At 50.0% G+C, this 71,415-nt stretch overlaps 1 protein-coding gene across 1 annotated transcript; it reads left to right on the plus strand.

Annotated features, from left to right (window-relative positions):
- The first annotated feature begins 16,162 nt into the window (after positions 1 to 16,162).
- si:ch73-62b13.1 (uncharacterized protein LOC100002270 homolog) lies at positions 16,163 to 50,407 on the plus strand. The gene is made up of 3 exons (XM_038780999.1): positions 16,163 to 16,292; positions 27,554 to 27,741; positions 48,823 to 50,407. Exons 2-3 carry the CDS (start codon positions 27,597 to 27,599, stop codon positions 49,938 to 49,940), a joined length of 1,263 nt encoding a protein of 420 aa, XP_038636927.1. The 5' UTR covers positions 16,163 to 16,292; positions 27,554 to 27,596; the 3' UTR covers positions 49,941 to 50,407.
- The last annotated feature ends 21,008 nt before the right edge of the window (positions 50,408 to 71,415 follow it).

Below are 71,415 nucleotides of genomic sequence, written 5' to 3' on the forward strand. Positions count from 1 at the left end.
GGTGCGCCGGGTCACTGACGGTGCAGCTCGAGAGCAATGCATATGCCTGTTGACATCAGTGGGACCAGGAGATCCCACCGGAGGTCAATGGGGAGCCGTCTCCGCTGCCAGAAAACCTCTTGGGGAGGAGGGATGGGGTGAGGGTGGGAGAAGGGGAAGGGGGTAGTGGAGAGGGGGGGGAGAGGGGAGAGGTGAGGTGGGGGGGGGGGGGGGGGGGGAGGGCAGAAACACCCAGTCATGAGCTGCAGCGTGGAGTCATCATTTTTAAATTAAAAAAAAAAAAAATTTTTATTAAAATTTTCACATTTTCACAAAAAAGAAAACAATAACAGAAAATTGTAAGAACAAAAAAAACCCAAACCCCCCCCCCCCCCCCCCCCCCGCGCCGTGAATACAAAAGAGAAACATTAAATTAACGCCCGTCATTGGCAAAAAACAGATATTCAACCCAAAACAAAAACAAAGAGACACCACCCCCCCCCCCCCCCCCCCCCCCCCCCGGGGTTGCTGCTGCTGCTGACCTTTTGTTTTTACCGTTACCGTTCTGCCAGGAGATCTAGGAATGGTTGCCATGTCCTGAAAACCCCCTGCACTGACCCCCTTAGGGCAAATTTCACCCTCTCCAATTTAATAAACCCCGCCATATCGTTGACCCAGGCCTCCACGCTTGGGGGCCTCGCATCCTTCCACTGAAGAAGAATCCTCCGCCGGGCTACTAGGGACGCAAAGGCCAGAGCACCGGCCTCTTTCGCCTCCTGCACTCCCGGCTCCACTGCAATCCCAAATATTGCGAGTCCCCAGCCTGATTGACCCTCGATCCTATCACCCTCGATACCGTCCTTGCTACACCCTTCCAAAGTTCCCCCAGCGCTGGGCATGCCCAGAACATGTGGACATGGTTTGCTGGGCTCCCTGAGCACCTAATACACCTGTCCTTGGTCCCAGAAAACCGGCTCATTCTTGTCCCGGTCATATGAGCCCTATGCAGTACCTTAAACTGTATGAGGCTAAGCCTCGCACACGAAGAGGAGGAGTTCACCCTTTCTACAGCATCCGCCCACGTCCCCTCCTCAATCTCCTCACCCAGCTCCTCCTCCCATTTATCTTTCAGCTCCTCCACCGAGGCCTCATCTACCTCCTGCATCACCTGGTACACTTCCGAGACACTCCCCTCTCCAACCGATACCCCCGAGAGCACCCTGTCCTGGACCCCACGCGGCGGCAGCAGGGGGAACCCCGCCACCTGCCACCTGACAAACGCCCTTACTTGCATGTACCTAAAGGTGTTCCCCGGGGGGGAGCCCAAACTTCCCCTCCAGCTCACCCAGGCTCGCAAACTTCCCGTCTATGAACAGGTCCCCCAGCCTCCTGACACCTGCCCTGTGCCAACTCAGGAACCCGCCATCAATTCTCCCCGGAACAAACCGGTGGTTCCCCTGCATCGGGGACCCCATCGAGGCCCCCACCTCCCCCCTGTGCCGCCCCCATTGCCCCCAAATCTTGAGGGTAGCTGCCACCACCGGGCTCGTGGTATACCTCATCGGAGGGAGCGGCAGCGGCGCCGTTGCAAGCGCTTCCAGGCTCGTGCCCACACAGGACGCCATCTCCAGCCTCTTCCATGCCGCCTCTTCCCCGTCCATTACCTACTTACGCACCATCACTGCATTGGCAGCCCAATAATACCCACAGAAGTTGGGCAACACCAGCCCCCCCCCCCCATCCCTGCCCCGCTCCAAGAACAACCGTCTCACCTTTGGAGTCCCGTGTGCCCACACAAACCCTGTAATGCTCCTGTTAGCCCGCCTGAAAAAGGCCTTCGGGATAAGGATGGGGAGGCACTGGAACAGGAACAGAAACCTCGGGAGCATCTTGACTGACTGCACCCTACCCGCCAAAGACAGCGGTAGCATGTCCCACCTCTTAAACTCCTCCTCCATTTGCTCCACCAGCCTTGAGAGGTTTAGCTTATGCAATGCCCCCCAGCTCCTGGCCACCTGAACCCCCAAGTACCTGAAGCTCCTCTCCGCCCTTTTCAGTGGGAGCCTCCCAATCCCCCCTCCTGGTCCCCCGGGTGTACCACAAACAGCTCGCTTTTCCCAAAGTTAAGCTTATACCCTGAGAAATCCCCAAATTCCCAGAGAATCCCCATCACCACCGGCATTCCCCCCACCGGGTCTGCCACATACAACAATATGAGTCATAATTTTCAAGCACTGTGAATAAGACCTGTTACACATATAGACTGGGATTTTTCGGAATGTCCCCCGCAGTGGGTGAGTCGAGCCATTCAACTGTCCATTGACTTTAGCAGCACGGAAAGATCTGGCCAGCGTAAATCTTTGGCCACGGAAACCAGTTCCAGCTCTCAATTACTCTGAAGCTGATAAAATATACAACACTGATCCATCTGGGTTGATTTGTCTTGGATGGTGTTTAGCTTCCCGAGTGTTATTGTACTCATCCAAACAAGTGGGGAGTATTCCAACACACTCCTGACTTGTGCCTTGTAGATGGTGGACAGGCTTTGGGCGATCAGGAGGTGAGTTACTTGGCACAGGATTCCTAATGTCTGGCCTGCTCTTGTAATGACAGTATTTATATGATGTTCTGTGTTCAGTGTTCTGGCAAAAGTGGCCTTACTTAAGATATCTAAAGGTGGTCGAGTTGTTAAAAGGCAGCACTTTTACAGGCACCGCATGCCATCAAGATCCGAGTAGGCTCCACTTCTGTCATTCATATAACTGGACATCAGAACACTAACCACGAGAGAGATGGGACCTGAAAAAACTTCAGGTGCACTGGAAACTGTATTGTCTCCAATACCCCCGAAACCTGGCATTTAAAGGATTTGCAACAAACTCTGGCCTCAAAATAATAAAACAAATCTTCCTCACTACTAACTCTCCGACAGTGCAGCACTCCCTCAGCACTAACCCTCTGACAGTGCAGCACTCCCTCAGTAATGACTGACAGTGCAGAGCTCCCTCTATTCAGACCTTCTGACAATACAGCTCTCCCTCAGTAATGACACTGACAGTGCAGAGCTCCCTCTATACTAGCTCTGACAGTACAGCACTCTCTGTGCTAACCTTCTGACAGTGCAGCACTCCCTCAGTACTGATCCTCTGACAGTGCAGCACTCCCTCAGTTCTGACCCTCTGACAGACAATGCAGCACCCCCTCAGTACTGACCCTCTGACAGTGCAGCACTCCCTCGGTACTGACCCTCTGACAGACAATGCAGCACTCCCTCAGTACTGACCCCCCCCAACAGTGTGGCACTCCCTCAGTACGAATTCTGACAATGCAGTGCTCCATGAATATTAACCCTGATCACAGAGCTGCTTCCATTTTCCAGCTGCTGGCAAGAGGACTGTGAAGATGAATCATTTTCTTAAAGTAAGCGACAGCCAGAGACTTAAATAGACAGTGTACCTACTGGACAGGATCTCATAACAGAATCTGCTGGCGATAGCTGCTCAGGAAAGCCCAGGGCAGGACAGATCATTGCTTGTGTTAGCTATGTACAGAGCTCCAGGGCCTCTGGTTAATAACCTACAAAGATGAAATGTAACTCAGGGCCAAAGCAGTATAAAGATGATTTTGTGAGGTATTGTTTTGTCAATTGTGTCAATCCAAATAAGGATGCAAAGCCAATGTGTGTTACATGTAGGGAAGGACTGACAAATGAGAGGAGAAGCTTTAGATTTTGAAAGAGAAGTGTTGGGTGAAAAATTCCTCTTGATGTTGGGTCCCAGGAATCAGTTAATAACTTACAGCTGACTCCACATTAAAAGTCTACGCTGCTGTACCTGACCTGTGATACCACATTAAAAACATGGCAAAAGCCCATGAGGTTGTCAGTGTTCTGGACTAGCATCTCCCAGGAATATGCAGTGCTGAGTAAAACAAGCATTTTGTTGCTATTGCCCTTTACGATGACCTTAATGTGGGAGGTTAGATTTCCCATTCTCACAAAGATGAAGGCTGCACAAAGGAACTGGCTGAACTCTGCACCTGATATGTGCATTTCCCTCTCCTCCTGTGAACCTGATTGGAATGAGATCATGAGAACCAAGCAGGCTCCCTTTTCGCATTAAAGGTAAGTGAACGTGGCGTGAGTCGCGAAGTTCAGTCCAAGTGGGTCGCAAAGGTCAGCTGGCGTGGGACCTAAAGGTCAGCTGGTTGGCAAAAGTGGGTCCTGGGAAAAATAGTTTGAAAAATACTGCATTAGACCTTTCATCTTGAACAAAGATGATAACAAGTTGACAATTAATTAAAGTTCAAACAAAAAATGTCTTTGAATGACAGAATTTCAAGAGAAATGGTGCAGAAAATCTTTGCCGGTTTGAAATCTGAAGGCGGTTTATTATAAAGCGCCATTCTCTAGATGTCATTTAACAGGTAATGATCTGAAGGCACTGATTATCAACATTTCCTGACACTTATTCTCAATCTTTTGTTCTTTTTTATTCATTAAATGCAAGACCTGATGTAACAGGGAGTAACAGGTTTACACCCGCCATTGTAGCAATAACTCAGCTTTTAAAATCACAAATCTATCTTTCGCCTTGACTGCCTGCTGAGAACACATTGCTATTTTCCCCATTTGAATATATTCACCCGGCAATTGAAGATAGCCCACTTACTAATACAGGCACCATGGAGGCTTTTGAACAAAGGTACATTTAAAGATTTCAGGAGGCTGTTGCGAAATGCTGACTGCCTTGTGATCGGTAATAAATCACACTCGGACCAAACAGATTTCTGATGCCCAGGCTGCTCACTGTGGTATCACTGGAGATTTTTCTTCACTTGCCACTGTTGTGTGAAGCGGAGGTTGTCTTTATTGTCACATGATTTATCAGGCTGTTAATCTCTCCTGCTCACAGGTGGAGTGCAGCACATTACTCTCACAGAGTAATCACGTTAAAACCTGTTTGTTTAGACTGTGAGAGGTCAGCGTTCAGTGTTAATGGGGCCAATTATAGAACATTGGGCTGGCAGCAGACTGGATCAATGTCCAGGGAATTCTAACAGCCTGGTATTAATAATCTGATTACTGGGAGGCGATGAGCAAAGAAATCTACAATGAGTCTCTCAGCAATTCCAATTGAAAGATTTTTTCATTTGTAAAGAATTTTTCTTTTGTCTTTTCTGTATTGAATGGGAAAATTTAATACCATTACCTGTCTGTGCATCAGCTTGGGAAGCAATGTTCTGTGCTGGGGTGATGTTATTGAGTGAGTGAATAATGACTACCTTGATAATGCTGGACAGACCTGGACAACAAGTATTAAAGAGACTCTCACACTGTGTGTGTGTGTGTGTGTGTGTGTCACATTCAACATTTCTAAACCCATCTCATTAAAACAAGTCGGACATTCAGCACCAGATTCCTCCATGTTTGAAATCAGGAGAAAAGAAAATGCTGGAAACATTCTGCAAGCTCTGTGGAGTGAGAAATAGATTTGATGTTTCGGATCAATGACCGTTCTTCAATCTGATCGGAAATGTTTAAATTAAGGGGCAGCACGATGGTGCAGTGGTTAACACTGCTGCTGAGGGTTTGATCCCGGCTCTGGCTCACTGTCTGTGTGGAGTTTGCACATTCTCCCCGTGTCTGCGTGGGTCTCACCCCCACAACCCAAAAAGATATACAGGGTAGGTGGATTGAGCACGCTAAATTGCCCCTTAATTGGAGAAAAAAGAATTGGGTACTCTAAATTTAAAAAAAGGAAATGTTCAAATGAATTCATTCCTGGGATGTGCGTGTTGCTGGCAAGTCCAGCATTTGTTGCCCATCTCTAGTTGCCAATCGGTTGAGTGAATTTCTAGGTAATTGCGGAACCGCAGCAGATTGATTGATTGACTCTTAACTGCGTTCTGAAAAGGCCAAGCGACTGTGTCGTAGCAAACCGCGAGAGAAAAGCCCTAACACCACCGTGGGAGTACCTGCATGAGAGGCGGACTGCAGAGGTTCAAGAAGGTGCTTCACCGCCACCTTTGCAAGAGCAAATGGAGATGAGCAATAGAAGCTGCCTTGTCACACTCATTAAATAATTTTAAAGAGCCCTGTTCTGCTCCAGTGAGCTGAAAAGTAGTGGGAGTGTATAAGGTGCTGGGGAGGGTGAGTGTGTGTGTGTATGGGTGTGTAGGTGTGTGCGAGTGTGTGTATGTGGGTGAGTGCATTATAGGGAGTGTGTGTGAGTGAAAAGTGTGGTTACTTGATGTGGGCGATTAAGTGCCTTAGAGGTCTGAAGTGGATGTCGACTGAATCCCGGTGGGGTGACCCCAGTGCGGGCTACTCTTCTAGGACCACCCTGGGAGCATCCTGGCCGACCTTTCATCACCACTGCTACCTGAGCCGGTATTGGAGGGGCATAAAGGACAGGAGCGACATGCTCGGCATTGACTATTAATAAATGAATAGTTTCACATCCCTTGAACTGGGTGAGGTTTGTGTACAAATAGTTACTACTGTCAGCAAAACAGTCACAGACTCTGACAATTAAGAAGCACCCCAAATAATAGAATATCTCCTCGAATGTCCTCTCCTACCAAGCTAGGGCCTATGCCAAGGGATATGATTTGGTATAAAATCAAGCATCATGTTTATCTAAGATAAGCTGCTACCATTCGATCCTTAAGCTATCTTCCCTGGTGCGACCACCTTAACCACCTTTGGATCCGGCAGCAAAACCCAATCCCCAAATGAGGTAGTGTAGGATCTGGAGTTTGCTTTAATTTAATTGTACAGCATAGGTAAATTACAATTTCAGACGAGGGGCTGGTTTAGCACACTGGGCTAAATAGCTGGCTTGTAATGAAGAACAAGGCAGCAGCGCGGGTTCAATTCCCGTACCGGTCTTCCCGAACAGGCGCCGGAATGTGGTGACTATGGGCTTTTCACAGTAACTTAATTGAAGCCTACTTGTGACAATAAGCAATTATTATTATTAAGTTGACAGAGGTGACCTGAAAGAGACTTTCATCTCAGGCTAGCCACAGAGTATGCTGGGTACAAACATGTTTTCACAAACTTTACAGAATTTGTTAAGTTTATCCACAATAATGACCAAAATGTAATAACAGGCAAACTGTCACATGCACTCTGGATCGCCGATTCTCGATCTCTAGCTGATTGTGGTGCGGGTCTCTTTATTGAAATTTATCTTCTGCCTTCTCGTCCCTTCGATGGTGATGCACACTTAAGTTTCTTACAAATCCTTCTTTTAAATGCTTGTTCCAAATTTGGCTCTGTGTCATATTCGGTAAATCTCCTTTTCTGACCATCTGATTGGTCAGTAATTAAAAGGTTCTGGCATGTATTTCAATAGCCTCGTGTTGATATGATTTGTGCCCCCCTGTTGTTCGCAGGACTTCACTCTGTCAACTCCGTGTAGCTGATGATTTTTGTCTTTCACATCTTAGACTGAATGGTCATACCTCCAGCTGTGGTGGTTCTGGGATCACTTAACTAACAATGGCAAGGGTCAGTAGGTGCCGAGTCTGTCTCCACAGCTCTTTACAGCTTAGGATGTACATAAGAACATAAGAACTAGGAGCAGGAGTGGGCCATCTGGCCCTTCAATGAGATCATGGCTGATCTTTTGTGGACTCAGCTCCACTTTCTCGCCCGAACACCATAACCCTTCATTCCTTTACAGGTCAGTTAAAGACTGTCCACAAACTTTAATGCGTTCCCAGTGAGGTTTCACATCAATTGAATTAACTGTCTTGTATTACTTCTCAACATTTCATATGACTTGGACAAACGTTTAGCGAACATTCAACTGAGCTTATCTATCATGCTTTGCTGCAATGTTGCAGAAAGATTACAATTTTAACAGCTATACTTTAATAATAATAATCGTTATTATCATAAGTAGGCTTACATTAACACTGCAATGAAGTTACTGTGAAAAGCCCCTAGTCAGCACTGTGGGAGTGCTGCACTGTCAGAGGGTCAGTACTGAGAGGGTGCTGCACTATCAGAGGGTCAGTGCTGAGGGAGTGCTGCACTGTCAGAGTGACAGTACTGAGGGAGGGCTACATTGTCAGAGGGTCAGTGCTGAGGGAGTGCTGCACTGTCAGAGAGTCAGTACTGAGGGAGTGCTGCACTGTCAGAGGGTCAGTACTGAGGGAGTGCTGCACTGTCTGAGGGTCAGAACTGAGGCAGTGCTACATTGTGGGAGGGTCAGTGCTGAGGAAGTACTGCACTGTCAGAGTCAGTACTGAGGGAGTGCTGCACTGTCAGAGGGGCAGCACTGTGGGAGTGCTACACTGGAAGGGTCAGTGCTGAGAGAATGCTGCACTGTCAGAGGGTCAGTGCTGAGGAAGTGCTGCACTGTCAGAGTCAGTACTGAGGGAGTGCTGCACTGTCAGAGGGGCAGCACTGTGGGAGTGCTACACTGGAAGGGTCAGTGCTGAGGGAGTGCTGCACTGTCAGACAGTCAGCACTGAGGGAGTGCTGCACTGTCAGTCAGCACTGTGGGAGTGCTACACTGTGGAAGGGTCAGTGCTGAGAGAATGCTGCACTGTCAGACAGTCAGCACTGAGGGAGTGCTGCACTGTCAGAGGGTCAGCACTGAGGGAGTGCTGCACTGTCAGAGCGTCAGTACCGAGGGAGTGCTGCACTATCAGAGGGTCAGTACTGAGGGAGTGCTGCACTGTCAGAGGGTCAGTGCTGAGGGAGTGCTGCACTGTCAGAGGGGCAGCACGGCAGCATAGTGGTTGGCACAATTGCTTCACAGCTCCAGGGTTCCAGGTTCGATTCCCGAGTGGGTCATTGTCTATGCAGAGTGTGAGTGGGTTTCCTCCGGGTGCTTCGGTTTCCTCCCACAGTCCAAAGATGTGCAGGTTAGGTGGATTGGCCATGCTAATTTGCCCTTAGTGTCCAAAATTGCCTTTAGTGTTGGTTGAGTGGGGTTACTGGGTTATGGGGATAGGGTAGTGTGGGCTTGGGTAGGGTGCTCTTTCAAAGAGCCGGTGCAGACTCGAAGGGCCGAATGGCTTCCTTCTGCACTGTAAATTCTATGCTTCTATGCTAATCAGTACTGAGGGAGTGCTGCACTGTCAGAGGGTCAGTATTGAGGGAGTGCTGCGTTGTCAGAGTGTCAGTACTGTCGTAGTGCTACACTGTAGAGAGATTATTGTATTATAAGAGTAACTACACTTCAAAAGTACCTACTGGCTGTCGAGCACTTTGAGGTGTCCATGGTCCTGAAAAGAGCTGCAGAAATGCATGTCTCTCTTTCCTGGAGTGTAATCAGGATTATGTGTGTGTGTGAGCTGGGTGGGTACTGAGTGGTGTTCCTCTGTAAAAAGCACAGATTGTTGTGCTTGGAGATGGTGAGTACGTTCAGTAACAGACAGAACGAGCTGTGTCGAAGCAGTAAGTCACTCTGCTCAAATTAGGTCTCATCAAACTGTCTCCCGTTCTAAAGGAACATTGACATTTCCCTGAATAAACAGAGAGAATCAAATGAGATCTCGCTGCAGCTTTGGAGAGCGGCTTTACATTGACAGTTACAAAGGCACCATAATGCCATGGATCTGGAAGCAGCTTGAAGCCTTTTGCTGGCTTAATGAAGTATCTCATTCTTTCCCGGTAGCATTGTGCATTCTTCAACTTTACTACAAAAACAATTTATATAACTCACTCAATGTAGCAAAACCTCCCAAGATGCTTCAAGGTGCTTTATCAGACAGAAATTGACTGAGCCACATCAGGGGGTATGAGGAGGAAGTGATGCTTCAGTCCCGCATTAAAAGAGGAAAGGGGGAGAAAGGCAGCGATGTTTCAGGATGGAATTCCAGAGTTTAGGATTTAGAAAGCTGGAGGAATGAAGGCATCAAACGATGAATGGGATTTGAGGAGCACAGCCATCTCAGAGAGTTGTGAGGCTGGAGGAGATTACACAGATAAGGAGGAGTGAGGCAGTGGAGGGATTTGAGAAAAGTTCAAGACACTGCTGAACTGGAAGCCAATGCCGGTCTGTTAGCACAGGGGTAATGAAGGGAGAGAATTTGGTGTAAGTTAGGACGTGGGCGGCAATGTTTTGGATGAGCTCAGGTTCCCAGAGGATGCAAGTTAAATCTTGAGGCTACACCCATGGGAAGGGTATTTCAGCGCTGGGGAGCTGAGACACTACTGGAGGCAGGTGAGGTTACCCACTTGGAAATAGATGATCCTGGTAATGGGTGGAATATGGACCAGAAGCTCAACTCTATATCCACAGTCATTGAGCAAAACCTTCAGCTACTGGGAGTTTCAACCTCCAAACACATGGTGTAATCAGTAATCTAACTCCAGAAAACACTGTTTACGCATCAGTTTCAGCATTTCAGTGAGGTTGAAATGGATTTCTGATGTAAACGTGTCAGCCTTGGCTCCCTGAGGAACACTCTACCCTAGAAGGTGATGAGGCCATGTTCCGCACCAGAGGCTTCAACACAGGATGCAACCTGACATCCCGGTGTAATGGGGTCAGTACAGAGGAACTGCTGCACTGTCCGAGGGTCAGTACTGAGGGAGCCCTGCACTTTTGGAGGATCAGTGCTGAGGGCGTGCTGCACTGTCAGAGGATCAGTATTTCAGGAGAATTGCACAGTTGGAGGGCTATTACTGAGGGAGCATTGACTGCAGGAAGGTCAGTACAAAGGGAGAGTTACACTGTCAGAGAATAAGTACTGAGGGAGAGCTGCACTGTCAAAGGATCATTACTGGGGGAGAGTTGCACTGTTGGAGGATCAGTACTCAAGGAGAGTTGCACTATCGGAGGATCAGTGCAAAGGGAAAATTGCACTGTCAGAGGATCAGTACTAAAGGAGAGTTGCACTTTTGGAGGATCAGTACTGAGGGAGAGTTGCAGTGTCAGAGGATCAGTACTAAGGGAGAGTAGCACTGTTGGAGGATCAGTACTGAGGGAGAGTTGGACTGTTGGAGGATTAGGATTGAGGGAGAATTGCAGTGTCAGAGGATCAGTACTAAAGGAGAGTTGCACTTTTGGGGGATCAGTACTGAGGGAGAGTTGCACTGTTGGAGGATCAGTACAGGAGGAGAGTTACAATTTCGGAGAAGGAACCGTGCAGAGGGAAAGTCACACTGTCAAAGAGGAGGATCAGTGCTGAGAGAGAGTTGCACTGTCGGAGGAGGGTGATGTGCAGAGGGAGTGCTGCACTGTCAGAGGATCAGTACTGGGGGAGAGTTACACTGTCAGAGGATCAATGCTGAGGGAGAGTTGCACTGTTGGAGGATCAGTGCGAAGGGAGAGTTGCACTATCGGAGGATCAGTGCGAAGGGAGTGCTGCACTGACACAGGAGGGTCAATGAGGAGGGAGGGCTGCACTGTTGGAGGATCAGTACTGGGGGAGGGTTGCACTGATGGAGGAGGGTCAGTGCTGAGGGAGTGCTGCACTGTCAGAGGATCAATGCTGAGGGAGAGTTGCACTGACGGAGGAGGGTCAGTGCTGAGGGGGTGCTGCACTGTCGGAGGATCAATGCTGAGGGAGTGCTGCACTGTCGGAGGATCAATGCTGAGGGAGAGTTGCACTGACGGAGGAGGGTCAGTGCTGAGGGGGTGCTGCACTGTCGGAGGATCAATGCTGAGGGAGTGCTGCACTGACGGAGGAGGGTCAGTGCAGAGAGAGTGCTGCACTGTTGGAGGATCAGTACTGGTGGGGAGTTGCACTGTCGGAGGATCAATGCTGAGGGAGAGTTGCACTGACGGGAGATGCGCCTTTCGTATAAAGATGTTGAGCTGAGGCAGCGTCTAGCTTCTCAAGTGTGTGTAAAAGTTCTCAGGTACTATTTTGAAGAAGAGCAGGGGAGCTATCCCTACTGTCCTGGCTAATATTTATTCTTAAACTGACACAACAAAATGGATAATCTAGACATTATCACATTGTTTATGAGAGTGTGCTGAGTGTAAATTAGCTGCCATGTTTCCGACATTGCAGCAGTGACAACACTTCAAAAGAATATCATAAATAATAAAGCAATTTAGGATGTTGATCTTATGAAAGGTGCTGCATAAGTGCAAGTCTTTCATTCCTTATTATTTGGATAATCTCAAATCTGTAGAGGTCTCTTGTATCTCTATTTCTCATGTCTGCAACGTTGAGATTTTCAACAGCAAGGCTTAGTGCTGTTAAATCATTCCTTGCTGATTTTCCTCATTAATTTCCACCCTTTGTGCTCTGTACTGTGAGCTCTGCTCCCACTTCCTGAGTTGTGACCCAGAGGAAAGCGGGGAAATGCGATTAAAAACTCTTGCCCTCAGAACCACTCCTGATGATGCTGGAGAGCCAGGTCCATTACCAGAGTAATTATTTCAGAAGTTCACTTATCTGGAAAAGAATTGTCCTGGCGACTGTTACAAAACGTCAGCTTGTGGGAAGCAGGATGTTTCACACGATGAAAATGAAATTGCAGCCTTGGGAAAAACTGACCTTTGGGCCTACCTGTCACAGCCGTCTCCTGCAGCGCCCAAACCCCACAGGAGATCTGTGCTCCTCTCATTCTGGCCCCCAGTACATCCCCGATTTTAATGGCTCCACTATTGGCAGTGTTTGTTCAGCTGCTTGCACCCTACGCTCTGGAATTCCTTCTTCTAAGCCTTTCCTCTCTCTCAAGCTTTAATGCACTCCTTGACACATCCCTTTCTGAACAAGTGTTTGGTGATCTGCCCTAATATCTCCTTATATTGTTCAATGCCAATTTGTTGTCTGAAGGAGCCCCTGTGAAGCATCCTGGGATGTGTTACTATGTTGAGGGTACTGTTGAATGTAGGCTGTTGTTCTTTTCTATGTTGATGTTCTTGAAGCGGCTAGTTTTCAATTTCACAATAAAACTGCCCGATTGGTATTGATTTGAAATTATTGACCTTTTTACCTGCCGCTCTCGTACATGGAAACAGACTTCCAACACTACCTGGGAGGTCAGAGGGCATGTGGTGAACAAGGATATAAACTTGACACAAAATACGACAGATGCTGGAAAGCTGAAATGCAAAATGAAAATGCCGGGAATACTCAGCAGGCGAGCGAAACAGAGCTTCACTGGTTCATCCCCCAGGGCAATGCCTTGACCAATCAGAATCAACCTGCCTGGTTTGAATTTAAACAAAAGCTTGGCAGTTTAGTGTTCCCTGGTGCATTCTCCATGGCATTACCTCTACCAGTCCGAGTCCACCTGCCAACCAATCAGCATTCTCTTACCATGCAGTATAAATTGTTGGTCGTTTTATGGTTGCTATTCTTGCAAATCTGTCCTGATCAGAAGAAAAGCTTTGACAACAGGTTTCTTTTTCCAGCACCACTCAAGAAATTGAGTTGTCAATGTAGCTGATGGAAGGATACTGTTGCTCAACCATGATCATAATGAATATTGGGCAGCACTGTGGCACAGTGGGTTAGCCCTGCAGCCTCATAGCGCCGAGGTCCCAGGTTCGATCCCTGGCTCTGGGTCACTGTCCGTGTGGAGTTTGCATATTCTCCTCGTGTTTGCATGGGTTTCGCCCCCACAACCCAAAGCTGTGCAGGGTAGGTGGATTGGCCAGGCTAAATTGACCCTTAATTGGAAAAAAATGAATTGGACACTCTAAATTTTTTTTAAAATGATCATAATGAATGGCAGAGCAGGCTTGAAGAGCCGAATAGCTTGCAGCTGCTCCTGTTTTCTATGTTTCTAAGGCCATTCACCTGAATTCAGCCATTCACTGCTGTGTCTCCCTGGTCAGGTAGAGGCCAATTGTGCTTTGTCTAGTACAGGTGAAGTGGGCTTTCTGTCTGAGTTATACAAAATTTACACCTGTGACCTTCTGTGCTAATTGCATTTGAAAACTTTTAGATACCTATCCTTAGGAAAGATATGAAGGTTTTAGAGAGGGTTATCATAGATCGTAGAATTTACAGTGCAGAAGGAGGCCATTAGGCCCATCGAGTCTGCACCGGCTCTTTGACAGAGGAACCCTACCCAAGCCCACACCTCCACCCTATTCCCATAACCCAGTAACCCCACCCAACACTAAGGGCAATTTTGGTCACTCAGGACAATTTATCATGGCCAATCCACCTAACCTGCACATCTTTGGACTGTGGGAGGAAACCGGAGCACCCGGAGGAAACCCACGCACACACGGGGAGAACGTGCAGACTCCGCACAGACAGTGACCCAAGCCGGGAATCGAACCTGGGACCCTGAAGCTGTGAAGCAATTGTGCTAACCACCAGGCTACCGTACTGCCCAGGTTCTGAAAACAATTACGAGAATGGTTCCTTGAATGAGGGTGTTCAGTTATGTAGATGGACTGGAGAGGCTGGAGCTTGTTCTCCTCAGAGAAGAGAAGGTTGAGAGGAGATTTGAGAGAGGTATTCAAAATAATAATAATAATAATAATCGATTATTGTCACAAGTAGGCTTCAATGAAATTACTGTGAAAAGCCCCTAGTCGCCACATTCAGGGGCCTGTTCGGGGAGGCTGGTACGGGAATTGAACCCGCGCTGCTGGCCTTGTTAAATCATGACGGGTTTGGACAGAGTTGAGAGGAGGGCAACTGTTCCCATTGCTGGAAGGATCGAAAACCATAGGGCACAGATTCAAGGTAATTGACAAAAGAAGCAATAATGATATGAGAGAAAATGTTTTCACGCAGCAAGTGGTTAGGATGTGGAATGCATTATCTGGGAGTGGAGGCGGATTCAGTTGTGGCTTTCAAAAGGGAGTTGGATGAAGTCCTGGAATGAAAACATTGTCAAAGCTCTGGGGGAAGGCCAGAGGAGTGGGACTAGCTGAGTCACTCTGACGGAGAATTGGCATGGACACTACGGGTCAATGGCCTCCTTCTGTGACCCCAACATGATTCTATGGTTCTCTAACTATAACTAATTTATTTCCATTTCCCTCCTCTTGTTCTCTCTCCTCTGAATTCATATTGACTCTCTCCTCTCTCTTCCATTGAGACTCTTCTAAACATCCATCTATGCTCTGTCACCCTCTGAATAACGTTAGTCTGATTATGTCTCTTGCTGAAAAATACAGACATGCTGTCAAAGCTTTTTGTCTTGCACTCAACAGGACAGATTCGCAAGACTACCAAATCGCAAAGGGAACAACAATTTATACTGCATGATAAGAGGATGCTGATTGGTTGGCAAATGGACTTTGATTGGTTGAGGCTTTGCGAAGGAGAATGCACCAGGGAACAGTTAACTGCCAAACTTTCGTTTAAATTCAAACCAGGCAAGTCGATACGATAGAGTTGTTTAAGAGGCATCTTGATGAATACATGAATAGGATAGGAATAGAGGGATATGGACCCCGGAAATGCAGAAGGTTTTAGTTCAGACATGCATCATGATCAGAGCAGGCCGAAGGGCCTGGTCCTGTGCAGTACTGTTCTTTGTCTTTTGTTGACTCTGAATGGCCAAGGCAAACCAATCATTAGCCTGGTGCTCTGGAGTAATAGTCCAGTGACATCACCATTAGTCCACTGTCTTCCCTCTCTATAGTAGATGTATGGTATTAGATTGAACATAGCCATAGGATGATGGAACTGATCAGGCCCAGCAGTCTGGGCAAAGCAGAAACGTTACTGCTTCCCTAAGCTATCATCACTGGCACCGTACATCCTGAATGCAGCTTGATGGTTCTGTTTGCTGATGGACCTCCCGGAGCGTGGACTGATCCAGGAGGTCACAAAATAGTTCTGACCACAGTGAACTCTCTCCAATGGTCTGCTACCACGGGCAGTTCAGTAATTGCCTCCCCAGGGCACTTGGATCTACCTTCCATCGGCCCTGTCAGCTGGCCTTCACATACACTCACTTTGTGTTAAAGAGAGCTCAGCAAACAAGGGCTGACTTATTACACGGGGGGAGGGGAGTGTTGTCATTGATAACGTATTTTGTAAAGTCAATTGGTGCTATCTCAGTCAGCTAATGCACGATAAATCTGAGCAAACTATTGATTCATTTTTACTTGTATGAATCGGAGAGCAAGAAGCACTGAGCCGTTGGCAGGCAGGATTTATACAGGGTCGGTGAGTGAAGATGGATTATTTACATCAGGGCTAACATGCAAATGTGGGGAAGGGTTTCTGAAGTCCAGTCTGACTGACAGGCACAGCTCCAGACTCAAGTAGCAGGCGTTTTGTGTTGGGGAGGGAGGCAGCCAATGGTGAGCATCTGCCTAACAACGCCGTGTAACAGAGTTATCTCCAAGTGTATTTATGAGGAGGCAGACTGGGGAACGCACAGTTTACTGTGACTGAGGGACAAATGCAAGGTAGGAGTGCTCTCAATGTGTTTGCACTTGTGACTTGAGCTTGGCAGTTTCTGACGATTAGAATGAGCGCTGTGCAGAAACAGCTGCAGGATCTGAAAGTATTGTTTTACATGCAGCTTTTTAAGGGTTGAAGGAATCAGCCTGGTGTGTACCTCTCGAGTGCAGGATATCCCAGCCCGCTGCAGGCATTGGGGTCCGATTGAGCTGTCACCCTCGGCTTGTGGACAGGAGGAGACGGGGGGGGGGGGGGGGGGGGGGAACCACCCCAGTGACAGCCTGAGTTCAAACCCCACTGGAGCCAGTGGGCAATTCAATTCAATCCGATAACTCAGCCGGAATGAGTGGATTGTGCTGCCCCATCCTGAGGAGAAGGGCTGGCTCTGCAGGGGACATGTGCGGTGATCAGTCCGTGCACAGCAGGATCCCACATGACAGTGGTTGGGGGTGGGGGGGTGGGGGGGGGGTGGGGGGTGGGGGGAAGAGGGTGAATAGGGTCCAGGACACTCCTGGGGAAGAGAGTCCAAACTTCCCCAATACTGTCCCTGCCATAAAATCAGAAAATGCGGCCAATACACAGCAGGTCAGGCAGCTTCTGTGGAGACAGAAAAACAAGAGTTGACGTTTCCAGTCCACTGACCCTTCCCCAGAAACTGTTCCAGACGTTAGCTCTGTGTTTCTCTCTCCACAGACTCTGCCTGAACTGCTGAGTTTATCCAGCACTTTCTGCTTTTTGTTCAGATCCGCAGTATATTCCTCTTATTCAGATGACCCAGGTATCTTTTCCAATAATATTAATTCCACAGTGTTGCCAGAGTCCCAACTCCTGCTGTCTGTTCTGTGTACAGGAATGTGTTAAAACTGCAGAGGGCGGTCAATTCACACACACACACTGAGTGTGTCTCTGTAAATCAGTGGGAGTCTGCACTGCTCCAGTCTCTGAAAGCTGTACAGCTCTCAGTCTGCACACTCTGCCTGCCCCTGTGTGTGTATCTCAGAGACTTCAGCATCCAGCTAAACCCCAGACTGCCAACTGGATCTGAAAGGGATTGAAGGTGATGAAGGCAGAGGGAGGTGAGTGTGCTGAGGCAGAGGGAGGTGAGTGTCCTGAGGCAGAGGAGGTTAGGGTATTGAGGCAGATGGAGGTGTGCATTGAGGCAGAGGGAGGTGTGTATTGAGGCAGAGGAAGGTGAGTGTGCTGAGGCAGAGGGAGGTGAGTGTATTGAGGCAGAGGGAGGTGAGTGTATTGAGGCAGAGGGAGTGAATGTATTGAGGCAGAGGGAGGTGAGTGTATTGAGGCAGAGGGAGGTGAGTGTGCTGAGGCAGAGGGAGTGAATGTATTGAGGCAGAGGGAGGTGAGTGTATTGAGGCAGAGGGAGGTGAGTGTATTGAGGCAGAGGGAGGTGAGTGTGCTGAGGCAGAGGGAGTGAATGTATTGAGGCAGAGGGAGGTGAGTGTATTGAGGGAGAGGGAGGTGAGTGTGCTGAGGCAGAGGGAGGTGAGTGTATTGAGGCAGAGGGAGGTGAGTGTATTGAGGCAGAGGGAGGTGAGTGTATTGAGGCAGAGGGAGGTGTGTATTGAGGCAGAGGGAGGTTAGGGTATTGAGGCTGAGAGAGGTGCGTGTGCTGAGGCAGAGGGAGGTGAGTGTGCTGAGGCAGAGGGAGGTGAATGTACTGAGGGAGAGGGAGATGAGTGTGCTGAGGGAGAGGGAGGTGAGTGTACTGAGGCAGAGGGAGGTGAGTGTGCTGAGGGAGAGGGAGGTGAGTGTGCTGAGGCAGAGGGAGGTGAGTGTGCTGAGGGAGAGGGAGGTGAGTGTGCTGAGGGAGAGGGAGGTGAGTGTATTGAGGCAGAGAGAGGTGAGTGTATTGAGGCAGAGGGAGGTTAGGGTATTGAGGCTGAGAGAAGTGAGTGTATTGAGGTAGAGGGAGGTGAGTGTATTGAGGCAGAGGGAGGTGTGTATTGAGGCAGAGGGAGGTTAGGGTATTGAGGCAGAGGGAGGTGAGAGTATTGAGGCAGAGGGAGGTGAGTGTATTGGGGCAGATGGAGGTGAGTGTATTGAGGCAGAGGGAGGTGAGTGTGCTGAGGCAGAGGGAGTGAATGTATTGAGGCAGAGGGAGGTGAGTGTATTGAGGGAGAGGGAGGTGAATGTACTGAGGCAGAGGGAAGTGAGTGTATTGAGGCAGAGGGAGGTGTGTGTATTGAGGCAGAGGGAGTGAATGTATCGAGGGAGAGGGAGGTGAGTGTGCTGAGGCAGAGGTAGGTGAGTGTATTGAGGCAGAGGGAGGTGAGTGTATTGAGGCAGAGGGAGTGAATGTATTGAAGCAGAGGGAGGTGAGGGTACTGAGGGAGAGGGAGGTGAGTGTGCTGAGGCAGAGGGAGGTGAGTGTATTGAGGCTGAGAGAGGTGAGTGTATTGTGGCTGAGGGAGGTGAGGGTACTGAGGGAGAGGGAGGTGAGTGTATTGAGGCAGAGGGAGGTGAGCGTACTGAGGCAGAGGGAGGTGAGTGTATTGAGGGAGAGGGAGGTGAGTGTACTGAGGCTGTGAGTGTACTGAGGCTGAGGGAGGTGAGGGTGCTGAGGGAGGTGAGGGTATTGAAGCTGAGGGAGGTGAGGGTATTGAGGCAGAGGGAGGTGAGGGTATTGAGGCAGAGGGAGGTGAGGGTACTGAGGCAGAGGGAGGTGAGGGTATTGAGGCTGAAGGTGAGTGTATTAAGGCAGAGGGAGGTGAGGGTTCTGAGGCAGAGGGAGGTGAGGGTAGTGAGGCAGAGGGAGGTGAGTGTTTTGAGGCAGAGGGAGGCGAGGGTACTGAGGCAGAGGGAGGTGAGGGTATTGAAGCTGAGGGAGGTGAGGGTATTGAGGCAGAGGGAGGTTAGTGTCCTGAGGCAGAGGGAGGTTAGGGTATTGAGGCAGATGGAGGTGTGTATTGAGGCAGAGGGAGGTGAGGGTACTGAGGCAGAGGGAGGTGAGGGTATTGAGGCAGAGGGAGGTGAGGGTATTGAGGCAGAGGGAGGTGAGAGTATTGAGGCAGAGGGAGGTGAGTGTATTGGGGCAGATGGAGGTGAGTGTATTGAGGCAGAGGGAGGTGAGGGTATTGAGGCAGAGGGAGGCTAGGTATTGAGGCAGATGGAGGTGAGTATTGAGGCAGAGGGAGGTGAGGGTACTGAGGCAGAGGGAGGTGAGGGTATTGAGGCAGAAGGTGGTGAGGGTATTGAGGTAGAGGGAGGTGAGTGTATTGAGGCAGATGGAGATGAGTGTGCTGAGGCAGAGGGAGGTGAGGGTATTGAGGCAGAGGGAGGTGAGTGTATTGAGGCAGAGGGAGATGAGGGTACTGAGGCAGAGGGAGGTGAGGGTAGTGAGGCAGAGGGAGGTGAGTGCATTGAGGCAGAGGGAAGCAAGGGTACTGAGGCAGAGGGAGGTGAGTGTACTGAGGCAGAGGGAGGTGAGGCTATTGAAGTCTGAGTTGAAATGCTGAGTTCCCCACAGAGTTTGGACATCGACTCAACTCCCCAATTTTACTGGATTCTCGCTGTGCTCCCACATTCAAAAACACCTAACAAATAAAGTAATATTTTTAAAAAGAGGGGAATCTCTGGTCCAGTTCCTAAGAGAGATTCTGGAAGATTCTGGGGAATTTTCATTCTCTCTCAAGTTTCTAATAGGAAACGACACAGAGAGCAGTGAATTCTAGCTTTGAAGATATTCCCTCCCGGCTTGTTGTCTCCCGGTCTCTCCCAGCTCTCAGTAACCCCCGGAACTTATTCTGGGAAGGGCAGGAATCTCTGATGAGGGTTTACCTGGTTCACCTGGTTTCTTTCGGGCTTGAGCTGCCAAATTTTCTTCATTGACCACAGCATCCGAGAATAGAGGAACCAAGCGTGGGAAAGCAAGACTGGAATGTACAGAAATGTCACATTGCATATACACTGTGTCCCTGTGCTGTCAGAGTGCATATACACTGTGTCCCTGAGCTGTCAGAGTGCATATACACTGTGTCCCTGTGCTGTCAGAGTGTATACACACTGTGTCCCTGAGCTGTCAGAGTGCATATACACTGTGTCCCTGTGCTGTCAGAGTGTATATACACTGTGTCCCTGTGCTGTCAGAGTGCGTACACACTGTGTCCCTGTGCTGTCAGATTGCGTACACACTGTGTCCCTGAGCTGTCAGAGTGCATATACACTGTGTCCCTGAGCTGTCAGAGTGCATATACACTGTGTCCCTGAGCTGTCAGAGTGCATATACACTGTGTCCCTGTGCTGTCAGAGTGTATATACACTGTGTCCCTGTGCTGTCAGAGTGCATATACACTGTGTCCCTGTGCTGTCAGAGTGCATATACACTGTGTCCCTGTGCTGTCAGAGTGCATATACACTGTGTCCCTGAGCTGTCAGAGTGCATATACACTGTGTCCCTGAGCTGTCAGAGTGCGTACACACTGTGTCCCTGTGCTGTCAGAGTGCGTACACACTGTGTCCCTGTGCTGTCAGAGTGTGTACACACTGTGTCCCTGAGCTGTCAGAGTGCATATACACTGTGTCCCTGTGCTGTCAGAGTGCGTACACACTGTGTCCCTGTGCTGTCAGAGTGCGTACACACTGTGTCCCTGTGCTGTCAGAGTGTGTACACACTGTGTCCCTGTGCTGTCAGAGTGCGTACACACTGTCCCTGAGCTGTCAGAGTGCGTACACACTGTCCCTGTGCTGTCAGCGTGCGTACACACTGTGTCCCTGTGCTGTCAGAGTGCGTACACACTGTCCCTGTGCTGTCAGCGTGCGTACACACTGTGTCCCTGTGCTGTCAGAGTGCGTACACACTGTGTCCCTGTGCTGTCAGAATGCATATACACTGTGTCCCTGTGCTGTCAGAGTGCGTACACACTGTCCCTGAGCTGTCAGCGTGCATACACACTGTGTCCCTGAGCTGTCAGAGTGCATATACACTGTGTCCCTGTGCTGTCAGCGTGCGTACACACTGTGTCCCTGTGCTGTCAGAGTGCGTACACACTGTCCCTGAGCTGTCAGCGTGCATACACACTGTGTCCCTGAGCTGTCAGAGTGCATATACACTGTGTCCCTGTGCTGTCAGCGTGTGTACACACTGTCCCTGAGCTGTCAGAGTGCGTACACACTGTGTCCCTGTGCTGTCAGAGTGCGTACACACTGTCCCTGAGCTGTCAGAGTGCGTACACACTGTGTCCCTGAGCTGTCAGAGTGCGTACACACTGTGTCCCTGTGCTGTCAGAGTGCGTACACACTGTGTCCCTGAGCTGTCAGAGTGTATACACACTGTATCCCTGAGCTGTCAGTGTGTGTACACACTGTGTCCCTGAGCTGTCAGAGTGCGTACACACTGTGTCCCTGAGCTGTCAGAGTGTATACACACCGTGTCCCTGAGCTGTCAGAGTGCGTACACACTGTGTCCCTGTGCTGTCAGAGTGTATACACACTGTGTCCCTGAGCTGTCAGAGTGCGTACACACTGTGTCCCTGAGCTGTCAGAGTGCGTACACACTGTGTCCCTGTGCTGTCAGAGTGGGTACACACTGTGTCCCTGTGCTGTCAGAGTGTGTACACACTGTCCCTGAGCTGTCAGAGAGCGTACACACTGTCCCTGAGCTGTCAGAGTGCGTACAAACTGTGTCCCTGTGCTGTCAGAGTGCGTACAAACTGTGTCCCTGAGCTGTAAGAGTGCATATACACTGTGTCCCTGTGCTGTCAGATTGCATATACACTGTGTCCCTGTGCTGTCAGAGTGCGTACACACTATGTCCCTGAGCTGTCAGCGTGTGTACACACTGTCCCTGTTCTGTCAGAGTGCGTACAAACTGTGTCCCTGTGCTGTCAGATTGCATATACACTGTGTTCCTGTGCTGTCAGCGTGTGTACACACTGTCCCTGTGCTGTCAGAGTGCGTACACACTGTTTCCCTGTGCTGTCAGAGTGCGTACACACTGTGTCCCTGAGCTGTCAGAGTGCGTACACACTGTGTCCCTGTGCTGTCAGAATGCGTACACACTGTGTCCCTGAGCTGTCAGAGTGCGTACACACTGTGTCCCTGAGCTGTCAGAGTGCGTACACACTGTGTCCCTGAGCTGTCAGAGTGCATATACACTGTGTCCCTGAGCTGTCAGAGTGCTTATACACTGTGTCCCTGAGCTGTCAGAGTGTGTACACACTGTGTCCCTGAGCTGTCAGCGTGTGTACACACTGTCCCTGTGCTGTCAGAGTGTGTACACACTGTGTCCCTGAGCTGTCAGAGTGCATATACACTGTGTCCCTGAGCTGTCAGAGTGTATACACACTGTGTCCCTGAGCTGTCAGAGTGCGTACACACTGTGTCCCTGAGCTGTCAGAGTGCGTACACACTGTGTCCCTGAGCTGTCAGCGTGTGTACACACTGTCCCTGTGCTGTCAGAGTGCGTACAAACTGTGTCCCTGTGCTGTCAGATTGCATATACACTGTGTCCCTGTGCTGTAAGAGTGCATATACACTGTGTCCCTGTGCTGTCAGAGTGCGTACACACTGTCCCTGTGCTGTCAGAGTGCGTACAAACTGTGTCCCTGTGCTGTCAGAGTGCGTACACACTGTGTCCCTGAGCTGTCAGAGTGTATACACACTGTGTCCCTGTGCTGTCAGCGTGTGTACACACTGTGTCCCTGTGCTGTCAGAATGCGTACACACTGTGTCCCTGAGCTGTCAGAGTGCGTACACACTGTGTCCCTGTGCTGTCAGAGTGCGTACACACTGTGTCCCTGTGCTGTCAGACTGCGTACACACTGTGTCCCTGTGCTGTCAGAGTGCGTACACACTGTGTCCCTGAGCTGTCAGAGTGTATACACACTGTGTCCCTGTGCTGTCAGCGTGTGTACACACTGTGTCCCTGTGCTGTCAGAATGCGTACACACTGTGTCCCTGAGCTGTCAGAGTGCGTACACACTGTGTCCCTGTGCTGTCAGAGTGCGTACACACTGTGTCCCTGTGCTGTCAGACTGCGTACACACTGTGTCCCTGTGCTGTCAGAGTGCGTACACACTGTGTCCCTGAGCTGTCAGAGTGTATACACACTGTGTCCCTGAGCTGTCAGCGTGCGTACACACTGTGTCCCTGAGCTGTCAGAGTGCGTACACACTGTGTCCCTGAGCTGTCAGAGTGCGTATACACTGTGTCCCTGTGCTGTCAGCGTGCGTACAAACTGTGTCCCCGTGCTGTCAGAGTGCGTACAAACTGTGTCCCTGTGCTGTCAGAGTGCGTACAAACTGTGTCCCTGAGCTGTCAGAGTGCGTACACACTGTGTCCCTGAGCTGTAAGAGTGCATATACACTGTGTCCCTGTGCTGTCAGAGTGTGTACACACTGTGTCCCTGTGCTGTCAGCGTGTGTACACACTGTCCCTGTGCTGTCAGAGTGCGTACACACTGTGTCCCTGTGCTGTCAGAGTGCGTACAAACTGTGTCCCTGTGCTGTCAGATTGCATATACACTGTGTCCCTGTGCTGTCAGCGTGTGTACACACTGTCCCTGTGCTGTCAGAGTGCGTACACACTGTGTCCCTGAGCTGTCAGAGTGCGTACACACTGTGTCCCTGTGCTGTCAGATTGCATATACACTGTGTCCCTGTGCTGTCAGAGTGCGTACACACTGTGTCCCTGTGCTGTCAGCGTGTGTACACACTGTCCCTGTGCTGTCAGAGTGCGTACACACTGTGTCCCTGAGCTGTCAGAGTGCGTACACACTGTGTCCCTGTGCTGTCAGATTGCATATACACTGTGTCCCTGTGCTGTCAGAGTGCGTACACACTGTGTCCCTGTGCTGTCAGAATGCGTATACACTGTGTCCCTGAGCTGTCAGAGTGCATATACACTGTGTCCCTGAGCTGTCAGAGTGCGTACACACTGTGTCCCTGAGCTGTCAGAGTGCATATACACTGTGTCCCTGAGCTGTCAGAGTGCATATACACTGTGTCCCTGTGCTGTCAGAATGCGTATACACTGTGTCCCTGAGCTGTCAGAGTGCATATACACTGTGTCCCTGAGCTGTCAGAGTGCATATACACTGTGTCCCTGTGCTGTCAGAGTGCGTACACACTGTGTCCCTGAGCTGTCAGAGTGTGTACACATTGTGTCCCTGAGCTGTCAGCGTGTGTACACACTGTCCCTGTGCTGTCAGAGTGCGTACAAACTGTGTCCCTGTGCTGTCAGAGTGTGTACACACTGTCCCTGTGCTGTCAGAGTGCGTACAAACTGTGACCCTGTGCTGTCAGATTGCATATACACTGTGTCCCTGTGCTGTCAGCGTGTGTACACACTGTCCCTGTGCTGTCAGAGTGCGTACACACTGTGTCCCTGTGCTGTCAGAGTGCGTACACACGGTGTCCCTGAGCTGTCAGAGTGTATACACACTGTGTCCCTGAGCTGTCAGCGTGTGTACACACTGTGTCCCTGAGCTGTCAGTGTGCGTACACACTGTGTCCCTGTGCTGTCAGAGTGCGTACACACTGTGTCCCTGAGCTGTCAGAGTGCGTATACACTGTGTCCCTGTGCTGTCAGCGTGCGTACAAACTGTGTCCCCGTGCTGTCAGAGTGCGTACAAACTGTGTCCCTGTGCTGTCAGAGTGCGTACAAACTGTGTCCCTGAGCTGTAAGAGTGCATATACACTGTGTCCCTGTGCTGTCAGAGTGCGTACACACTATGTCCCTGTGCTGTCAGAGTGCGTACACACTGTGTCCCTGAGCTGTAAGAGTGCATATACACTGTGTCCCTGTGCTGTCAGAGTGTGTACACACTGTGTCCCTGTGCTGTCAGTGTGTGTACACACTGTCCCTGTGCTGTCAGAGTGCGTACAAACTGTGTCCCTGTGCTGTCAGAGTGTGTACACACTGTCCCTGAGCTGTCAGAGTGCATATACACTGTGTCCCTGAGCTGTCAGAGTGCGTACACACTGTGTCCCTGAGCTGTAAGAGTGCATATACACTGTGTCCCTGTGCTGTCAGAGTGTGTACACACTGTGTCCCTGTGCTGTCAGAGTGTGTACACACTGTCCCTGTGCTGTCAGAGTGCGTACAAACTGTGACCCTGTGCTGTCAGATTGCATATACACTGTGTCCCTGTGCTGTCAGCGTGTGTACACACTGTCCCTGTGCTGTCAGAGTGCGTACACACTGTGTCCCTGTGCTGTCAGAGTGCATATACACTGTGTCCCTGTGCTGTCAGCGTGTGTACACACTGTGTCCCTGAGCTGTCAGAGTGCGTACACACTGTGTCCCTGTGCTGTCAGATTGCATATACACTGTGTCCCTGTGCTGTCAGAGTGCGTACACACTGTGTCCCTGTGCTGTCAGAGTGCGTACACACTATGTCCCTGTGCTGTCAGAATGCGTATACACTGTGTCCCTGAGCTGTCAGAGTGCATATACACTGTGTCCCTGAGCTGTCAGAGTGCATATACACTGTGTCCCTGAGCTGTCAGAGTGCATATACACTGTGTCCCTGAGCTGTCAGAGTGCATATACACTGTGTCCCTGAGCTGTCAGAGTGTGTACACACTGTGTCCCTGAGCTGTCAGCGTGTGTACACACTGTCCCTGTGCTGTCAGAGTGCGTACAAACTGTGTCCCTGTGCTGTCAGATTGCATATACACTGTGTCCCTGTGCTGTCAGCGTGTGTACACACTGTCCCTGTGCTGTCAGAGTGCGTACAAACTGTGTCCCTGTGCTGTCAGAGTGCGTACAAACTGTTTCCCTGAGCTGTCAGAGTGCGTACACACTGTGTCCCTGAGCTGTCAGAGTGCGTACACACTGTGTCCCTGAGCTGTCAGAGTGTATACACGCTGTGTCCCTGTGCTGTCAGCGTGTGTACACACTGTGTCCCTGTGCTGTCAGAGTGCATATACATTGTGTCCCTGAGCTGTCAGAGTGCATATACACTGTGTCCCTGAGCTGTCAGAGTGTATACACACTGTGTCCCTGAGCTGTAAGAGTGTGTACACACTGTGTCCCTGTGCTGTCAGAGTGCGTACACACTGTGTCCCTGTGCTGTCAGAGTGCATATACACTGTGTCCCTGAGCTGTCAGAGTGTATACACACTGTCCCTGAGCTGTCATAGTGTGTACACACTGTCCCTGAGCTGTCAGAGTGCGTACACACTGTGTCCCTGAGCTGTCAGAGTGTGTACACACTGTCCCTGAGCTGTCAGAGTGTGTACACACTGTGTCCCTGTGCTGTCAGAGTGTGTACACACTGTGTCCCTGAGCTGTCATAGTGTGTACACACTGTCCCTGAGCTGTCAGAGTGCGTACACACTGTGTCCCTGTGCTGTCAGAGTGCGTACACACTGTCCCTGAGCTGTCAGAGTGCGTACACACTGTGTCCCTGAGCTGTCAGAGTGCATATACACTGTGCCCCTGTGCTGTCAGAGTGCGTACACACTGTGTCCCTGTGCTGTCAGAGTGTATACACACTGTGTCCCTGAGCTGTCAGAGTGCGTACAAACTGTCCCTGAGCTGCCAGAGTGCGTACTCACTGTGTCCCTGTGCTGTCAGCGTGTGTACACACTGTCCCTGTATTTTCACGGTGTGTACATGTCCTGTCCTGCCCTCTTAGCTCGTCCTGTCCCCCAGCCCCTCCCCTCCCCTCCTCTCCCCTCGCAGCCCTCCTCTGTCTCAGCCCCTCCTCACCCAGCCAAACTCTCCCAGCCCCTTGTTTCCCTCCCCTCCCCTCCCAACCCCTCGTCCCTCTTAGCCCCTTCCTTACTCACAACCCCTCTCTCCCAGCCTCCCCTCCCTCCTAGCTCCTGCCTCCTAGCCCCTCATCTCCCAACCTTCCCCTCTGAGCCACTTCTATTTCTCTCAGCCACTCCTCTCTTTCAGACCCTCCCCACATTCCCAGCCCCTATAGCCTCTCCCCTCTCTCAGCCCCATCACATCCTTGATCAAAGAATATCAGTGTGTGAAGTTTCAGCAGTCTGCCTATTAGTAATTATCCATGGTGTTTTGTTTGATTGAAAACTGTGCCCGTGATTTGATAAACTCCCAATGTGTCACTCGGAGCAGTTTCTGAGTCTGTTAACAGTGAATCTGACCAGAATACTGGGAAAGACAGCCACACAATTTATGCTCAGATTTTCCCTCCTTTATCTTAGTTAATGAAAAAGTATACAGCAGGTTAAATCAATGCCTGTCTGTTAGCTTTTAGAGGCAGCAAAGATGCCCAGTTTGTGTTGATCCCTCTGTCCCAGGGTTAACATACTCACTGATTCTTCCTGTTTTCCAGGTGGGAGCTGAGGAGATGGTAGCCGTGATGTAATATTGAGAGAATGGAGTGTTCCTGGAAAACTATCCTTCTTCTGGTCTGTGCTTCCCTCGGGATTCAGTACACGGCCTTCCGATCCCTGTCTGCCAGCGACACTTCCCATTGTCCTCGCACCGAGACAGGGAAACACTGTCACTCCCAACGGAGAGGTAACAATGTGGGAATGGAACTGAGGAATGGGAATGGAAAACAGGGAGTGAAGAATGTCAAATAGGGAGTGAGGAATGGCAAACGGAGTGAGGAATGGCAAACGGAGTGAGGAATGGAAAACAGGGAGTGAGGAATGGCAAATAGGGAGTGAGGAATGGCAAACAGGGAGTGAGGAATGGTAAATAGGGAGTGAGGAATGGCAAATAGGGAGTGAGGAATGGCAAACGGAGTGAGGAATGGAAAACAGGGAGTGAGGAATGGCAAATAGGGAGTGAGGAATGGAGATGGCAAACAGGGAGTGATGAATGGCGGACGAGGAAACAGGGAGTGAGGATGCAGCAATATCCGAACTGGAATGGGTGGAATGTAGCCACTATTTTATTGGGAAAGCTGGAATGTGTTGCAGGCTAGGGGCGGTCAACAAATAATCAGGTTGGTTACAGATCAGTGAGACTAAATGTGGGCCATTGGTTAGATTTGCATTTAATGGCACTTGTGGGGCATATGGTTCTGGGGTTAAATGGTTTCTGATCAAATGTAGGAGCAAGTTAAGCTGCTGAGCCTGTGCAGTCTTCACAGAGCAGCCTTTAATGTTATGCCCGAAACACCACTTTCTAAATATATATTTCTGACAGAGTGTTAGGTCTGTAAGTCTGCCACCAAGAAGGGGTGAGAGAGGAGGGTCTGAGAGAGGGGTGGGGGTGAGGGGGGTGGGCTGGGAGAGGGGCGAAAAGGGAGGGCGGGCTGGGAAGGGAAGGGGGGAGGGCTGGGAGAGGGGTGAAAAAGGGGGTGGGGGGAGTGGGAGGGTGGGCTGGGAAGGGAAGGGGGGGAGGGCTGGGAAAGGGAAGCCTTAGATAGGGGAGGCGGCTAGGAGAGGGGGGAGGGCTGGGATGGGGAGGAGGGCTGGGAGAGAGGAGGGTGTAATACCATGCGATTGGTCGAGGGTGATCGCTCCCAGTTGCGGGTCGTCCGAGTCCTCAGCCGAGTCGGATTCAGAAAATGGCCGCCGCCGTCGGTCATACGTGTCAGATCTAGAAGATGGCCGCCACCAAGATGGCCGCCCCCATGACTCGCACAAGGCCGATGATGCATCAGAAAGGGGTGTGTCCGGCCGGTGCGCAGCCGTGTTGTGCGGCCTGTGGGCCTGTGAGCTCGATCTTCAGGCCTGGTGATCGTTTTGTTTCTGGGCCTTGGTCCTGGCCAGGCAGACCCTTGCGAAATGCCCCTTCTTTCCACAGTCACTGCAGATGGCGGAGCCGGCTGGGCAGCGTTGACGTGGATGCTGGCCCTGCCCACAGAAATAGCACGGTGTGCCCCCGGTCTGGGCGGGTCGCTGCGCGGCGCAGACCCGTAGTGTGGCCGAGTCTGCGGAAGTCCGAGGGGGGCTCGCAGGGTCCGCAGGGTACGTGCCGAGGTTGTGCGGGCCACTTCCAGTGAGGTGACGAGCGTTACCGGGTCCTGAAGGTCTTTTGCTCCATTTTCGAGGAGTCGCTGCCTGATATAGATCCAACGGATGCCGGACAAGAACGCGTCTCGGATGTTTAGGTTCATGTGGACTTCTGCCGTCACGTCCTGATGGTTGCAGTTCCTGGCGAGCACGGTGAGCTTTTCGACATACTCGTCTAGCGTTTCCCCTGAGCGCTGCCGGCAGGTAGAGAGCAGGTGCCGTGCATTTACCTCATTTATGGGTTTGACAAAATGCTTTCGCAGGACCTCGATCGCCTCGTCGTAAGCGGTCGCCTTCTCAATTCTATGGCTCACCCGGGCGTGGAGTAGGCGTAGCTTGCGAGGCCCTAGGACGGGAGTTTCCGAGGATTCCAGGTTGGTCTCGAAGCAGCGGAGCCAGTACTTAAACATTTCTTTGGCTTCTGGTGTCCGTGCTTCTAGGTTGGGCTTTTCTGGCTTGAGACTGGCGTCCATCCTAACGTAATCTGCTTATTACATTGTAGTAACCCTCAATAACGACACGAGTGTGGAATGGTAAATGAAGGCTTTAATAGGCAGAGAACTAGCCAGTTAACAAGACGCTTGGAGAGGGGGGCGCTGGGAGAGGGGGGAGGGCTGAGAGAGGGGGGAGGTATGGGAGGGGGGTGCTGGGAGAATGGGGGGGGGGGCTGGGAGAGGGAGGTGCTGGGAGAAGAGGGGCTTGGAGAGGTAGGGGCTGGGAGAGAGGAGGGGGCTGGGGGAGAGGAGGGCTGGGAGTGGGGGGGCTGGGAGAGGAGAAGGAGCTGGGAGAGAGGAGGGGGCTGGGAAGGGGGCTGGGGAGAGGAGGGGGCTGGTAGAGAGGGGGGCTGGGAGAGGAGGGGGGCTGGGAGAGGAGGGGGGCTGGGAGAGGGGGGTCTGGGAGAAAGGGGTGCTAGGAGAGCTGGGAGGGGCTGGATGAGGAGGGGCTGGGAGGGGGGAGCTTGGAGAGGAGGGGGCTGGGAGAGAGGGGGCTGGGAGAGAGGTGGGCTGGGAGAGAGGGGGGGCTGGGAGAGAGGGGGGCTGGGAGAGGTGGGGACTGGGAGAGAGGGGGGTTGGGAGGGGATGGGAGAGGTGGGGGCTGGGAGGGGGGGTTGGGAGAGGTGGGGTGCTGGGAAAGCTGGGAGGGGGCAGGGCTGGGTGAGAATGGGCTGGGAGAGAGGGGTGGCTGGGAGAGGAGTGGGATGGGAGAGAGGGGGCTGGGAGAGAGGGGGGGGCTGGGAGGGGGCAGGGCTGGGTGAGAATGGGCTGGGAGAGAGGGGGGCTGGGAGAGGAGGGGGCTGGGAGAGGAGGGGGGCTGGGGAACGGGGTTGGGTGATGTGGGGTGCTGGGAAAGCTGGGAGGGGGCAGGAATGGGTGAGAATGAGTTGGGAGAGGGGGGGGTGCTGGGAGAGGAGTGGGATGGGAGAGAGGGGGCTGGGAGAGAGGGGGGCTGGGAGAGGATGGGGATGGGAGGGGGGCTGGGAGAGGTGAGGTCCTGATAACCCCCCTAAAGATACAGTACTCTATAGATAACCCTTAATACCTTAATTCCTTTGTGTAGGGTGGGGAGTGTTCTGTGGGTGTGTTTGTGTGTGGGTGTGTGTGGGGTGGGTGGGGAGTGTTGTGTGTGTATCTGTGTGTGGGGGGGGTGGGTATTGTTGTGTGGGTGTGACTGTATGTATCTGTGTGTGGGTGGGGAATGTTGTGTGTGTATCTGTGTGTGGGTGTGTGTGGGGGTGAGTGGGTGTGTCTGTGTGTGGGTGGGTGTGGGGGGTGTAGTGTGGGTGTGTCTGTTGTGGGTGTGTGTGGGGATGGGAGTGTTATGTGGGTGGTCTGTGTGTGGGGAGTATTGTGTGGGTGTGTCTGTGTGTGGGTGTGTGTGGGGGGGTGGGGAGTGTTGTGTGGGTGTGTCTGTGTGTGTGTGGGGGGGAACGTGTGGGTGTGTCTGTGTGTGGGTGTGTGGGGGGGGTGGGAAATGTGTGGGTGTATCTGTGTGTGAGTGTGTGTGGGGGGTGAGGAGTGTTGTGTGTGTGTGTATCTGTGTGTGTGTGGGGGTGGGGAGGGTGGAGAGTGTTGTGTGGATGTGTGTGATTGGGTGTGTGTGGGGGTGGGGAGTGGTGTGTGTGTATCTGTGTGTGTGTGGGGGTGGAGTGCTGTGTGTGTGTCTGTGTGTGGGTGTATGTGGGGGTGGGGAGTGTTGTGTGTGTGTATCTGTGTGTGGGTATGTGTGGGGAGTGATGTGTGTGTGTATCTGTGTGTGTGTGTGTGGGGAGTGTTGTGTGTGTATATCTGTGTGTGAGTGTGTGGGGGTGGGGAGTGTTGTGTGGGTATGTCTGTGTGTATCAGTGTGTGGGTGGGGAGTGTGTGTGGGTGTGTCTGTGTGTATCAGTGTGTGGGTGGGGAGTGTATGTGGGTGTGTGTTGTGTGGGTGTGTGTGAGGGGTGGGGTGTGTGTGAGGGGTGGGGTGTTGTGTGGGTGTGTCTGTATGTGGGGAGTGGGGAGTGTTGTGTGGGTGTGTCTGTGTGTGTGTGTGTGTGTGTGGGGAGTGTTGTGTGGGTGTGTTTGTGTGTGGATGTGTGGGGGGGGGTGGGGAGTGTTGTGTTAGAGTGTCTGTGTGTGGGTGTGTGGGGGTGGGGATTGTTGTGTGGGTGTGTCTGTGTGTGGGTGTGTGGGGGTGGGGAGTGTTGTGTGGGTGTGTCTGTGTGTATCAGTGTGTGGGTGGGGAGTGTGTGTGGGTGTGTGTCGTGGGTGTGTGTGAGGGGTGGGGTGTTGTGTGGGTGTGTCTGTATGTGGGTGGGTGTGGCCAGTGGGGTGTGTTGTATCTGTGTATCTGTGTGTGGGATGGTGGGGGGGGGGGGTGGGGAGTGTTGTGTGGGTGTGTCTGTGTGAGTGTGTGTGTGGGGGTGGGGAGTGTTGTGTGGGTGTGTCTGAGTGTGGGGTGTGTGTGGGGGTTGGGGAGTGTTGTGTGGGTTTGTCTGTATGTGTGTGTGGGGGTTGGGGAGTGTTGTGTGGGTGTGTGGGGGGGGGTGGGGAGTGCTGTGTGGGTGTGTCTGTGTGTGGGGAGTGGGGATTGTTGTGTGGGTGTGTCTGTGTGTGTGGGTGTGTGGGGGTTGGGAGTGTTGTGTGGGTGTGTTTGTGTGTGGATGTGTGGGGGAGTGGGGAGTGTTGTGTGAGAGTGTCTGTGTGTGGGTGTGTGGGGGTGGGGACTGTTGTGTGGGAGTTTGTGGGGGTGGGGAGTGTTATGTGGGTGTGTCTGTGTGTATCAGTGTGTGTGAGGGGTGGGTGTGTGTGAGGGGTGGGGAGTGTTAAGTGGGTGTGTCTGTATGTGGGTGTGTGTTGCCAGTGGGGAGTGTTGTGTGGGTGTGTCTGTGTGTGGGTTTGTGGGGGGGGGGGGGGTGGGGAGTGTTGTGTGGGTGTGTCTGTGTGTGGGTGTGTGTGGGGGTGCGGAGTGTTGTGTGGGTGTTTGTTTGTGGGTGTGTGTGGGGAGTGGGAGTGTTGTGTGGGTGTGTCTGTGTGTGGGTGTGTGTGGGGGTGGGCAGTGTTGTGCGGGTGTGTTTGTGTGTGGATGTGTGGGGGGGGGTGGGGAGTGTTGTGTTAGAGTGTCTGTGTGTGGGTGTGTGTGGGGGTGGGCAGTGTTGTGCGGGTGTGTTTGTGTGTGGATGTGTGTGGGGGTGGGCAGTGTTGTGTGGGTGTGTCTGTGTGTGGGTGTGTGGGGGCGGGGACTGTTGTGTGGGTGTGTCTGTGTGTGGGTGTGTGGGGGGTGGGGAGTGTTGTGTGGGTGTGTGTGAGGGGTGGGGTGTGTGTGAGGGGTGGGGTGTTGTGTGGGTGTGTCTGTATGTGGGTGGGTGTGGCCAGTGGGGTGTGTTTTATCTGTGTATCTGTGTGTGGGTTTGTGGGGGGGGGGGTGGGGAGTGTTGTGTGGGTGTGTCTGTGTGAGGGTGTGGGTGGGGTGGGGAGTGTTGTGTGGGTGTGTCTGAGTGTGGGTGTGTGTGGGGGTTGGGGAGTGTTGTGTAGGTGTGTGGGGGGACGGGGAGTGTTGTGTGGGTTTGTCTGTATGTGTGTGTGGGGGTTGGGGAGTGTTGTGTGGGTGTGTGGGGGGGAGTGTTGTGTGGGTGTGTCTGTGTGTGGGGAGTGGGGAGTGTTGTGTGGGTGTGTCTGTGTGTGTGTGTGGGGGGTGGGGAGTGTTGTGTGGGGTTTGTTTGTGTGTGGATGTGTGGGGGGGTGGGGAGTGTTGTGTGAGAGTGTCTGTGTGTGGGTGTGTGGGGGTGGGGACTGTTGTGTGGGGAGTTTGTGGGGGTGGTGAGTGTTATGTGGGTGTGTCTGTGTGTATCAGTGTGAGGGTGGGGAGTGTGTGTGGGTGTGTGTGTGTGGGTGTGTGTGAGGGGTGGGGTGTGTGTGAGGGATGGGGAGTGTTATGTGGGTGTGTCTGTGTGTGGGTGTGTGTGGCCAGTGGGGAGTGTTGTGTGGGTGTGTCTGTGTGTGGGTTTGTGGGGGGGGTGGGGAGTGTTGTGTGGGTGTGTCTGTGTGTGGGTGTGTGTGGGGGTGCGGAGTGTTGTGTGGGTGTTTGTTTGTGGGTGTGTGTGGGGAGTGGGGAGTGTTGTGTGGGTGTGTCTGTGTGTGGGTGTGTGTGTGGGTGTGTGGGGGGTGGGGACTGTGGTGTGGGTGTGTCTGTGTGTGGGGGTGGGCAGTGTTGTGTGGGTGTGTCTGTGTGTGGGGGTGGGGCAGTGTTGTGTGGGTGTGTCTGTGTGTGGGGTGGGCAGTGTTGTGTGGGTGTGTCTGTGTGTGGGTGTGTGTGGGGGTGGGCAGTGTTGTGTGGGTGTGCCGGTGTGTGTGGGGGTGGGCAGTGTTGTGTGGGTGTGTCTGTGTGTGGGTGTGTGTGGGGGTGGGCAGTGTTGTGTGGGTGTGTCTGTGTGTGGGTGTGTGTGGGGGTGGGCAGTGTTGTGTGGGTGTGTGTGGGGGTGGGCAGTGTTGTGTGGGTGTGTCTGTGTGTGGGGTGTGTGTGGGGGTGGGCAGTGTTGTGTGGGTGTGCCGGTGTGTGTGGGGGTGGGCAGTGTTGTGTGGGTGTGTCTGTGTGTGGGTGTGTGTGGGGGTGGGCAGTGTGTGTGGGTGTGCCGGTGTGTGTGGGGGTGGGCAGTGTTGTGTGGGTGTGTCTGTGTGTGGGTGTGTGTGGGGGTGGGCTGTGTTGTGTGGGTGTGTGTGGGGGTGGGCTGTGTTGTGTGGGTGTGTGTGGGGGTGGGCTGTGTTGTGTGGGTGTGTCTGTGTGTGGGTGTGTGTGGGGGGTGGGCTGTGTTGTGTGGGTGTGTGTGGGGGTGGGCTGTGTTGTGTGGGTGTGTGTGGGGGTGGGCTGTGTTGTGTGGGTGCTTGTGTGTGATTGTTGTCAGACTGCTTCTTCTGATATTTAAGAGATCATCTGGGCAGCACCCAAAGCTGTGACAATATGGATGCGCTTTACCAGCTTTCTTATTACAAAGTTGTAAATAAATAAATTTCCTGTCAAACTGGAGTTTTTGTTAATGATTTTGCCACCAAAAGCTGACAATCATACCTGTAGAAGTGCATAGTGGATATTTACCTCTCTCTGTTTAGCAGTGTGCAATATACAAGATTAGTCACCGTTACAGGTGAGAGGAATTCTCTATCACAATCGTTGGGACAAAGTATTGCCTAATTGTCCCTTGAATTGATTCACCGCCCTCCAGATCACAGGAGAACTGAGATCCACTGATCAGCGATCAGTGTGCAAATCCGTGTGGTTAACCTCGTGTAATGTTTGATTTTACTTTAAATTAAGTGCCTTGCTCCTGGGACAGCGACATTTAAGTAAAACTGAACTTAAATTTGATGGTAGCGCTCTTGTAATTATGTTTATTATTAAAGGTTTTAATTACATTTTATATTACTGTTACGTACCAGAGAATACATCCCAGAGAATCTAAAGAAGAATCTAATGTTAAATCCAGGGCTTTGAGAGGACGCGGGTGTGGGACACATAGCTGAGGAATTCAGGAACAGAGAGCAGTAAGGGCAGGAACAGATTACATTGTGGCAGGAAATGTATCTGAGGACTCAGCTCCGGGGTGGACAGGTTGTTCAATGAGGAGAAGGATAGACTGAAACAGTGAAAGAAACAGGGCTAAAGAGAGAGAATGGGATTAGGTCAGGACTGATCCAGGATTGTGGGCAGTGGGACTAGTTTGGGATTGGTCTCGGAAGGAGCTGGGGCATGAAATATGGTCTGAATAATCCCCCTCTGTGTTGTAAATCGGTGTGGTTTTAAACTCATGTAATATCTTATTTTACTTTAGATTTAGTGCCATTGCCTTGCACCTAGGACAGCGACATTTAATTTAAACTGAACTTAAATTTGATGGAACACTTATGTTTATTTATGGTTTAAAATTATTATTATTGTTATGTATCAGAAAATACATCCCTGCTGGTGAAACATCATGTAGTGTATGATCTGTAGTGACGTCAGCAGAGTGTTTGTGTGGGCTTCATTTTCCATCTTAGACTGTATGAGCAACACTCCCTGAATGGCTGATCATCCAACTCAATAGCCTAATCCCACTTTTCCCCCCATATTCTTTGATCCCCTTCACCCTCAGTGCTATATCTAACTGCTTCTTGAAAACATGCAATGTTTTGGCCTCATCTAATCCCTGTGGTAATGAATTCCACAGGCTGACCACTCTCTGGTGAAGAAATTTCTCCTCAGCTCTGTCCTAAATGGTCTACTCATTGTATCCTCAGGTTGTGTATCCTGGTTCTGGACACGCCCACTATCGGGAACATCTTTCCTGCATTTCTACCCTTTCTGGTCCTGTTAGAATTTTATAGGTTTCTATGAGATCCCCTCCTTCTTCTGAACTCCACCGAATACAACCCTAAACGATTCAATCTCTCCACATTCGCGCTATTCCACTCAGCTTGGTAAACCTTCGCTGCACTCCCTCCACAGCAAGAACATCCTTCCTCAGATAGAGAGACCAGAACTGCTCACAATATTCCAGGTGTGGCCTTATCAAGACCTGTATGATTTGAATTGTGTTAATGATAATAATCTTGATTGTCACAAGTAGGCTTACATTAACACTGCAATGAAAAGCCACCAGTTGCCACATTCCGTCGCCTGTTTGGGCAGAGAGGGAGAATTCAGAATGTCCAAATTACCTAACAGCACGTTGTTCGGGGCTTGTGGGAGGAAACTGGAGCACCCGGAGACACAGGGAGAACATGCAGACTGCACACAGACTGTTACCCAAGCCAGGAATCGAATCTGGTACACTGGCATTCTGAGGCAACAGTGCTAACCCCTGTGTTGCCATGCCACCAGTCAGCACTAGTGCCTGTTTAGTTGTGCCTGCTCCAGCCTCAAGACTGGGGGTGGAATTCTCTGAAAATGGGGCGATGTCCCCCACGCCTGTGAGAAAATGGGTGCGAATCACTCTGCACTTCCCTGGAAAGAATCCCGAGTGATTCTCCATTTTGAAGTGGGCCAGCAGGACCCCGGAGTAGTCCACGTAGCTCCGGCTGCCGATACGGGGCCCTGCACTTCTGGCTGCGGGTCTGCGCATGTTTGCAGTGACCGCCTGTGGCAGCGGCCCCGTGCAACTTGGCGGACCCACACAGCGGGCCGGCCCCAACAATATAGCCCCCCCCCCCCCCCGATCACGTGCGTCCACCGATTGGTGGCCCCTGATTGCGAGCCTGTCCATCCTTGAGGCCCCCCCCCCCCCAGTGACGGATCCCCCCGCCCCCCCACCAGAGCAGCTGCCGCGGCAGACTGTGTGGAACCGTGAGTGAACGATGCCGGTGGGAACTCGGCACGTTGCCGGTGCAGAATTGCCATGGGCCTCTTTCAATGGCGCCCGATCGACACCGCGTCAACCGCGCGCGAGCGATTGCCAGCGATTCTCTGGTCCCCGGAGAGTCGCGGGAAGGCTTCGGACCTGATCGCGGGTCTGACGGCCATTCTCCGCCCCCTGCGCCGAGCGCGTTTGCGGGGCGGAGGCTCGGAGAATCCCAGCTTGGATGTCTCAAAAGTACTTTAAACCAAAAAGCTGTTCTTTTCAAGTGTACTCACTGTTATAATGTAGGAAACACAGCAGCCAATTTGCACAAAGCAAGCTCCCACAAACTGATAATGACCAGATAATCAGTTTCGGTGATGTCGATTGAGGGATAAATATTGTCCGAGACACCAGGGAGAGCTCCCCTGCTTTTCTTCAAAATAGTGTACGTGGGGGGTGGAAATCTTTGACATCCCAGCCACGTGTGTCGCAGCAGCTCGCCGATCACTGGCGCTGGGATTATTTTCTCCTGCCGCTGTCATTGGGAATTCCTGTTGAAACCATCCCACACCGCCGGGAAATCTGCGAACGGTGGCGCTGCGGGATCAGAGAATTCCGCCGCCAGCCAGTGGCCAGGGCATTCCGACTGGGAACTTTTACATAATAATAATCTTAGTGTCACAAGTAGGCTTACATTAACACTGCAATTAAGTTACTTTGGAAATCCTCTAGTCACCACATTCCGGCGCCTTATCGGGTACACAGAGGGAGAATACAGAGCACCCAGAGGAAACCCACGCAGAAACAGTGAGAACGTACAGATTCCGCACAGACAGTGACCCAAGCCGGGAATCGAACCTGGGACCCTGGAGTTGTGAAGCAACAGCGCTAACCACTGTGCTACCGTGCCTCCAACTGAGAGGGCAGGTGGGTCCTTGGTTTAATATCTCATCGGATGACGACACCGCCAGCAATGCAGCACTCCCTCAACATTGCACACAAATGTCAACCATGATTTTTGTGTGGAAGTGCTGGAGTGGGACTTGAACCAGGGACCTCCTGACTCCAAGTTCTACACAGAAGCAGACCATTTGGCCCATTGTGCCCATGCCAGTTCCTTGAATGATCTTTCCAATTGATCTCACTGCCCTCCTCTTTTCTCATCGCCCTACAGCCTCCTTCCCTCCTAGTTTTAGTCCTTTGAAAGTTACTGTTGAATCTTCTTCCACCATCCTCTCAGGCAGATCACAAAGACTCCCTGTATAAAGGAATTCTCCTCAGTTCCCCCTCTGACCTTTTCGCCAATTATCTTGAATCTTTATCCTCTGGTTACTGACCCTCCTGCCTTATTTTTACCCGTGGGATTAAGAATTTCCACCAGCTCCTCTTTTACTAACGGGGCAAAGGTAGTTCATCACAGAGCTCGACAGTCAATATCGGCAGCATGGGGTCAACACGTTCACCTTGGAGCCATTACTAATTTATTTACAACCAGTGAAAGCAGGTACCGAGTAAACAGCAATTCCCGAAGGTTTGACAGAAACGCAGAGAGGGAGAGAGCCCTCAATGGGTTAATTAGGACGACTCCTGATTCAGTTCCAGTTTTTTGCTGGCGCCTGCACTTCTGAAACTAATTGACCTGCCTGGGGTGGGGTCGCTCTATAAATTGGAATTTAGGATTTGCAGGATGAAGAAAGGGAAAGGTTGCATCGAGATTGCCTTTTACCTCCTGCTAGTTTGCAATTACAATTAATGGAGATATTAAAATATGTTGAGTTCCCTTCTTTATATAATTCCATAGGTCTGGACATTTGTATACAGCTACAAGGTAACCTGAGTGTGAGGACTGAATCATTATTACAGCAATCCAACAGGCTCACTTTAATATCTTCAGGGAAGGTTAACCTGCTGCTTTTACCTGGTCTGAAAATTACAAACTAATTTAACATCATTGGGCACTAAATGATCAGGGAACAAGCTCAGTCCAGCTTCTCAACATTGACCACACCATGACCACAAGGTACATCACAAGGGCACTGCTGTGTCAAGCTTTCTCCTGACACTACTCCACAAACTTGATAACTGATGCAGATCAAACTCAGCCAAACCTATTGCTGCGTCACATTCAGTCCGTTTCTATTCCCTGGATCGGGTTGATTGATATTTTTGTTTATGGGATGTGGGCTTCGCTGGCGAGGCCAGGATTTATTGCCCATTCCTAATTGCCCTTGAGAAGGTGGTGGAGAGCTGCCTCCTTGAACCTCTGCAGCCCGCTTGATTGCCCCCCCCCCCCTCCTTCCACAAACATTCACTCCCTCCACCACCGACAAACAGGTGGCAGGAGTGTGTACCATCTACAAGGTACACTGCAGGTATTCACCAACGTTCATTCGACAGCCCCTACCAAACCCACGACCACGAACATCTCGAAGAACAAAGGCAGCTGATGCATGGGAACCCCACCACCTGGAGGTTCACCTCCACGTCACACATCAATCTGACTTGGAAATATGTTGTCGTTCTTTCACTCCAGCTGAGCCAGAATCCTGGAACCTCCCCTCTCCCTTGGGTGTTCCTACAGCACATGAACTTTTTTAAAAAATCATTTACGCGATGTGAGCTTTGCTAGTTGGGCCAGCATTTATTGCCCATCCCTAATTGCCCTTGAGAAGGTGGTGGTGAGTTGCCACTGAAGTCCTTGAGGTGTGGAAGGAGCATGTGAGTTACTGCAGTGCATCTTATTATTATTAATGTTTGTGGTTGGGGTGCCAATCAAGTGGGTTGCTTTGCCGTGGATGGTGCATCTTGATTGTTGTTGGAAAGATTGAGATTGTTAGGATTTGGAAAAGAATTTGAAAGGAAAGAAAGGCTGTTGGATTTCTGCAGCATCCTTGACCACAAGGTTATTATTATTACTATTATTATTACAAGGTGTCTCAATGCATTTTATAGCAAATGATGTACTTTTGAATCATTGCTCTTGTAAATGTGGTAGAGAGATAAACATTGTTCACTGGTGGGGAACAAGGGTACATAACCTTAAAAATCAGAGGCAGGCCACCCAGGAGAGAGGGTATAAAACATTTCTTCACACAAAGAAGGGTAGAAGTGCGGAACTCTGTCTCACAGAAAGCAACAGAGGCTAACTCAATTCATCATTTTAAATCTGAGACTACTAGATTTTTGAGAGTCATTCTGTGAAGGAGATGGAGCCAAGGAGAGTGGATAGAGTTCAGAGACACATCCGTTAGCATCTCATTGAATGGTAGAACAGATATGAGGGGCTGACTGGTCTCCACCTCTATCCCTAAATCCCAATCCTGATACTTTAGGGCCTTTCTGATAAAATCAAACAGATTCTTGTACTTGTTAATTAGTGCAGGAGCTTGCTGCAGCAAATCAAAATACTTTTGAGAAAACTGAGGAAACAAACTTGACAAAAATCTAGGTCGTAATTTACAGGAAGTCGGTGTGATGTGACCATCAATTCACTCGAGACATGAGTAGAAGTAAACTGTGGCTTTAATCAACTTAGAACAGTGCCTGCCTGCGACTGAACTAATACTGAGAACCGCCTACAGGTTGCATGCTCTTTATACCTCCCTTCAAGGGGAGGAGCCATGGGCGGAGCCCATACATGCCCCAACATGTTCCCCTATGGATAATGCCATACAATGGCCCATAGGAGAAGCCCACAACGGCAACAGTATAGCACAGATACAAATACAAGGGCAGCAGCACAGATACAAATACACTGGTGGATTATTGGTATAATACATTCACCACACAGTGGTATGGTGTGAAGGTTCTGTTATCAGTGTTGAACCACATGCATTATTACTGGGGACAAGTCAGTTCTTTTAGATCAAAGAGGTGCCGATATATATATAAAAGAAAATGAGACTGAGCGAGAGGGAGAGAAGATCTTTGCCATTTGGATCCTAATCTGCTCTCAACACTAGAATGGCATTTGAAAGTTAATGCAAAAACAGGATAGGCTTAGCTGTGATCGTTATGAAGTGAAGGATATTGTCAGTGTGAGGGAGATGTAGATTATTGTCAGTGCGAGAGTGGATTATTTATGATGCCTATTTCTTTGCGGTTGATTTTCTATGAAAATTTAATGTAAATATTATATGTCATGAAGCAAGTTCACCCGAGCAGATTAAATGCTAAGAAAACCTGCAATTGCTGGAAATGCAGAGCAAATCGATTTATATTGACGGACTGCACATTTTGAGTTTAGGCTTTTCATTGAACTGATCATAAAAGATGCCGGGTGAGCTTTAATACCCACGGCGCCGTCCCCATGCAGAACACCTTTAACACGGAAAACATCCCGAGGATACGGGAAGGCAGAGATCAGGTGACCAAATGCTTGGTCAAAAAGGTTTGTTTTAAGGATTATCTTCACGGAGGTGAGGAAGTTTAAGGAGGGAATTCCCGAGTGTGGGACACAGGCGACTGAAGGTACACCAATAGTGGGATGAAAGTGGCTGTTGTTCACCAAGGGGCCAGAGTCAGATGGAGAGAGTTTGGGGTAGGGTTGGGGAGTGGGTTGGGCTGTGTGTGGGTAAGGTAATGGACAAGGTTACAGTGAGGGTGGGGTTGGGGGCTCGGGTGGCGGATGAGACCGTGGAGTAATTTGAAAACATGGGTCTGGATTCTCCGATTTGAAGTCTAAGTGCTGATGCCGGCGTGGGGACAGTGGTGTTTGACGGCCGGAAAAAAAGGCGCAAAAGCTGCACCGATCCTCCGTCTGTTGGGGGGCCTAGCAGGCTTGCAGCGTAAAGCCCCTGGCATTACCTGCTGATTCCCGGTCCATGGCCGCGCATGCAGCGGTCACACCATGCAACATGGCAACAGCCGCACGCAGACCTGGCCTGCTACAAACTGCCCCCCTTTGACCAGGCTTGCCACTCCCAGACCACCCCCCACCAGTGCCCCCAGCCCCCACCAAAGCCCCCTCCCTGCCCGCGGAACGGCTTCCTCCGACTGTGGAGGCGCAGGATTCAGTCTGCAGGTGCCACGCCGGGTTCACGAAAATAAAAAGGACAAGTGTTCAACGCTGTCGGGAACTCGGCCCATCGGGGGCGGAGCATCAGGGAGGGTCTCAGGTGGTGACCTGAGGCCATTCCGACAGAGTGCGGCATACTCGTTTTCATTGCATTAGCATCGCTGCCCCCCGATTTCGGCACAAACGGGCATTCACTGGCCGATCGCCGAATGCGATTTCGGCGTCGCCGACCAGAGAATCCCGCCCATGGAATGAGAATTTTAAAATCAAGGCTTTGCAGGACCGTGAGTCAATGTTGGTGAGTGAACACAGGGGCTGATGGGAGAACGGAACTTGGCGTGAGTGAGGATATGGGCAGCAGACTTATGGAAGATTTGAAAATTATGGAGGGTAGAAGAATCACGGGTGGGGATCAAGACTGAGAACCTGAGTTGATTGTTTTAACCCTTCCTGTCTCCAATTTGCGACGCCCTAAGCAGCACCCACAGCCGAGAGCAAGAAACAAAACATTGGGTTAGTGACTGATTCTGGGAACTGGCTAACCCCGATAGCACAGTTCTGTATTAGGCTGGGGAGAGAATTTTCCAGAATTTGTCAGAATGTCAGGCTCTGACTGAAAACATGCTTTTCTTTCCAGAGACAGTCGAGTTTTCAGATCAGATTTTTCAGGCACTTAATGCACAGAAAATCTATGGGCCTGGTTGACGCTGTCATTCTGGTACAGCAGGCCTGCTCGAGCTGGTAACTCCAGCTTCACAGAGATTGGGCAGAATCTTGTACTTGATCTGCATTTAAAATATAGTTCTCCCAACCCCCCATGGAAAAGGAGGACCACCTCCACAAGCATTGGGCCTCCCGATGGAAATCAGGTTCACGCCCTTTGTGCACAGGAACCTGATGACATCACTGGCGAGGGGCGGGAAAATCTCAAACAGTTCACGCCGCGCAAATTCCTTTTCTGGCCACTCGAGAGATTTAGCGGCCATAACGTGGTTTGCGGTCAATGGCGCCCTGTGCGTTTACTCTGAAAGCCATTGAGATAGATTGCCAAAGGCGTTTTAGGAATTGCTTTTAAGAATTAATGGGATATTAGACTAGTGCAATGTACAGAGGACCACACATCAGGCCCCAGGCTGCACCCTCACCATCTGCCATTAAACTCATGGTCGTAAACTCTTTTTGCAATTGGTCAACATGCAAATAAAATATACCTGCAAATTTCTAGTAGCCTGTTAAAGCAACTTGAAATAGAAAAATCTGCTTCAGTTGCTGTGAAGTGTTTGAGGTGACTAGAGTCCTACTTTTCCCTTTTTGGCCCACCATTCCTATGTTGTCCCTGAGGGAGCTCTCCCTCCATACCATTCTCCATTACCCTGTGCCCTCTCTCTAAGGGAGCTCTCCCTCAATCCCATTCCCCATTACCCTGTGCCCTCTCTCTGAGGGAGCTCTCCCTCGATCCCATTCTCCATTACCCTGTGCCCTCTCTCTAAGGAGCTCTCCCTCGATCCCATTCCCCATCATTCTGTACCCCCTCTCTGAGGGAGCTCTCCCCCAATCCCACTCCCCATCATCCTGTACCCTCTCTCTGAGGGAGCTCTCCCCCAATCCCACTCCCCATCATCCTGTACCCTCTCTCTCAGGGAGCTCTCCCCCAATCCCATTCTCCATTACCCCGAACCCCCTCTCTGAGGGAGCTCTCCCTCGATCCCATTCCCCATCATCCTGTACCCCCTCTCTGAGGGAGCTCTCCCTCATTACCATTCTCCATCATCCTGCACCCTCTCTCTGAGGGAGCTGTCCGTCAATCCCATTGCCCATAATCCTGTACCCTCTCTCTGTGGGTCCTGCAGTCCTTTTCCATGTATGTTGCCGGAAGGGATTAGATTTATGTCCTGAAGAATGATTTGAAACCTGTCGCACTATTGATTCTAGTGAATGTGTTGTTTTGTTTTGTCATTAGAGGCTCCTAAGCTGACCAAGGCTATGTCTGAGGTGAAAAAATATCTTGCTGTGATTACAGTATTGCTGGATATATTTTCTTGTGGTTTCTTCCAATTTCCGCAAGTTAGAGTTTGCGATAAACTGTGTTGAAATTTACCCATCAGAACTTTCCTGTGGTTTGCTGGTGTCAGATGGCACAAGGTATCTTTTTTACATTCACCCATTGACTCAGCAGGTGATTTGCCAATTGGGTGGCTGGGTGGGCAATGTTCATATTTTTGCCCATAAAAACAATAATAATATAGAGATAGCTAATAGCTGAATCAGATATCACTGGGCATGTGATTGCTGAGAAACAGGGATTGCTGGAGACTGATTATGCTTGCACTGGGTTTAAACTCATACTCTCTGCAAGAATCATATGCTATTCCAATTCCTAAAGAGACAGAAAACATTTAAAAGTGAGATGAATTTCCTGGTGGCATATAATTGCATTTTATGATTTTACATTTTAGGACTTTTACTGTAACAAACTGACTAAAATTACTTTTGACTAAACCCTACTTACTCTGCAACTAATACATTAATCTACAGAAAAAGATATTCCTCTTAACTTCTTAATACTATCTGTGGACATGTAGTCCTGCATTAAAGTCTAAAGCACCTTCCGGCTCTCATAGGATTCCTTCTCCCTGCTTCTCGAGGGTGAATCATCCAGTATCCTTTTAATCAAAGTCTCCTTTACTCAGCCCTTTGAACATAATCAAATGGACTTCCGGTTGCAAGATTTTCTCTGGTTATCCCTTGGTCTGTAACTCTTCACAATCCCTTTTCCCTCAAACATGTACCGTCTTCACCAGCCCTCTCCTCAGGGGTTACCCCAACAGCAGGAATTTTCTTCTGCCTGGCATAATGGCGGCAGCTGTTGGCTCTTTTGCCCTCAGCTCAGTCTGACTACCGCCATGAGTCTGTGAGTAGAGCCTGTGAGACAGCAAGCAGCTAGAATGGCTACCTTCCCCTCTATGTCCAGGTGTGAAAGTTTGCAGCTGATTATCAATACGCTTTGACCTGGACCGCCCCCTGACTTTGACCTGGACCGCCCCCTGACAACCCAGTCATATAGGCCAGTTCCTGGGCAGAGTTCAGAGCAATTTCACACCATTCTCCATTCCAGGGAATTCCGGGTGGGATTCTCTCAGCCCATGCCGGGTTGGAGAATTGCCGGGCTGGGCGCGATTCGCGCGATGCCGCCCCGACGCCGGTCCACCAATTCTCCGGTCACCGGAGAATCAGCGCCATTTGTGCCGGCGTGGTCGGTGTGGCGCCAGTCGGAGGCCACTCTGCGCGGGCCCCCCCTGCCGATTCTCCGCCCGGGATGGGCCAAGCGGCTGCCCAAAAAAGTATGAGTCCCGCCGGCGCCGTTCACATCTGGTCTTACCTGGCGGGACCTCGGCATCCATCCTGTCTGGGGCAGCCTGGTAGGGGAGGGGGATCCGCCCTGGGGGGGGGGCTCCATCGTGGCCTGGCCTGCGATCGGAGCCTACCGATCGGTCGGCCAACCTCTCCCGGTGGGGGCCTCTTTTGCTCCGCATCGACCCCTGTAGCCCTATGCCATGTTGCATCGCCGCCGGTCACAGCGTGCATGCGCAGACCCGCGGCGCCCATTTGATGCCGGTATCGGCAGCTGGAACGGCGTGGGTCACTCCAGTGCCGTGCTGGCCTCCTGTAGGGCAGAGGAGGTCTGATGACACCGTCATTAAACACTCCAGTTTTTACGACGGCATCAACACTCTGCCTTCAGATGGGAGAATCCCGCCCTCTGTTTTACCTTAAAATAAAAGAGACAGTTTAAAACATTACCACCTCATAAAGTATACAGGCCATAACAATACAGAAGTACGAGAAGTAATTTAATGACATTTCTGGATTATCGTGGACAGCATTAGTTTATTTTGTAATTGATTCAATCATTTTGAGTCTGTATTTGTTTTATTTCCAGTGACCGAAGTTTTATCGAGCAGAGGTTGAATAAGATCATCTCTTATTCCTGCGTCATTGCAGATTTTGACATAGGTTTAAGACTGTCTCAGACTCTCCAGCACTCAGATGTGATTTGATAGCGTAAAAGTCCGTGAAGGTCATCAGTGATTGGTGCAACAGCGTGTCTCGATTGTCAGCGGGTTCATACTAAAGTGAAGATTTAACAAAAAGAGAAAAGGCTGTAAACACTCCAAAGGTCAGGCAGTATCATGAGTTCTGATGACAGGTGATTGGGCTAAAACATTAACCCTCTCTCTCTCTGCCTCTGTCTCTCTCTCCCTCTTTACAGGCTCCCTGACCTGCTGAGTGTTTCCAGCATTTTCTGTTTCATGCCTGAGGTTTTTGACACCCACGCTATTTAGCCCTTTGCTCCGAAAGGCGGGTCTTTATTTCAGAATCCAGCCCCGTGCAAAGTGGTGCCCTGCTCACGAGTCCTGGGTCAGCCACAGAGCGACCCACCCTCGATGCTCCATCTCCTCCTCCTCCGTGCCAGCAGACTATGAACAGTCTGTCATTTCGAATTGGATTGAGCAGAGAGAATAATTTTGTTTGCTGCTGAACCTTCCCTCTTCCAACATTCTCAATTTAGTCAATGTGACATTTGGTGATAAGTGAGGTGGAGGACAGGAAATCTAAGTTTCAGCCTCAGTGTCTGCCCATGGTTCCCACTGGACTCAGCGACTTATAAACCATGGCCATAGTGATGCCCATCGACAGCTGGTTCGGTCAAAGAATATTTCCCAAAGAACTGCAGAGAATGATACATTTTACAAACCTGAATGTTGAGATTGTACTGTGGGTAAAATATTAGTGACGTGGGTTTTGGGGATAATGAAACGCAGAGGAAGGGCAAGACAGAGTCTCACTGTGGGTTTAGGAGGGGGCGGGGGTTCCTTCACAGATTTATTGGAATTCTCTGAGGAAACGAAAGACCTGGGGAAGTAAAGAAAACATTTATATCTCCTTCTTCGGCGCTCCCTCGGGTTCGAGGATGACTTGCCTCCCATCTCCACATTCTGAGACGGCTGATAATTCCAGCACACAATCTGTGGACTCTGCCACATGTGGGGAACGTGGGGCTCGAGGGGGTGGGTAGGTCGGTTGCTTGTCAGCTCTTTCCGACATTTCGCCTTTGCCTCTGCAGATTCCCGATGTGTTTGGTGTCCTGCTAAATAAACCGTCTCCATTTTGGTTGATCACAGACCAGGAACTCCCACCAGCCAGTGAGGATGTTTGGCCTCTTTAGAGATACATTAACGACATCCCCAAAGCGTTCTGTCTGTCCATTAGGACCTCAACGTGCCCCAACATAGACATAGGAGGAGGAGGCCATTCGGCCCCTCGAGCCTGTTCTGCCATGGCAGAAAACCACGGCAGATCTGATTGTGGTCTTGACTCCACTTTCCTGTCTGTCCCCAGAGCCCGATACAGTCACTGAAGCACTTTTAGAAGTGAAATGCTGCACTGTTACAATGATGAAAACACCGCAACTAATTTGCACACAGCAAACCCCCACAAACAGAAATGTCATGATGACCAGATAACCTGTTTCAGCTGCATTGGCTAAGGGATGGTTATTGGCCAGGATCCTGGGAAGAACTGCCCCGCTTCTTCTTCCAGATCTTATACATTCTTCTCCACTATGACCATTAAACTTTCGGACCCCTCCTGTCATACTCTGCTTATCTTTACTCCAATTGCTATATTGCTCTATGGCCGCAGCCTGTCTTTTAGATTTATGGATTTTCCCTCATTTGAACCCCTCCCATTGTTGGTTAAAGGCTGGGGGTGCCGACCTGGAAAATATGTTGGAGTGAGGTTGAACTCATGAGCTCCTGAGTCAAAGGTGAGGGTGCTGTCCACTGATAAGGGAAGATTAGAGTTTTTTTGGTTTCTGATTCAGTATCCCAAAGGTGACTGGTCTGTTTGGGAGTTTTGGAAGGCAAATCCCAAGAGGAAATGAGTCTGCACCGTTACATCTAGAGCACTGGGTACATGCCTCCTGAATTAAATTATTTACGGGTATAGGATCATAGGGAGTAGGCCATTCAGCCCATCAAGCCTGCTCCGCCACTCAATAGGATCATGGCTGATCAGACACTTCAATGCTTTTTACCCATTACCCCCTTCGTTATTGTTAAACAGAAATCTATCCATTTCTGCTTCAAACATTCTCAATGACTGGGCTTCCGCAGCCCTCTGGGGTAGAGAATTCACAACCGTCAGTGTAAAGGTAGTGGTATAAGACCATAAGACATAGCAGCAGAATTAGGCCACTCGGCCCATCGAGTCTGCTCCGCCATTCAATTATGGCTGATATTTTTCTCATCCCCATTCTCCCGCCTTCTCCCCATAACCCCTGATCCCTTTATTAATCAAGAGCCTATCTATCTCTGTCTTAAAGACACTCAGTGATTTGGCCTCCACAGCCTTCTGCAGTAAAGAGTTCCACAGATTCATCTGCCTCTGGCTGAAGACATTTCTCCTCTTCTGTTTTAAAGGATCATCCCTTTAGTCTAAGATGGTGTCCTCTGGTTCTAGTTTTTCCTACAAGTGGAAACATCCTCTCCACATCCACTCTATCCAGGCCTCGCAGGATCCTGCAAGTTTCAATAAGATTTCCCCCCCCCCCCCTCCCCCTTCCTAAACTCCAACGAGTACAGACCCAGAGTCCTCAACCGTTCCTCAAACGACAAACTCTTCATTCCAGGGATCATTCTTGTGAACCTCTTGCTGAAGGGAATGTGTGGCCCATTATTGAGTCAGATATTACATTGGCAGCTGGAAAGTACAGCTACAAGCCAAAATGTTTGACAGGCTGTGGCCTTTCCTCTGTTTTGTTCCAGGTTTCAGTGGCTGTTTTGGATTGTCTCACCCGCCTGGAAACCACGATCAGGCACCCGACAGGAAGCACATCCTGATCTTTGCCACCACCAGGAGTGGATCGTCCTTCCTGGGGCAGTTATTCAATCAACACCCTGCTATCTTTTACCTCTTTGAGCCTCTCTATCACGTGCAACAGGTGTTTGTGAACTCCAGTACCAGAATGAGGAATGTGGTGGACAGACGAGCTCTCCTGGGGGCTCACAGGGATCTGCTCAGCAACCTGTACGACTGCAATCTGAACTTCCTGGAGAATTATATAAAACCCGCGCCCAGGGACCATGCGACCACAGTGTTTTTCCGCAGGGGTGCTAGTAACGCTCTGTGCGAACCCCCGCTTTGCCATTTGAATCAGAATTTGAAAGACCCATTTGAACACCTCTGTGCCAAGCAGTGCAAAGTGCTGAACCTAACGCTGGCATCTCAGGTTTGTCAGACACGCTCACACATGGCAATAAAGACGGTCAGGATTCCTGAGATCAAAGACCTCCGCCTGCTGAGTGAGGACCCCAGGCTCAATCTGAAGATCATCCACTTGGTCCGAGATCCCAGGGGGATACTCGCCTCCAGGATGGGGACTTTCACGGATAATTTCCGGGCCTGGAAAATCTGGAACGCCACCGGCAGAAAGCCACGAAGTGTGGATCTATCCCAAATAGCAACCACTTGCAACGATCTCTTCAACTCGGTGGGCACTGGACTCAGCAAACCGCCCTGGCTGAGGGGGAAGTACATGTTGGTGAGGTATGAGGAACTGGCCAGAGAACCCTTCAAAAAAATCACTGAGATTTACCACTTCATCGGTTTGGATGTGGACAATCAGGTTAAGAAATGGATACTTCAGAACACCAGGGGAACAAGTGGTACAGCAAGAAATTATAAATACACGACCACACGAAACTCGACAGCAACTGCAGAAAGCTGGAGACTCAACCTTTCCTTCCAGATTGCCCAAACAGTACAACATCTGTGCAATGGCACCCTGACCCAGCTGGGCTACCAATCGGTGCACTCACTGAAGGAACTGCGGAACGTCTCCAATAGTTTAGTGGAATCCAAGACATTTGCACCTTTCCTGTAGCCACATTCTCTGTGACTACAACTCGAATGATCAACTGAGGGTCTTCTGAGATGGGGAGTTTCCTGGGGGGATGAGAGGAGCCCATAGGAAGGGAAGCCAGGAAAGGTGGGGCGGAAATTGGGTTGGGTCTATCCACGGGCCTGAAGTAAGTGTGGTGGACACCGGAGGCTAAAGTCACACCCGGAATTGCCCCCCCTCCCCTCCCCCACCGGCTTACTGCCCGCGGCCTGTGGTCTTCAGTCAGACTTCAGAAGAAGCTCATCCGATCCATGGGGACAAAGCTGAGCTGGATGATGAATCCCGGGCAGCAGTATCGATCAGGAGAGTGAGAGAAAGAGGGAGAGAGGGATTAGGACGGAGAGAGTGATTAGATGGCATTGGGAGAGACGGTGTGATTAGGGAATAGAGAAAAGAATTTAAGAGGGAAAGAAGGACATAAAGAGTGATGAGTAGTGGAAAGGATGAGAGAGGAGAGTGACAGAATAGAAGAGTAGGAGGGAGAGATAGGGTAAGTGGGAGAGTGGGTGATCAGGAGTGTGTAGGATATTAGGAGGACAAAAGAGAGATTAGAAGGGAGCGAGTGAGAGAGTGGTAAACAGGAGAAAGAGAGAGGGCAGATTGGGAGGGAGAAAGAAAAGGATTGGACAGAAAGAGTTATATACCATATCGGATGAGTTATGATCCCATTGAATGGTGGAGCAGACTTGATGGGCTGAATGGCCTACTTCTGCTCCTATGTCTTATGGTCTTACATATAGCACGGGGACATTATAAGGGAGAGAGAGTGAATGATTTAGAGAGAAATGGACAAGAGAGTGGAGAGGGAGAGGGTGATTAGGATGGTGAGGAAGAGAATGGTGATTTAGGGAAAGAGTACTAATGAAGTGTTATGGGCCAGGGTTTAGAGAACCCCAAAGTGTATCATGGAGTTCACCTGACCCACAACTTTTAATAGATTGTGGTATGGGGAGCACACGGCCCACTCTACAGGTGTGGTACAGCAGAAATGGAAAAGTATTTTTTCAAGCAAAACAATGTTTATTCTATGAACCAAGTTAATCTTTTTAAAACAAACAGTGAACATCTTAGCAACCATTAATTCAAATACAACCCCCAAAGAATACAACACTAAGTAATCCGTAAGCTGTCCTTTTAACATCCAGAAGACTTTAAAAAAACCTTTAAACAGAAACGCATCAGGTTAAAGTCACTACTGCGAGCAGTTATTAGTTTTAAATCACCAAAGGATTGATTTACATTCTTTAGATTACAGAGAGAGACTCTAATACACCTTCTTGCTGTGACTGCATTTATCCAGCTCTAAAAATGAAACAAAAACACACCCTGCAGCAAACAGCCTAAAACGGAAGTAAAAAGCTGACAGACAGCCCAGCTCCACCCACTCTCTGACAACACTGCAGTAATAAATATCGATTTCTTAAGGTACTCTCCATACAGATATTTATATACACACCCATTTATAAACACCTATTTCTTAAAGGTACTCTCACAAGACACCTCCCCCAAGAAAAAAAATAAACCATCAACTTCAAGATGGTTTCATTTTTCACCTTTTCATTATCCTTAAAGAAATGCGCACAGTAAAAAACAACACACGCAAACAGGTATAATAATATAGTAATTTTTTCCCCGTTCTTCTTCCTCCAACTGAAATCCTTCTCAATTTACAGTCTCTTTGAACAAGAAGGTCTCTGCATGATCCGTCCATTTCTCTACGCCTCGGCTTTTCTCTTTAAAGCCAGATATTTTAGTTCTATTTGATCAGAGTCCCTTGTGATTCTCCAACACATGAGCATTGATTATCACAGCTTTCAGGCTGTCAAATGCCCGTTGAAAGTCCGCTGTCCACTGAAATTTTCAACGTTTCTTCAGCAAGTCCATCAGTGGAGCAACCACGCTACAAATAATTTTCACAAATGTTCGATCAAATACACTCATGCCAAGAAATTGCATTATTTCCCATTGTGTCGAGGTTATCGGAAACTCCTCAATGACTGTTGGTTTCACATCCCGCGTGACCATTCGACCCTGTCCAATTGTATGGCCAAGGAAAGTGACTTGGGCTTTTCCAAATTCACTTTTGGCTCGGTTTATCACCAAACCCGCCTCCTGAAGTCGATCGAATAACCCCATCAGATGTTTTAAATGTTCTTTCCATGTCTGGCTGAAAATTACCAGATCGTCGATGTATACTGCACAATTGGGTAATCCTGAAAAGACTTTGTTAGTTAACCGTTGAAATGTGGCTGGGGTGTTTTTCGTGCCAAATGACATCACTTTGAATTGGTATATACCATCTGGAGTCACAATGGCTGAAATCTCCTTCACACTTTCGGATAAAGGTACCTGCCAGTAATCTTTAAGTAAATACAATTTGGAAATAAAAACTGATTGTCCCACTTTCTCAATGCAATCCTCCAAACGTGGGATAGGGTAAGAGTCCATTCTTGTAACTGCATCAACCTTTCTATAGTCCACACACAACCGTTGGGTACCATTTCGTTTAGATACCATCACTATGGGTGAGCTCCATTGGCTGCAACCCACTTCAATCATACCATTTTTAAGCATACTCTCAATCGCTTTGTTAACCTGTGCCAATTTTAAAGGTTAAGTCTGTATGGATGTTGTTTGATTGGAACAGCATTTCCCACATAAACATCATGTATAGCCATTTTAGTACTTTCCAATTTATGTCTATAAACTTGCCCACGTGATATCAATAACTCTTTCAGGTCAGTCCGTTTCTCCTCTGGAGGGTAACTCAACAATTTATCCCAATTTTTAAGAACAGCCTCGTTTTCCAATTTAATTTGAGTTATGTCAAATTCACAGTCATCTGGATTTGGTTTGTCACTTTGAGTTAGAATCATTAAAACCTCCTCATTTTTCTCTCCTTGCCTTTCAAAGTACCTTTTAAGCATATTCACATGACACACTCAGTGAGTCTTCCTTCTATCTGGTGTTTTTACCACATAATTCACTTCACTTAATTTCCTTTCAATCTGATAAGGTCCACAAATCCTAGCTTTTAAAGGTTCACCTACCACTGGTAACAACACTAACTGGTAACAACAAAACTTTATCTGCACTGGCAAAACTACGAACTTTGGATTTCTTGTCCGCTACCCGTTTCATCACGTTTTGTGCAACTTTTAAATGTTGTCTAGCCAATTCACCTGCTCTACTTAATTGTTCCCTAAAATTTGACACGTAATCCAATAATGTAATTTCCGATTTCTCACTCACCAATTTTTCCTTAATCAATTTAAGTGGTCCTCTTACCTCATGACCAAAAATTAGTTCAAAAGGACTGAATTTGGTTGATTCATTAGGTGCACCCCTAATTGCAAACAGTACGAATGGAATTCCTTTATCGCAATCCTCTGGATAATCGTGACAATAAACCCTCAACATTGTCTTTAATGTCTGATGCCACCTTTCTAACACTCCCTACGATTCTGGATGGCACGCAGTTGATTTAAATTGTTTTATTCCTGAGCTATCCATAACTTCTTTGAATAACCTTGAGGTAAAATTCGATCCTTGATCCAATTGTATTTCTGTGGGTAGTCCATATCTAGTAAAGAATTTAAATAATTCCTCCACAATCTTTTTAGCTGTAATATTATGTACTGGAATGGCCTCTGGAAACCTAGTAGACACATCCATTATCGTCAAAAGATATTGATTCCCACTTTTTGTTTTGGGAAGCGGCCCTACTCAATCAATTAGGACCCTTGTAAAAGGTTCCGCAAATGCTGGAATGGGTGTTAAGGGCACTGGTTTTATCACTGCTTGAGGTTTCCCTATCACTTGACATGTGTGACATGATTGACAAAATTTAACTACATCTTTCTGCAGTCCAGGCCAATAAAAATGTTTCTGGATTTTAGCTTGAGTTTTCCTTATTCCCAAATGATCTCCCACTGGAACCTATAGATATAGAATAGAACAGTACAGCACAGAACAGGCCCTTCGGCCCTCAATGTTGTGCCGAGCCATGATCACCCTACTCAAACCCACATATCCACCCTATACCCGTAACCCAACAACCCCCCCCCCCTTAACCTTACATTTATTAGGATACTACGGGCAATTTAGCATGGCCAATCCACCTAACCCGCACATCTTTGGACTGTGGGAGGAAACCGGAGCACCCGGAGGAAACCCACGCACGCAGGGGGAGGACGTGCAGACTCCACACAGACAGTGACCCAGCCGGGAATTGAACCTGGGACCCTGGAGCTGTGAAGCATTTATGCTAACCACCATGCTACCCTGCTGCCCCAGGGTAGCAAGAGGTCGCAACACCTCTTTTCTATACCCTACCGGCAATATTACTTGATGAACTTCTGCCCACGTTTCATCAGCCTGCATACGTAAAGGTCTCCATTTTCTCATCAAGACATCACTTTTACGGTAATAACACTCTGGTATTCACTCAGATTCCTCTTCTGTGTATGCTTTCTGATACATCCGTTTTATTTCTAGATCTTTCTGTTGTAACTCCGCCAATTTTCCTGAACTAAAAATATCTGCCTCATCCTCCACCTGTTCTTGTTCTTTTTCAATCATATGATCAAAAATTGTTTCTGATAATTGCACTTCAACGTCATCTTCACTCTTTGATTTCTCCTCTTGTCTTAACCTGTGACTTTGCGACCTTGTTACTGCAGAATCCGGAAAAATCCCCGGATATTCGTCCTTCAACACTTCAGTTGTGGACTTCCGGTTGCGGTGATGCGGAGCTAAGCCGCATGTTCGGCAGCTCCCGCTATTAAAGGACTTTTGGGCCTATTTTAGGGCCCCAAACGGCGCTGTTTCGACGATTCCCAGTGGGGGAAGGTGTTTGGAGGAACATTCCCTGAAATTTATGGTGCGTACCCGGAGTGGGGCAAAGGAAAAGGCTGCAGCAGCTCCCCAGGAAAAGTGGGGGAAGGAGGACAAAATGGCGGCCGGCGGAGCACCCGAGGATTGGTGGAAGTGGGCGCAGGAGCAGCAAGCTGCTCTTCTGCGCTGTTTTGCGGAGCTGAAGGCTGAGTTGCTGGACTCCCTGAATGCGACTACCAACAAGCTGCTTGAGACCCAGACAGCCCAGGGGGTGGCCATTCAGGAGTTGCAGCGGCAGGCCGCTGAGCGGGAGGAGGAGGCCGTGGTCCTCGTGGGGAAGGTGGAGTTGCACGAGGCACTTCACAAAAAGTGGCAAGACCGCTTGGAGGAGCTGGACTTTCACACGAGGTGGAAGAATTTGAGGATCCTGGGCCTGGCGGAGGGGCTGGAGGGGTCGGATCTCCCGGCGTATGTGACCACGATGCTGAGCTCGTTGATGGGAGCGGGGTCCTTCCATCTGCCCCTGGAGCCTGAGGGAGCTCATCGAGTGATGGCCAGGAGGCCTAAGGCAAATGAACCCCCGCGGGCGGTGCTGGTGCGGTTCCATCGATTCAGCGACCGGGAGTGTGTGCTGCGCTGGGCCAAGAAAGAGAGGAGCAGCAAGTGGGAGAATTCAGTAGTGCGAATCTACTAGGACTGGAGTACGGAGGTGGCTAAGCGACGGGCCGGGTTTAACCGGACGAAGGCGGTGCTGCATGCCAAGCAGGTCAAATTTGGAATGCTGCAGCCTGCACGTTTATGGGTGACATATAAGGACTGGCACCACTACTTCGAGTCCCCGGAGGAGGCATGGGCCTTTGTACAGGCGGAGAAACTGGACTCGAACTAGGGTCGGGGGGCTGCGGGGTCCGGTGCACTACGGTCGTTGCTGTTTTTGCTGTTGCTGTTTTTGTAATTTTGTATTTTGTGTTTTCTATGCTGGTTTTTGCTCTGTTTCCGGGTGGGTCTGTTGGTAATGGTTTTGTTTTATGTGGGGAATGTTGGGGGTTTGTTTTTTATTTTCTCTTCTGTACGGGGCTGGGGGATGGGGTGGAGCTGGAATTTGGGGAGCTGCGTCAGAAGGGTGGGGTGTGGCAGTGTGAAAGCGCGGGCTTTCCTCTGGTTTCCCGCGCTGCGGGGCAGGGTGGGTGGAGCTGGCAGTGGGGGCGTGGCCTCTACTGGTTTTTTCCCGCGCTGAAGCGGTGCCAGGGAGGTGTGGCAGGAGGGGGGATGACCCCATGTCGGTGGGGCCGTGTTTTGGCGGGAGTTGCCGGGGTCAGCAGAAGTCAGCTGACTCACGGAAGTACCATGGAGGGTGCGTCGCGGCTAGGAGGGGTCCTAGCCTGGGGGGGGGGGGGGGTGGCGAATACAGGGTTGCTGCTGGAAGGGCCAGGAGAGAGCTGATGTGGGCCAGGGGGGGTAGAGGGGGGCGGTATCATCATGGGGGACGGGTCGGGCACAGGGTGCTGGCCTGGGGCGAACAGTCGATGAGCTATGGCTAGTTGGCGGGGGACGGGGTGGGGTGCCCTCTGATCCGGCTGATCACCTGGAACGTGAGGGGGCTGAATGGGCCAGTTAAGCAGTCTAAGGTATTTTCTCATTTGAAGGGGCTGAAGGCGGACGTGGCTATGCTCCAGGAGATCCACTTGAAGGTGCCGGACCAGGTTCGTCTGAGGAAGGGGTGCGTGGGGCAGGTTTTCCACTCAGGATTAGATGCGAAGAACCGGGGAGTGGCGATTCTGGTGGGGAAGAGGGTGGCGTTCGAAGCGTCTGAGGTGGTGGCGGACATGGAGGGCAGATATATTATGGTGAAGGGTAGGCTGCAGGGAGAGAAGGTGGTGCTGGTTAATGTGTATGTCTCGAATTGGGATGATGCCGGCTTCATGAGGCACTTGTTGGGCTGCATTCCGGACCTGGAGGCAGGGGGCCTGATCATGGGGGGAGACTTTAACACGGTGCTAGATCCCCAACTGGACCGGTCCAGTTCAAGGACGGGTAGGAGGCCGGTGGTGGCCAAGGTGCTGAGGGGGTTTATGGACCAGATGGGAGGGGTGGATCCCTGGAGGTTTGGGAGGCCGAGGGCGCAGGAGTATTCCTTTTTCTCCCATGTGCATAGGGTTTACTCCCGAATAGATTTTTTCGTCCTGAGCAGTGGATTGATCCCGAGGGTGCAGGATGCCGAGTATTCGGCCATAGCAATTTCAGACCATGCTCCGCACTGGGTCGATCTGGAGATGGGGGAGGTGCGGGACCAGCACCCGCTGTGGCGTCTGGATGTGGGGATGCTGGCTGATGAGGAGGTGTGTAGGAGGGTCCGGGGAAGTATTGAGGGGTCTCTTGAGACCAACGACACGGGGGAGGTCCGGGTGGGGATGGTTTGGGAGGCTCTGAAGGCAGTGATCCGGGGGGAGCTGATTTCCATCCGGGCCCAGAGGGAAAGGAGGGAGGGGGAGAGACTGGTGGGGGAGCTCCTGGACGTGGATCGGAGGTACGCGGAGGCCCCGGAGGAGGGGTTGCTGGGGGAACAGCGTAGTTTGCAGGCCAAGTTCGACTTGTTGACCACCAGAAAGGCGGAGACACAGTGGAGGAGGGCGCAAGGCGCGGTATATGAGTATGGGGAGAAGGCGAGCAGGATGTTGGCGCATCAGCTCCGCAGGCGAGATGCGGCTAGGGAAATTGGTGGAGTGACGGATAAGGGTGGGAGTGTGGTGCAGAAGGGGGCAGAGGTGAACGGGGTCTTTTGGGACTTTTACGAGGAACTGTACCTGTCGGAGCCACGTGTGTGGGGGGGGGGGGGGGGGGGGGGGGGATGGAGAGCTTCATGAACAGGCTACGTTTCCCAAAGGTGCAGGAGGAGCTGGTGGAGGGGCTGGGGGTGCCGATAGAGTTGGAGGAGCTAGTCAGGGGATTGGTCAAATGCAGTCAGGTAAGGTGCCGGGGCCGGATGGGTTCCCGGTGGAATTTTATAAAAAGTATGTGGATCTGGTGGGCCCCCTGTTGGTGCGAGCCTTCAATGAGGCATGGGGGGGGGGGGGGGGGGGGGGGCTTTGCCCCCGACGATGTCACGGGCACTGATCTCTCTGATCCTGAAGCAGGATAAGGACCCCTTGCAGTGTGGATCATACAGGCCAATCTCGCTCCTCAATGTTGATGCTAAGTTGCTGCCGAAGATCCTGGCCACCAGGATAGAGGACTGTGTGCCAGGGGTGATACACGAGGATCAGACAGGATTTGTCAAGGGAAGACAGCTTAACACGAATGTGCGGAGATTGTTAAATTTTATTATGATGCCGGCGGTGGAGGTGGAGGCGGAGATAGTGGTGGCACTGGATGCAGAGAAGGCGTTTGATAGAGTTGAGTGGGGGTACCTGTGGGAGATGCTGGAGCGGTTCGGATTCGGGGAGGGGTTCATCAAATGGGTGAGGTTGCTCTACGAGGCCCCGATGGCGAGTGTAGTTACCAATGGAAGGAAATCAAAGTACTTCAGGTTCTACCGTGGGACCAGGCAGGGGTGCCCCCTGTCCCCCTTGCTTTACGCACTGGCGATAGAACCTTTGGCTTTGGCGCTGAGGGAGTCGGGGAGGTGGAGGGGCCTGGTGCGGGGTATCGCTGTATGCGGACGACCTGCTGTTGTATGTGGCGGACCCAGAGTGGGGAATGCCGGGGGTGATGGAGCTGTTGGCTGAGTTTGGGAGCTTCTCGGGCTATAAGTTAAATCTGGGCAAGAGCGAGGTATTTGTAGTACACCCGGGTGATCAGGAGGAGGGAATTGGGAGGCTCCCGTTTAAGAGGGCAGTGAAGAGTTTCAGATACCTGGAGGTGCAGGTGGCCAGGAGTTGGGGGGCTCTCCATAAGCTTAATTTTACCAGGCTTCTGGAACAGATGGAGGAGGAATTCAAAAGGTGGGACATGGTGCCGCTATCGCTGGCGGGTAGAGTGCAGTCCGTCAAAATGACGGTTCTCCCGAGGTTCTTGTTCCTTTTTCAGTGTTTGCCCATCTTTATCCCTAGGGCCTTTTTTAGGAGGGTGACTAGCAGCATCATGAGCTTTGTTTGGGCGCATGGGACCCCGAGGGTGAAGAGGTTATTCTTGGAGCGGGGTAGAGATGGTGAGGGGCTGGCGTTACCCAATCTCTCGGGGTATTATTGGGCAGCCAATGTGTCGATGGTGCGCAAGTGGGTGATGGAGGGGGAGGGGGCAGCATGGAAACGGTTGGAGATAGCGTCCTGTGGAGGCACAAGCCTGGGGGCCCTGGTAACGGCGCCGTGGCCGCTCCCTCCTACGAGGTATACCACGAGTCCAGTGGTGGCGGCTACCCTCAAGATTTGGGGGCAGTGGAGGCGACATAGGGGGGGTGGGGGGCTCGATGGAGGCTCTGATAAGGGGGAATCATCGGTTCATCCCGGGGAACATTGATGGGGGGTTCCAGGGTTGGCACAGAGCGGGCATCAGACAGCTGAGGGACCTGTTCATTGATAGGAGGTTTGTGAGCCTCGGGGATTTGGAGGAGAAATTTGGATTCCCCTTGTGGAACATGTTCAGGTATCTGCAGGTAAAGGCGTTTGCTAGGCGGCAGGTGGAGGGATTCCCTTTGCTTCCTGCGAGGGGGGTGAGTGACAGGGTGCTTTCGGGGGTCTGGGTCGGAGAGGGGAAGATATCTGATATCTACAAGGTCATGCAGGAGGTGGAGGAGGCGTCAGTAGAGGAGCTAAAGGCTAAGTGGGAGGGGGAACTAGGGGAACAGATCGAAGATGTGACATGGGCTGATGCCCTGGAGAGGGTTAACTCTTCCTCCTCATGTGCGCGGCTTAGCCTCATCCAATTCAAGGTGCTGCACCGGACCCACATGTCCGGGTCTAGGATGAATAGGTTCTTTGGGGGCGAAGTGTCAGGTGTTCGGGGAGTCCAGTGAACCATGCCCATATGTTCTGGGCATGCCCGGCACTGGAGGAGTTCTGGAAGGGGGTGGCGAGGACAGTGTCGAGGGTGGTAGGATCCAGGGTCAAGCCAGGCTGGGGACTCGCAATTTTTGGGGTTGGGAGCCGGGAGTGCAGGAGGCGAAAGAGGCCGGTGTTCTGGCCTTTGCGTCCCTAGTAGCCCGGCGGAGGATCTTGCTACAGTGGAAGGATGCGAGACCCCCAAGCGTGGAGACCTGGATCAATGACATGGCGGGATTTATCAAGCTGGAGAAGGTCAAATTTGCCCTGAGAGGATCGGTGCAAGGGTTCTTTAGGCGGTGGCAACCTTTCCTTGACTTTCTGGCTCAGCAATAGGGTACTGGGTCAGCAGCAGCAGCAACCTGGGGGGGAGGGGGGGGGGAGGGGGGGGGGGGGATATGAGTGGGGGGGAACGTTGACTATGTTTGCTTATTTAATTTTAATTTAATTTATTTTTAAGTTCTCTTGTTGTTTACTGGGGTGGGGGGGGGGGGGCGGTGAGATACATGCATTGATACGGTCTTGGGGGTGTTACAGTTAATATGGTGTTTTATTGTTGCTTTTCATGGTTTGTTGTTATATTTTCTGTAAAAAATTTCAATAAAAATTATTTTTTAAAAAACACTTCAGTTGTCTGATTTTGCACTGGCTTATCAACCACAGTAGGCATCACTCCCACCTGCGATCTAGCTGTATCATTACCCAAGATAAACTGTATTCCTGGTCAAGATAGTTTCTCTATTACTCCTACTACCACTTCACCACTCTTCACTGGACTTTCCAACCTTACCTTATATAATGGAACACTACTCCTCTCACCCTGAATTCCACATACTACCACCTTTTCTGGCAACATTCTTCCCAAACTACATAACTCCTAATCTCTTACCATTAAAAATTAACTAGCTCCCGTATCTCTTAAACTTGTGACTTATTTATACTCCTCCTGATACACATGAGTAAACTTTACCCACACAAGTAAATTCTTTAGAGATCTGGCACCTTCTTATCAATCACCCTTTGATCAGGCTGTACAATCTTTTGCGCCTCCTTCGTTTCCCTTGGGCTTTCCTTTACCACTTTAACAAACCCCACTGTCTTATCCTGTTTTACCACATCAGCCTTCCCAGTGCTTTTCTTCAACCACCAACACTGACTTTACATGGCCTAGTTTATTATAGTGAAAACATTTGAAATTTTTCATTTCTTTTCCACCCTCCTGGATTTCATTTTAAATCTGAGGTACACTCTCCTTATTATCTCCCATCAGATCACCTTTACCTTTACCACTTGAGTATTTCTCATGTCCCCAGTTTCTATCCCTCACAGGCTGAAACTGATGTTGGAAACCAAGCTTTGATTTATGAACTAATTCATAATCATCTGCCATTTCTGCTGCTAATCTCACAGCTTTATCCCTCTGCTCTTCCACATGAATTCTCTCTACATCAGGAATTGAATTTTTAAATTCCTCCAAAAGTATAATTTCTCTGAGAGCTTCATATGTTTGGTCTATTTTCAAAGCCCTTATCCACCTATCAAAATTACTCTGTTTGATCCTTTCAAACTCCATGTATGCTTGACCAAATTATTTCCTTAAATTTCTAAACCGTTATCTGTAGGCTTCAGGCACCAGTTCATATGCTCCTGAGATGGATTTTTTCACCTCCTCATATGTCTCAGATACCTCCTCCGGTAGTGATGCAAAAACTTCGCTAGCTCTCCCGACCAGCTTTGTTTGAATCAGTAATACCCACATGTCCTGTGGCCATTTCATTTGTTTAGCCACCTTCTCAAATGAAATGAAAAAGGCCGCTATCTCCTTCTCATCAAACCTTGGCAATGCTTGGACATATTTAAATAGATTCCCACCAAGCCGTCGACTTTGACGTTCTTTCTCACTATCCTCATCACTATCATCCAACTGTATGTTTCCCTTTACGTCTGCCAATTTTAACTGATTGTCATGTTTCATGGCCATTTTCTGAAGTTCAAACTCTCTTTATCTTTTTCCCTGATCTGTATCTCCCTTTCTCTTTCTTTTTGTTCTGCTCGGGCTATTCTTTCTGTTTTCCTTTCTTCTCTTTCTTTTCCCTCTCTCTCTTTCGTATTCAAGCTGCTTTAATGCTGTCTCATGTTCCATTTGTTTAATTTGTAACTGAGGTTTTGCTCTTTCCAGTGAGTCAAACTGTATCTCAGGCAACTTTAAATGCTTAGCCACTGCCATAATTATCTCATCTTTTGTCATTTTGTCAGGTAATGTTAACTGCAATGTTTTTGCCAAATCTAACAGTCTGCTTTTCGTCTCTGTCCGTAAGGTACTGCATGTGACCGTCTCCACCCCCAAAAACTTCTAATCGTCTGAAAGAACCATTGTCCACAACACACTCCCTACTTAAACTAAAATACCACACCTGAAAAGCACCCACAATATGCTCACCCCTCACTGTCTTTAAGTTCATTAAGCCAATCCAATAGATAGACTTTTATCCCGGACGAGCCCCCAATTTGTTATGGGCCAGGGTTTAGAGAACCCCAAAGTGTATCACGCAGTTCATCAGCCCCACAACTTTTAATAGATTGTGGTATGGGGAGCACACGGCCCGCTCTACAGTAGTGGTACAGCAGAAATGGAAAAGTATTTTTTTAAGCAAAACAATGTTTATTCCATGAATTCAAGTTAACCTTTCTAAAACAAACAGTGAACATCTTAGCAACCATCAATTCGAATACAACCCCCAAAGAATACAACACTAAGTAATCCGTAAGCTTTCCTTTTGACATCCAGAAGACTTTTTTAAAAAAACCTTTAAAGAGAAGCACATCAGGTTAAAGTCACTACTGTGAGCAGTTATTAGTTTTAAATCAGCAAAGGATTGATTTACATTCTTTAGATTACAGAGAGAGACTCTAATACACCTTCTGGCTGTGACTGCAGCTATCCAGCTCTGAAAACGAAACTAAAACACATCCTGCAGCAAACAGCCTAAAACGAAAGTAAAAAGCTGAGACACAGCCCAGCTCCACCCACTCTCTGACATCACTGCAGTAATAAACACCCATTTCTTAAAGGTACTCTCACTACAGATATTTATATACACACCCATTTATAAACATCCATTTCTTAAAGGTACTCTCCCATGACAGAATGTTTCAGTGTTCACCATTCCTCTTGTCAATAACTAGGTCACAAATGGCCATTGATCTCTGAACTATTACTGGGATCTTCCTATGCTGCCCTTGCTTCCATAAAAACAGGACCAACCCTTCAGAGCTATTGATTTCATGTGAAGTATTTTAATATGTTAAAGTGCCATATAAACAAAAGATTTTTCATCTTATGTTAAACAAGAGAATTCCAAAGGAATAAGTTTAGTCACCATCCTGGAGGCTGACTTCAACAAGTGCATCTGACTATAATCTCATTTCATTTCAAAAGTATTGATACAAAATCCAATGTTCATTCACTGTGGCTGTGTTTTCACCAGTAATGTGTTAATGGTGAAGTGTATTTATTAACTGATGTATGTGAGCAATTACGCCTCAAATTGACAATGGAAATTAGTGTTCAAATAAATGTCACTTTCTTTGTTCATTTTTCTTTGAGCATCCCTGGCTAGGCCAATATTTGTTGTCCATCCCTGATCAGCCATAAGCAGGTGGTGGTGAGCTGCCTTCTTGAATCGTTGGAGCCCATGTGGTGTAGGTCGACCCGCAGTGCTGTTAAGGAGGGAATTCCAGGATTTTGTCCCAGTGAAGGAACAGTGATAGCATTTCAGGTCAGGGTGGAGTGTGGCTTGGAGAGGAATTTCAGGTGGTGGTGTTCCCATGCATCGCCGGCCCTTGTCCTTCTAGGCGGTAGATGTTATGGGTTTGGAAGGTGTTGTTAGAGTCTTGGTGAGTTCCTACAGTGTCTCTTGGAGATGATACTGCTGCCACAGTGCGCCATTGATGGAGGGAGTGAATGTTTAAACCCGCAGATGGGGTGCTGATCATTCGGGCTGCTTTGCATTAGATGGTACCGAGCTTCTTGAATGTTCTTGGAGCCGCATTCACCCATACTTCTGGCTTGTTCCTTGCAGATGGTGGATTGGTTTTGGGAGTCAGGAAGTGAGTTACTCACCACAAAATTCACAGCCTCTGACCTGCTGTTGTAGCTACAGTATTCATGTGGCTAGTCCAGTTCAGTTTCTGGTCAGTGGTAACTTCCAGGATGTTGATGGTGGGAGATTCAGTAATGGCAATGCCATGGAATGTCAAGGGGAGATGGTTTGATTCTCTCTTGCTGGAGATGGTCATTGCCTGGCACCTGTGTTACTTGTCACTTATCAGCCCAAGACCAGATATTGTCCAGGTTTTCCTCTGCAAGTATAACTCCAACTCGTGGAGAGTTTCCCCATTGATTCCCATTAATTAAATTGGGTAAGGCTCTCTGATGCCACATTTGGTTAAATGCAGCCTTGATGTCAAGGGCGGTCACTCTCACCTCGCCTCACCTCACCTCTTCTCTTGAGCTTAGCTCTTTTTTCCACCTTTAAACCAAGGATGTAATGAGGTCAGGAACTGAGTGGCCCTGGCGGAACTCAAACTGAGTGTCCGTGAGCAGTTTATTGTTGAATAAGTGCTGTTTGGGTGGAGCACTGTTGACGACCCCTTCCATCCCTTTACTGATGATGGTGGCTGATGGGGCAGTAATTGGTTTGTTTGGGGTTGTCTTTTTTATGGACAGGACATAACTGGGAAATTTTCCACATTTTTAGTCCATACCAGTTATTGCTGTAGAGAAGGAACCTTATTGTAGCCAGTTATGAGGCACAAGTCTTCTCCACCACATCTAGATATTGTCAGTGTGCATAGCCTTTTCTGTACTCAGTGCCTTCAGCTATTTCTTTATATCACTTGGAGTGAATCGAATTGGCTGCAGACTGGTGTGGTCCTCAGACTGAGGTATCAACTGATGTGACGGACAAATAAACACTCACAAGATATTTCATATAACTGAATCTTTATTACTGTTTAAAACACACCTGGCACGATGGCGCACGGCCGCCTCCAAGAGCGGCGCCCACCAGTCCGGCGTCGGGCCTCCCGGAAGCTGCGCATCTGCAGAACCGCCGGCGTGTTTCCTACGCACATGCAGGGGGTTTCTTCTCCACGCCGGCCATGGCGGGCCCTTACAGAGGCCGGCGCGGAGGGGAAGAGTGCCCCCACGGCACAGATCCGCCCGCAGATCTGGCGGGGCAGGCCAGATCCCCCCCCCCCCACCGAGGACTCCGCTAGCTGCCGTCCAAGCCAGGTCCCGCTGGGATGGACCATTTCACGCAGGTGGGACTGTCTGAAAACGGGCGGTCGCTCGGCCCATCGGGACCCGGAGAATTGCCGGGGGGTGGGGGGGGGGGGGGGGGGGGGGCGATGCCAACGGCCCTCGACCAGCACGGCGTGATCCCCGCCCCCGCCCGAAAATAGGCGCTGGAGAATTCGGCAGCCGATGTCAGAGCGGCGGGGTGGGATTCACCCCCCCCCCCCCCTCCCCCCCCCCCTCGGCGAATCTCCGACCCGGCGGGGGGTGGGGGGGGGGCCCCAGGTAAACACTGCACTGCACTTTGTTCTACTGGTTTAAGTACTGATTACTTGTTACAATGAACCACAAGATTCACAGCTTGGACTCAGATATTACCCATTGCAAGATGAGATGACCAATCTCACTTCTTAAGTTGGTCTGGTCTTATGTCGGGATCCCGGACTCAGGGTCGCCTTCATACATGGTGAATGGTGCCGCAGGTTTCCCTGCTGAGGCTGCTAACATCTCCCTTATTATCCCAACATTATGAAAGTTCTTTAGCTACACACATGGGGCAGCACGGTAGCATGGTGGTTAGCATAAATGCTTCACAGCTGCAGGATCCCAGGTTCGATTCCCGGCTGGGTCACTGTCTGTGCGGAGTCTGCACGTCCTCCCCGTGTGTGCGTGGGTTTCCCCCGGGTGCTCCGGTTTCCTCCCACAGTCCAAAGATGTGCGGGTTAGGTGGATTGGCCATGCTAAATTGCCCGTAGTGTCCTTAAAAGTAAAAGGTTAAGGGGGGGGGGGGGGTTGTTGGGTTACGGGTATAGGGTGGATACGTCGGTTTGAGTAGGGTGATCATTGCTCGGCAAAACATCGAGGGCCGAAGGGCCTGTTCTGTGCTGTACTGTTCTATGTTCTATGTTCTATCTGTTACCCGTTTTCTTCAATGTCAGCTTGCAAAAGCGGCGCACATCTGTTGGTTTTGCTCTCTTTGTCTCTCTTTGTTTTAGCCGTCTTAGCAACCGCAGTGATTTCATGTTGAGTACCCGTTATCACATTTGTAGAAACAATTGTGTAAGGTTGGCTATTTTTACCATCATGCTTCACAGAAGTTTAGCCGTTGGCCAAATGGCTACAATGATGTTTGTGATGTCTGGGACCAAAGGAAGAGACTCAGGTGGATCATTCACTTGGCATCTCTGGCTGAAGGTGGTTGCAGATGTTTCATTCAACTTTGTCTTTTGTGTTTACTTGGCAGCTGGACTTTCCCATCATTGAGGACGTGGACATTTTATTTTTTATTTATTTATGGAGCCTCCTCCCCCAGTTAGTTGCTTAATTGTCCTTCACAACTGGATGTGACAGGACTGCAGGGCTTTGATCTGATCCACTGGTTATGAGATTGCTTAGTTCTGTCTATCACGAGGGCAGCACGTTGGCACAGTGGTTAGCATTGCTGCCTACGGCGCTGAGGATCCGATTTCGAATCCCGACCCTGGATCACTGTCCGTGTGGAGTTTGCACATTCTCCCCATGCCTGCGTGGGTCTCACCCCCACAACCCAAAGATGAGCTGGTTAGGTGGATTGGCTACGCTAAATTGCCCCTTAATTGGAAAAATGAATTGGGTACTCCAAATTTATTTTTTTTAAAGTCTATCACAAGCTACTTCCACAGTTTAGCATGCATGTATTTCTGCGTTGTAGCTTCCCTAAGTTGGCACCTCATTTTTTAGGTATGCTTGATGCTGCTCCTGACATGCTATTCAGCATCTCATTGAAGCTGTTGATCCCTTGGCTTGATGGTAAAGGTAGCGTGAGGTATATGTCAGTCCAGGAGATTACAGGTGAAATACAATTCTGATACTGCTGATGTCCCACAATGCCCCATGAATGCCATTTAGATCTGTTCTGAATCTACATCATTTAGCACAGTGGTAGTGCCACACAGCATGCTGGAGGGTATCCTCAGTGTGAAGATGGGACTTTGTTTTTACAAGGACGATGCGGTGGTTACTCCTACCAATGTTGTCTTGGACAGATGAACATTTTGAGGCAGGTTGCTGAGGGGGGAAACCAAGCAGGTTTTCCCCTCTTGTTGGTTCCCTCACCACCTGCCGCAAACCCAGTCTGGCAGCCATGTCCTCCAGATCATGGGAAGCTCGGTCAGCATTGGTACTACCTTGGTGATGGGCATTGAAGTGTCTCCCCTGCCAAAATATATTCTGCGTCATTGCCAACCTCTGTGTTTTTTCCAAGTGCTGTTCAGCATCAAGGAGTACTGGTTCATCAGCTGGGGGAGGTGGTAATCAGCAGGAGGTTTCCTTGTTCGTATTTGACCTGATGCCATGGGTTCTGGAGTCAATATTGAGGACTCCCAGGACCACTCCCTCTGGACTGTATACCATTGTGCTGCCACCTCAGGTCTGCCCTGCCAGTGGGATAGCACATACCCAGGGAAGGTGATGGTAATGTCTGTAACATTATCTGTAAGGTATGATTTGGTGAGTATAACTATGTCAGGCTGTTGCTTGATTAGTGTGTGAGATGGTTCTCACAATTTTGGCACAAGCCCCCAAGTGTTGGTGAGGAGAACCCTACAGAGTTGACATAGCTGGTGTGCCTTTGTTCTTTCTGATGCTTAGGTAAATGCCAGGTGGTCTTGTTACTGTAGTCATTCATGGGATGCGAATGTCATTGGCCAGGCTAGCACCTATTTCTCATACCTAATTCCCCTTCAGAAGGTGGTGAGCTGCCTTCTTCAATTGCTGAAGTCCCTCCAGTGGTGTAGGTACACCCAAAGTGCTGTTGGAGAGGGAGTTCCAGGAATTTGACCCAGCCACAGTGAAGGAATGGCAATGTATTTCCAAGTCAGGTGGTGAATGTCTTGGAGGGGAACGTCCTGGTAGTGATGTTCTCATGTATCTGCTGCCCTTGTCCTTCTGAGATGGTAGCGGCCATGGGTCTGAAAGGTGCTGCCTTAGGAGCCTTGGTGAGTTGTTGCAGTGCATCTTGTAGATGATACATGTTTCTGCTGTTGTGCATTGGTGGTGGAGAGGGTAAATGTTTGTGGATACTGCTAATCAAGCCGGCTGTTCTGTCTTGGATGTTGTCGAGTTTTTTGAGTGTCGTTAGAACTGCACTCATCCAGCGAAGTGGAGAGTATTCCATCACACTCCTGACTTGTACCTTGTAGATGGTGGACAGGTTTTGGGGAGACAGGAGATGAGTTACTCTCTGCAGAATTCCCAGCCTCTGGCCTGCTCATGTAGCCGGAATATTTTTATGGCTGGTCCATCAATGATTAATGGATGTTGATCTGGCTTTATTCCTTTTCAACTTTTCTGTAGTGGTTTCTAGAATTAAGCTGGGCCATTTAAAAAGGGTATTTAAGAGTCAACCACATTGCTGTGGATCCCGAGTCATGTGTAGGCCAGACCAGGTAAGGACGGCTGATTTCCTTCCTTTAAGGGCATTAGTGAACCAAATGGGTTTTCCAACAATCCAGTAGTTTCACGGTCACCGAGACTAACTTAGTGACTAATGCACTGTTGAATCTGGTTCTTGGAAATTTGGTGGGCCAAGTAATCAGTGGGGAAATATTTAGGAGACAGTGATCATTGTATTGCAAGATTTAGGATGACGATAGAAGAGGATAAGAGGCAATCCAGAGTAAGAATAATTAACTGGGGGACAGCCGACTTCAGTGGGGCAAGAACAGAGCTGGGCCGATTAGACTGGAATGAAAGGTTGGCAGGAGAAATTGTAGCTGAACAATTGACGACCTTCAAAACAGAAATGGTTCAGGCAACGTCAAGGTATATTCCCTCAGAAAGGAAAAGTATAGCAACAAATCCAGAGCTCCCTGGATGAAAAAATAAATTACGATAAAGGAGAAAAAAACATATCAGGTAGAAAATACAGTTGAGAACAAAGAGGAATACAAACGGTACAGAGGGGAGGCGGAAAAGCTCATCGAAAAAGCAAAAAGGGATTACGAGAAAAACCTGGCAACCAACATAAAGAGGAATCCCAAAGTCTTCTGTAGGAATATAAATAATAAAACACCGGGAAAAGCAGGAGTAGGGCTGATTAGGGACCTAAAAGGGAATTTACACATGGAAGCAGGAGGCATGGCTGAAGTACTAAATGAATAGAATCATAGAATTTACAGTGCAGAAGGAGGCCATTCAGCCCAGCGAGTCTGCACTGGCCCTTGGAAAGAGCACCCTACCTAAGCCCACACATCTGCCCTATCCCCGTAACCCAGTAATCCCACCCAATCTTTTTGGACACTAAGGGCAATTTAGCACGGCCAATCCACCTAACCTGCACATCTTTGGACTGTGGGAGGAAACCGGCGCCACCGGAGGAAACCCAAGCAGACACGTCTTTGCATCCGTCTTTGCCCAGGAGGTAGATGGTACCCAGCCATAGGGACAGAGGAGGAAACTCTGCCCCTAGAAGGGTTCAAAATTTATAAGGAGGAAGAATAGACTGTTGATACTGAAAGTTGACAAAGTGCCGGGATCGGATGAGATGAATCCAAGGATATTGAAGGAAGTGAGAATGAAATTTACAGGGGCGCTGCTCATAATATTCCAACCTTCTCGAGGCTCAAGACAGGTGCCAGAGGAATGGAGAATTGTATATGTTACTCCCTTGTTCAAAAGAACTTTGTAAAGATAGCCCCAGAAATTACAGTTTAACATCAGTGCTGAGGAAGCTTCCAGGAACAATTTTTCAGAATAGAATTATTAGTCACATCGAAAACATGGGTTGATTAGGAAGACCCAGCATAGGGGAGATCATGTTTAATAAAATTGCTTGCGTTTTTGATGATATAGCAGAAAGGGTCGACGAGGGTAACACTATTGATGTGTTTACACATGGACTTATTAATAATAATAATAATAATGATAATAATCTTTATTGTCACAAGTAGGCTTACTACAATGAAGGTACTGTGAAAAGCCCCTAGTCGCTATATTCTGCTGCCTGTTCGGGTACATAGAGGGACAATTCAGAATGTCCAATTCACCTAACAGCATGTCTTTCGGGACTTGTAGCAGCACCTGGAGGAAACCCATGCAGACATGGGGAGAATGTGCAGACTCCACACAGACAGTGACCCAAGCCGGGAACCGAACCTGCAACCCTGGAGCTGTGAAGCAACAGTGCTAACCTCTGTGCTACTGTGCTGCCCTTTATGAAGACATTTGATCCAATGCCACACAACAGAAACAAGAAAAATTACTACTCATGGAATGAAGGGGATACAGTGATACCCGGTGCTCCCTACCCCTCCTTACAATCCCTCATCATTCAGCCAAAGCCCAAAGGCCCATCACCAAGGGCTCGATAGCCTACAGGGCCGGCGGCACCCCCACCTCACTCCCCTATGCACCCCAAAATACCCTCAAACGTGTCCTGTTCATTCGAACACTACCCATGGGGGATGCATGCAACAATCAAACCCAAGTAACAAATTTTGGTCCAGCCCCAAACCTTCCCAAAACTTCAAACAGGTACCTCCACTCTACCCAGTCGAATGCCTTCTCCGCATCAATGGCCATAATCACCTCGGGCTCCCATCCCCTGACGGAGTCATGATTACATTCAGCAACCTCCTAATGTTACTGCAGAGCTGTCTACGCCTCACAAAACTGGTTTGGTCCTTGGAAATACCTCTGGGATGCACCCCTCCTACACCCCTCCTACACTTTGCCAAGACTTTCATATCTGTGGTTCGCAGCGAAATGGGCCTGTTGGACCCACGTTCCAGTGGGTCCTTCCCTCTTTGGGATCAACAAAATTGACGCCTGCGCTGATGCAGCCGGCAGTTCCCACTTTTCCATACCCACCAGATGGGGGGTTAACTCTGTCTCAAACTGCTTTAAAACTCCGCTGGAAAGCCATCCAGCCCCGGGCCCTTCCCTGACGACATCCTACTAATGCACTCCATCATCTCCCTTAACCCCAGTGGCTCCTCCAATGCCTGTCTCTTCCCATCCTCCAACTCTGGGAACTCCAATCTGTCCATAAACCGCCCCACATCCTCCACCACCCCTACCGGCTCAGCCCTATACAACCCCTCATAGAACGCCTTAAACACCTCAATTATCATTTCTGGGTCTGACATGACCACCCCCTTCTCCGTCTTCACCTGCAACATTTCCCTGGACGCTGCCTGATGCTGGAACTGGTGGGCCAAAATATGACTCGCCTTCTCCCCATATTCATACTGCACCCCCTTCGCCCTCTGCAGCTGCCCATTGCCTTGCCCATTGTCAACACATCAAACTGCCCCTGTAACTTCCTCTCTGCCAACAGCTCCCTCGTGGGGGTTGCCAAGTATCTCCT

This window comes from Scyliorhinus canicula, chromosome 20 (assembly GCF_902713615.1).
Source record: "Scyliorhinus canicula chromosome 20, sScyCan1.1, whole genome shotgun sequence".
In the NCBI taxonomy this organism is placed as follows: Eukaryota; Metazoa; Chordata; class Chondrichthyes; order Carcharhiniformes; family Scyliorhinidae; genus Scyliorhinus; species Scyliorhinus canicula.

Excerpts from the sequence above, each read along its gene's own strand:
- si:ch73-62b13.1 (XM_038780999.1), top strand. The coding sequence starts at position 27,597 with ATGGAGTGTTCCTGGAAAACTATCCTTCTTCTGGTCTGTGCTTCCCTC. Across the intron at positions 27,742-48,822 it reads CTGTCACTCCCAACGGAGAG|GTTTCAGTGGCTGTTTTGGA; the intron begins GTAACAATGTGG and ends GTTTTGTTCCAG.